Consider the following 72,089-nt stretch of genomic DNA (forward strand, 5'->3'; position numbering starts at 1 on the left):
GTGTGTGTGTGTGTGTGTGTGTGTAAAAAATAGAGTGTTGAATCTTATTTATATCCCGACAGATATCACTCCACTAACATCCTGCATTGGTTCTTGCTCCACATGTTCATTCATTGAATTCACACCAAACACTCGCGTGCATTGTGCTCCTGCATCCTTCCATTCAGCAAAGCAGTTACACACACAGCACACACACATATGCACACACATACACCCTCCACTGCTCCGATGATTTCACTGTACATTTAAACATGCCCTCCCATTTAGTACACACAGACACAGCTGTGATCTGGCACTCAGGGACCACTGGCCTGTTTTATTTGATGTGATTTGACAGCTGGACAGTGAGAAGAGGAGGGGGACATGGAGGAAAGCAAAGGGGAGTGGGCGGGATACAGTTTAAGGAGCGAGGAAGGATAAGGAGAGGGATCAGTCACAGGGCTAGGACTGGTGGGAGGAGAGGAAAGAAGGGGAGAAGTGGAGGAGGATCTAAATGTTGAGCCGTGAGGAGAGGAGGAGGAGGGGGTCTTCGCTGCTGATGAGGGGCACGTCCTCACGGGCGCAGGCCCATTTTTTATTTCTAAAAGTAAACAGGCAGCCTGCGGGGGTCTGGGGGGTTATGGGAAAGGAGGAAACAGTGATGCTAATCAGACTGTTGCACACTTCCCCCTCCAACAATAAAACAAAACAAGAGTGGAAACACGGAAAAGCGACAGACAACTGGGGAGGAATTGGCTACACAACAGCCACGGACCTAGATTTGAACTGCACAATGTGATTATCCCTCTGAAGCAGCTCGTGTTGATCAATAGACAGAGGAAAGAGGCAATATGTTCTGCATGGTCACAGTTTGTGAAGTATTTTTAGAAACCTGAATGATTTGAGTTTCCACATAAAGCTTCTGGGAAGTGGATGCATTGTGTATTGAAATTGGGCATTTAGAGTCACTCTGGAATTTCCATCCCGCAGCTCTAAGTGCTTCTTTGCTGGACTAATCAATATCAAAGGATGATTTCTACTGAATGCGTCTTTGTTTGATGAGAGATTTATTTGAGTATTTTTTAAAAATGAGTGTTTCCTTCACTCAAAGCCAGCGGTGGTTAAAGTTTAACCTCTCCCTTTCCTGTTCATTTTCATAAAGATGCTTTGTTCTAAAGCTTCAGCCAAACACCAGATTTTTAAACTTCCCTTTCCCGGAGTTCTACAAGTTTTACTTCTAGGAAGTGTTGGTGTGGTAAGTTCCTCTTGATAGTGCAGTGACTAATTACAAACTACTTCAGTTAAAGAACATGAAGTTCTGTAACACATGCAATCACTGACGGGTGGTGATGCAACAGCTGCCAGCTCATCAGGAAAGGTGGCGCTTCAATGAGTCCTGAGAGAGACCTCCTATTGTTCTAATGTTTATATCATGAGCTTAGCAATATCCACAGACTGTTAACTACAATGACTGTACACTGGAATGGGAATTGTGAACACCTCTTACTGTGGCCCGTAAAGTGTGAACAGAGCCATGTTTGGTTATTTCTTTCTTCTTCTTTATACTTTTTTATTGTTGTCATGTTTTAACATTCAGTACGAATCTTTTAAATTCAATGTGAGGATGACAGTATTTTATGTTTTTTGTAAGAGATATGATGTCTGAAAAATGTGTGTCCCTCAACTACGAGACAATAAATAGATAAATGAATAAGCAAATAAAACAATAAATTAATTAATAAATAAATAAATAATTCAATAAATAAATAAACCAGCAACAACAGCTAAAAAAATAATCAAACAAACAAAAAAAAATGATGCAAGATTCAAAGATACATACGGAAGAGGAATATGGCCATTGTAACAAAAAAAAAAAAAAAAAAAAAAAAAAAGTCATTTTTTTCTGAGAAACTTTCATCTCACAATTCTGACTTTTTTTCCTGAAAAAAAAATGATGAAAAAAAAAAAAGAGTTTTTATTTTTTCATTGGCCCTAATTCCTAATCCAGTGGCCCTGATCCTCTCCGTACATAGATTACAACTATTTAAGATACCCAGAAGTAAAATTTAGGCAGCATAGATCTGTGTTATAAAAATTCATCAAGTTCTTCCCTATCTCTACAGTACTTCACATCTTCAAGATGGACAAGAAAATTAATTATATGAACTGAAATAATATAAAACTAAAGGGAAAGAGAAGACGAGTCAAATGAGAAAGAGAAACAAAAAAAAAAAAAAATCAAAAAGGGATACCTAACAAAAAAAACTCTTAGATTTGTATGGTGCTCCCTTAAATGACTGTCAGTTAAGTTATTTCTAATGGAAAGGAAATCACTAAATATGAAGACCCCCCCCCCCCCCCCCCCCCCCAGTGGGCTGCACATTAAAGTGTTCTCACATACTTTTACTGATGCAGCCTGTAAATATCCTGAAACTCCAGATTGATGTATTTTCCCTTCAGCGCGGAGTAAAGCTTTATCTGAGAACATGGTGCTAACAGCGAGGAGGGAGGGCACGATGAGAGGAGGGAGGTCTGGGAAGCAAAGAGACTCAGAGGGGGGTGGGGATAATTGAATTATCTGCACAATGGAGTGATGGGGGGCACGTGGTGCCGCTAATGGAGGAAGAGATGTCCTTTTTAGCGAAGCTAATTGTTGAGAAAGAGCTGAGCCTTTGTTCAGGGAGGCCCTGCTACTTTCCCGGTGCACTTACATGCTCACAAGTGTGTAGGGTGTGCACACACACACACACACACACACACACACACACATACACAAATGCATGCACTCACTGACACTGCTGACACACATACGGGCATGCACACACTGAGATACGCTGAGGTTCATGGAGGAGACTTTGGAATGTGAGGAACAAGAGAGAGAGATGTACACTTACAGAGAGCATGACACACATACACACACACACGCGCACACAAAGCAGTACTCCTGTCCTAGCTAACCCTCTGATCTCAGCTGGTGTGCATCCAGCCTGTGGCACCATCAGACAGCATCCAGCACAGATAGAGCTGAGACTGAGCTGCCAGACAGAGACCACAAGGACCCCACTGTTTTACTGTTTTACTGTCTGCTCCCTCTCTTTCTGTGTGTGTGTGTGTGTGTGTGTGTGTGTGTGTGTGTGTGTGTGTGTGTGTGTGTGTGTGACCATCACCCATCTGTGTGTGTGCTTGCGTGTCTGTAAATGACTGTCTGATTGATTACTTGCTAAAGGCTGTCTGTTCACACGACATACCAAGCTCATTAGGCCCTTTCCATTATCTGAAACGTTCCATACTTTGATTTTGTCACATTGAAGTCCTTGTTTCAGATTTTATCTTTCAAACATCACATTTTTCGAAACTCTTTTGTGAAAAGCTGCAAGGGAAGCTAAATGAAAGAGAAAATATCTCCCAACAGCTGTACGGGTTTGCTCTAAATTGTATAACCTTTCAGTTAACTCCGTGAAAAGTAGCAGGTGCAACGGTTACATCTCAGGATTATAGACACGCACAAAACACAGATGTGCCAGTGAGAGACTAACAGCGAGCAGGGGAGAGAAAGGGGAAAGCTGCATTAGCTGAGGGCTCTACACTGAAAGGGGAATAAGTGAAGCTCGCTAACTGTCAAAACCATAGTAACAACATGTGCCAGGTGAAGAAGAGATCGAGATCCAAAATTTGTTTGATGTGAAACATGTGTCCTGAAGTTCACTGACTGCTCCTTTCATGCAACATTTATCAGTAGTTGGGTTTTTATGCAGTTTTATATTTCATTAGGATATAAAATCAGTCTGATGGAAGATCGCAGGTCAACTGTTCACATGTGATGTGACCTTTTCCAGTCTAATGTTCACACGTGCCATGACATTTAATCAGAACAGCTGTTTTACAGACATGTGGCACGTGCAGATCTGTGAAAATATCACACAATTATTAATGATGGAGGTCTTTAATCTATTTAGTACAGTAGTTGCCATTGTTTTTACAATTTTTGCTTTCTGATGTTTGCTGTTCTGCCCATTTCCCTCCAAAGACCAGACAGCTGTGGCTGAAGATCTGCAGCAAAGACCAGTGTCACCATCTCCTTAGGAAGGAAAGTCACTAGTGGCTGTCCTAGTCACGAGAAGTCACTAAGGACGCGGTCACACTGGCCAACCGTGCCGTGCCTAAGCACGCTTCAGTCCCAAAGCACGTTTAGAAAGGCCAGTGTGACCGCAACTGTGCCGTGCTCAGACACGATTCACCTCCGTGCTTTGGCACGCTTTGAAGAGTTGGGCTTCAGCACGGTTTACTTCATGTGATCCATTACGTATGATCACCGCGAGTGCATCCCTCGACAATAATTTAAACGAAGCAGGGGTGTTAGAGGGCTGTGTCGGGTGAAAACGACTTACCATGAGTCTAAAAGTCTCTAAAGTTGTAGCAGTGCTCCCTGTGTCTCATTGTGCTGACTCTGATGAGATCGCGCTTCATGTAAACATACACTTCACGATGACGTAGGCGGGCCATGCGCGGGTGGTAGTCTGGTTCATACAGGGGTAGTGTGACCGCTGGCCATTCTCTCCGGATGGGGAACAGCGCTGCGAAGGAGAGAGGAATAACACGGGAGAAATAGAAAATGTGTAAAAACAGCATATGTTTAAAACTTTAAGTGTCAAATTATCAATACTCCTCCTCTATCCGGGCTTGGGACCAGCAAAAGTGACCTAAAAGAGACATGCACATGTGCAATTTATGTGCATGAAGTCGCCTGCTCTGGCTGCAGCTGGGAGAGACTGCTGTGAGTGAGGAGGACTTCTCCACCTGTGAGTGTCTTGGATAGTGGGAGGGGCTGCTCGTAGAGGGGAGTAAGATTAATACATGCTGTCATTTTAGAGTCTCCAAACTCCAGAAAAGTCACTTAATCCTTTTACAAGTTGCTTTTCTGAACAAGACAAACAAAAAAAAGGTCACTAGAGGGGTCTGAAAAGTCACTAAGTTTGCAGTGCCAGTGTCTGTCATTTTCTGCTACCCATCAAAAAATTGCCTAGTGGTTCTGCGCATGTTCTCTACATCATTGGTGTCACGCTCATAATTTTTGGCTCTGTGTGAGTACTGGGAGCATTATTTGATGTGGTGCAATTAAATTATCAAAATATGATCCTTCTACAATTTTGGTAAAAGATACAAGAAAACGCAAGTTTTTAATTTTTTTATTTTATTTCAATTTATTTATTTATTTTTTTTTTTAACATGGTTACAGTAGCGGGATTAGATAGACTCAAAAAGAAAAAAAAGAAAAAAAAAAAAAACTCGCAAAATTTGACAAAGCAGTAAAATTTGACGGAACACCGGCAAACACTGGTGAAACCAAATAAAATACCACCTGTTTATTCTGAATGAGGTGTTTATATGGAGCATTTTTACCCAGTTTGGGCTTCTAACCAAATCTTAATCGAAATATTAGGCTCCATGTAATCCCAGCTGTTGCTCTGTTTTGCTCTGATATGACACAGTTTGTTCCACTGCAGTAGTAATGTAATGTGGTGTAGTTTTTTTTAGCTGTATTGTGGTGCAATTTCTTACACCAGTATTTATGCAACATATATATGATGAAAACCCAAATGGAGTGTGCTTAGCGTTTGGATTTTTGAATGTCTTTTTATGGACTTTCATTTTTCACCATGTGTCTTTAAATCATGTCAGTCTTCAGGGTCGTTGTACTGCAGGATGTTCTAGGGTGACAGACATGTCCATTTCTTTGCCAGAGGAGTCAGTAACATCATGTTCCAACATTCAAGAGGAGAACTGTTTTCAGATGTTTCCATGCAACAAGAATACAGAGCAATAATATTTTTTGTCAACTATTTGAATTTTTTATTGCAAACTGTCTCTTTATTCATTTTCAGTTCTGTGTTTAGGTGTGCTTAGAAAAAAAAAACGTATAGGAATTTAAAAAAAGAACTGAAGATAGAATGTTAATGTGTTTTTTTTTTTGGTGCTAAAAATGATGCAGAAACAGAATAAAAGCACAAGGCCACAGTGACGCCAACCCAGATATTAGTCAGCAACACCACTAAAGCCCTAATGCCTACCCTCAGGCACAAAAGGACCCGGGCTGTCCTTTTAAGAACAGATAGGAGGGAGTTCATTAACAGAAAACAAAGAGGTGCAGTCAGAGAGTGAGAGACTGACTGAGACCAAGTGAGAGGTACCGTCTGCCCCCCCCCCTCCATTCTTATCTCCACCCCCCTCATCTACTCTGCCCCTGGTGCGGCCGCTCCTCTCACCACAGATCCCACCAGCACTCTTCCCAGACGAGGCTCCTATCAGGGCCAATGAAACCTGATCCAGGCCTGCTAATGGAGCCTGTGAAGTACCATCAGTTTAAAAATCCATGTGTGATCAATATCCCTGGCTCCCCAGCCTCCATATGCCTTCAGTACATACAGAAGAATCACAGCGACGCACGTTATAGGTATAGGCCTCATGTTTCTGCCTAACAAGGTTGCACATGTGATTGAACATGTAGAAAAACAGGCTTGAATCTCTGTAGGAGACCCATGTGGATTTCTTAGCAGAGCCAATTTTCTCTCTTTTGTGAGAAGCAGTCAGCTCCAAAGGAACTTGTGTGAGAATTATTCTTATAATCTGTTATTACTTTTACTGTTGCCATGGGAGGTGTTCTGTAATAGAGTTGGTTTGTTCATAGTGAAGGCTCTCAGGCTAAAGAATGCTGATCAATGTCTCGTCTTTGTTCTATTTCAGCAGGAGAACAAATTCTTGAGTTAATTCTCGCTCTCTATAGTACGTTACCTTAAACAGACACAAACATCAAAGAATGACAGCAGGTATTTTTTGTTGTTTACTCTGAATTTTCATTGTTGAGTGATGGCAAGAAACCCCTGACTGAGCCTGAGTTGATTTACTACCCAAAGGACTGAAATTAATAATGCATGGATACACTTTGATTGTAGAAATCATAATTCTGCACCTAAACATGCTAATACAAACTTTTTTTTTTTTCAAAAAATCTTTTTATTACATTTTTACAGACAGCACAAAATGATGTGGCAAATATCTCAAAGTCTCAGCATAGAGAAAAAGAATAACCCCAGAAGAAAAAGTTGTATAAGACAGTAGAAAAACAAACACCCATACAACCTTCCCATCCTTCACCACCCAGCTTCCTGAGGTAGTTTTCCATTAGCATCATCAGGAGTGATGATGTTGTCTCCTAAGCTTTGTTTCCATCAAGTGGTTCAGTTTCGTTCATCTCGGTATGGCACACATTTTGTTGCGTTTCCACTGACCAATCCCGGAACACAGCCCTCAAAAAACGACTTTTTGGTACTCTTCTGTTGGGGTGCTAGAGTTAACCGATCCTGCCCCAGAAGGTGGAGCGAGAAACACTGCAGTCTGTTGATTGGTGAAAAGAATCGTCACTTACTGATTGACAGCAGCGGTATTTCGCCTTGTGGCACACAGTCTTCTCTAAAACAAAGCTTGATTGCGCTTTGTAACAAAGAAACACATGCCAATCACAAAGAATTGCTGGATGTCTTCTATCATTGCTCTTTGTTGACTGTGTCGTGTTTCTCTTCTTCATTAGATTTATTAGCGGGGTACACTGTGTCGTGCTGCTTTGGCGTTACGCCATTATGTAACTGACGCGGCTATCAGGATCTGGCTTATACGCTGCTTACCAAGACGGGACATGGTTGACTGTGGAAACGCAAACAGAATCGGTCTTAACTAGGGGTGTGACGGTTCACAAAAATCACGGTTCGGTATGTACCTTGATTTTAGAGTCACGGTTCGGTACATTTTTGGTACAGTATGGAACAACAAAACCATTTGCTTGTTTAGCATGTTTATTAAACCAAAACTTGCCATTATGCAGCAAGGGGGGAGGCTCTTCAAGCCCCGGTTGGTCATTAGCAGCAGCCATGATGCACAATTCAGACACAAGCTCCTGTGGCTACGGAAGCTCTTTGATATTCATCTTCTGATTGGCTCACCGTGAGACGTCAAGTCCACATGATATGCACATGATCGCAAAGCACGAATCACAGACCACTTTCCTTATGAATATTAAAACACCTTCCCTGCTCAGCCAATCATAGATGAGTACTCACGTGAATATTAAAGAGCCATGTGCAGCGGCTAACGTAAACTTACTGTACTCGTTCGAATACAGCACTGTACCGAACTGAACGGTCTTATGGAGCGGTACAGCACTGATACATGTACCGTTACACCCCTAGTCTTAACTGATCCAACCCTTACTACACCGTACCAACTGTACAGATCTAAACTGGACTGCTTGGTAGAAACGGCGCTTAATAAGGCCAATAGGGGGGCCCCAAGTTAGCTTCAAGGGGCAACATCCAGTTAGTAAAAATGAAGCCTATGCTAGTGCTAAAAGTTGCTGTTCATGGGGGATCTGCTTGAGTCTGGCTGCAGAAAGACTGGAAGTCACGTACACGTCAAAACAAAAGATGGAAGTTTATGGCATTAAAAACATATTTACAGCCTGGTTCAAAAAACAGCTTGGGTCTAAAATGCTGATTTCACTATCAGCACACACTGTACAGTTGGGTATTTTTTTTTCTAAATTGGCAGTTTGGAGGATATTATGATTATTTAATTGTCCAATCAGAGACACAGCTCAGCTCATGTGACGTCATGGAGACTACGTCCATGTTTTAAACAGCCTGTGGTCAGTTTATTAGCAGAGACCTGAAGCTAGTTTGTACAGCAGCTCAAAGTTAGAGACAAATATCAAAAATGTTACAACTATCCCTGGTCTCCCCTACATCTAAATGCCTGATACAGCTGTGTAAAGGGAAAAAAAGACAGGGTTGTTTTTATTGATCGGCACAAGGTGAACAGGAAATACTCTGAGGTGTTTATGAGGGTGAGTTACAAGTTATGAGGAAGACCGGACCTCCAGAAAATAGAGCACTGACAGCCAGACTCTCCTTAAAGCTCACAGTCCACTCACATAAAGCACAGCTGAACCAGCTTTTTCTAAATCACAAACAGCCGAAAATGTTCCTGTTTAGACTTGTAATGTGTCAAATATGGATCCACTTCGTACTCTATGATGCTGTTTTTGGCTTTTGGTGGTATACAGTTTCTTTAGAGACTTCCTGATGCACTTTTGTGTCATTGTTTGTCATAAATAGTAACACGGTGGGGAAGATGAATGACCTGTTTGGTGTTGTATTGGTCTAGTTATGTGGTTTACATTATTACAGTTCTTTCTCAGGCTACTCAGCAGCCTTCACATGTCTGGAGTGTTTCTCATCTTCATCCCTGTAAAACGCCAGCAATTTGCGGGAACATGTGGACTCCCAGATACGTCTGATGACGCGCGGGGGTCTTGGTGCAAGTAGTTTCTCACAGACCCACGAGGGAGGTAGTGTTAGTGGTGTGTACTTGCGTGAGTGTTTGTGTATGTGTGTGTGTTGGGTGTGTGGGGGCATTGTAATTGAATTGTGAATCAACTGGCAAGTCAGCCCCAAACACCGCCCCCTTCAGCTGTCGTCGCACTCCGGCTCTGTGAATGCAACGCCCATAGGCAGAGAATGAGGGGAAGGAGTGAGTGTGTGAGGGAGTAAGAAAGAACGAGGAAAAGAGGGAGTGTGTGTACATGTACCGGAGAAGAAGAGAGGGAAACAGAGTGACAAGTTAGGTGTGAGAGGGACCGAATTGGTTTTCGGTGTGTGAGAAAGGGCAGAAAAAAAAGAAGCAGCCAGTGTAGAGGACCGGTGCGCCAGAGGAGGAGATTTTCGCTTATTTGGTATTTTTGGAGCTGTTAGAATAAAAGAGGGACGCGGCGTTATTAAGTCACACTGATCCAATGATCATGACGGCAGCTGTCGATATGAAACCGACGTTAACAATCATTAAGGCTGAAAAAATGGACGGTGAGTAATACAACTCTTCTGACAGCTAACACGCGGCTTACATTACTCCTCACTGTTACCTTGTAACGCAACCAGCTGGTGGCAGATTACGTTGATGATAACCTCAACTGAGTTTCTCGTAATGAGATGCGTTGAGAGGGACACAGCGTCTCAAACGTGTTAGGACGATGTTGGTTGCTCAATATTGGACAACACGCAACACTTAAGAAAAATGCAGTCACGCCGGAGGCTTTATGTTTCCAGTGTTTTCACAGGGTTTCGTTCTCCATTAATGACTCACACACTTACATTATGATAACAGTGTAGTACAACTAATGTGGATGGTGAATGTACAGTAGTAATCCTAATATAAGCTGGATTTTTGTCACAAAAGTGGGTTTAATGATGTTAAAATAGTTGTCAGAGTAACGGATTGACTGAAAACAGCTAATGTTTTGACATTTTTATTGTTTCATTGTTCACAATTTTACCTAATTTAACCATAATTTGGTGTGTTTTACGGCAAATTTACTGTTTTCCCACATTTTCCTCCTCTCTAAAGGCTCATGTCACACAGGTTGTGGATGTGTTGCTTAAATTTGCAAGTCCTTGCAGTTCAGTTGTGATAGCTGACATAACCAGCATCTATCCCTCACTGCTTTGATTCACTTTCTTCTTCACTCTTTCTCATCCAAGCACCCATCCCTGACCCTGTATCCAGTATCAGGGCACCTCCTGCCCAGGCAGCATGGGAGACAGGCCACAGTGCCTAATCACTCCCCTCCATACCGACCCTACAGCCTCCTCTACCTCCCTCCCTTTCTTCTTCTTCTTGTCTTCTCTCTAATGCAGTGGTTGAATCTGATTTTCCAGAGGGTAGGAGAGGCAGACTGAGGTGATGAATCTGCATTGCTGAGGCTTGCCTCTCTGACCCTGCTGCCTGGAACACTTGGCTTGCACCAGGGATAGTCCAGGGCATGCAGAGGGAAGCCCACAACTGTGAGCTGAGCTGTGATTGTGTTGAGCTGTAAACCTTTGTTTGGTTTCACTTCTCATTTTCACACACAGAGATCTTACTTATGGGGGGCACGTTTGGATGATTTGCATCCAGCAGCTTTACATGAACTAATCCCCTGTGCTTTTGAAGCTCAGGTGGCACTAAGCCTGTTGGTGAAGTAGCAAGCAGCATTGATGCATCATGGAAATTTGATACCAATTGCTAGTGTTGACCCACTACTGTGACTCACCACAGTAACCACCTTCTCCCGCTGTCAGTACCTGCAGAGCATAGATTCACAGAAACCCATCGCACAAACTCGGATACAAAGCGCTGACAGCTGCAGTTAAGTTGCCAAAGCGTAGTGCTATCTTGCAAAACCATTTCGCAATGCTTGCTCCTGCTTACACTCACTTGTGTGCTCTTGGGTCAAACTGAGGCTGCCATGGAGCAGTTCACAACAGCACAAAAACACATCTTTTCTTTATGTATGTAACAGAGAAAATGCAATGCTCTGTGCACTGCTCCATGGTTTAATTGCCTTGCAAACATTCAGTGATGTTCCTCAAAAGTGACAACAGGGATCATCTGTATTGCAGGCATGTAACTTGCTGAAGGAGATACAAACATGTATCTGTTTGCATTGCAGAAAAAAGCATCTGTGCACTATATTCTTTCTCTATCTACCTTCAAACACCCGCATGCACATACTGTACACACAAGCCCGACTAACAGGCTGAAGAGGCTTCCATCCCACCTTTTACTATATTGTTTGTTTTCCTTTGCGACAGAAGTGCAGCCACTATCAGCTTACCCAGGGCTCGTCTTCCCTCTCTTTAGTGGAGGTAATTCCTTTCAAAGCGCTCACACACTTCCAGGGTCAGAGGTATACCCAAACAAGGCATCTCATGTTCCATTACTTTTATTTCACTGTAACTCAGATCAAGGGGGCTTATTATTAAAAACGTCATGTACCTGTAACACAACTGTGTCAGTTCTGCAGATATTAAAAGGCAAGAGAGAGTAAAATGAAAGAGGAGGGATGGTGAAATCACAGACAAGGAGGTGTGAGTAACTTAAGTTTCTATTTATCTTCCAAGTCTTGACTTACAGTGGGAATGTTTTGCAAAAGTTGAAGAAAGCTGTCAATCATTAACATGATATGAGACTGTCTGTTTTAGACTTGAGTGAGTCGTCCCTTCTTCTTTTTTTTCACCTTGTTTCTGTCTTCGTCAGGCCAGAGGGTCAGGGTTCAGTGACTGACAGGAATGTTTTTTTTTGAGCATGCCCTGCTGGGTGGCATGCATGGAGGCATGGAAGGAGCATGAGTGGGAGGCTGACTTTTATCTGATCGAAACGCTGCTGTTTGTTGTAACTGGCAGGCCTGATGCTTCTGCTGAGAGCCCTTATAAGGCCTCTCGTTCCACGCCCGTCACATACAGAATGCACACAAGCACCCACAGGCTGCTGCTGCCGCCGCACAAATAACTCTCAGAAAGGTTTCACTGACTTTCTTTTCCAAGGTGCCTCCCATGTTGGGACGGTGTGGGGAGTTTTAGCTTGTGTTAGAACAGAGGGTGTTACATAAGCCTCAGGTTTTTTGCTTCGGTGTGTTTGTGTCAGCAGTCCTTCAGTAGCGCACTGTAATATATGCCAATGTTTGAGTGTGCGTGGCTGCCTGGCAGCTGTGCAAACACTGTTTGGGTGATCCAGGCTTCTCTTGATGTGGTCTGTCAATGAATCGGGCCAAACGGAGCACAGAGGCCCATTTTTTCATCGGTGTCAAACTAAAAGGTGGCGTGGTGATCCCAGATCAAACTCCGATTAGCCAGTCCACTTTTAAAGGGGACATATCTTGAGTGTTTCTACTTTTCACTATGCCAGACTAGGATGCCTGTAAAGCATTTCTGCAAGTCATTTAGTTCCTTCATTGCCCCACAATAGCGTTCCCAATATCCTCAGTTTAGGCCATTCTGAAGATCTTGTTGAGACGCTCCGTTTGGAGAATGACCTCCAGTACCCTCGCAACGTCACAGCCCTTTGTGCTCTGATTGGTCAGTTTTATCAGAGGGAGGGGGTAGAGTCAGGGGGCAGTTTTTGCAGCATGGCAGTATTTACAAAATTACCATATTGAATGGAGCAGACTGAGCGAGTTTGCTGTTTGCCAAAACTTCACCGTAAGGCATTGATGGCACTAATAAAATGGCAGAGTGTAGGATACGTCCTTTTGTATTGGACCCCGTGTCAGACCCGGACGGTTCTGCGGCTCAGGAGGAAGAAAATCCACCTTGACACGGATCATCTCAGGACGCTTCAGTGTGGTGAGCCAGACTGGTACTGTAACATGTATAGTTTGTACGTTTGTACTCGGCTCTTGGTGGGTGTATCCCTCGGTGGTGGTTGTGTGACTAACTGACATCACAGAGGAGGAGCTGCTTTATAAGATTACTCCAATAAAAAGAAAGGATCCTTGTGTCGTCACGAAGGTCAAAATCTCGCAGCCATCTGGCAATGACCTATTTTCAGAGGCATCAAATCTCATTCTAGGATATCAGAAAAAATACAATATCTAATTTTTTGAAAATTCAGGGGGTGAAAGGTCTTGTTTTCAAATTGATTATATTATATGTAAGTATTAAATCAGGGATCGGCATGATATGTCCCCTTTGAGCGCATCACCCCTCTGTTAAAAAGTATTGACCAGGACGTTTTGTGCCTAGAGGGCAACAGATACTGGCTTCCGCAATGCTCCTCCTTGTCCTGGTCATTCTTGACAATAGACTGGGCGTACACCAGTAAGTGGCTGTGTGTGAGTTTCCACAGTGACCTTGTCCTCGTTCTCTCTGTGAGCGTCTCATTGATGTCAGCATGTTACATCAATTAGAGTTACTTCCCTCATTCAGAGCGTGTTTCATTCATTCCTCGTCATTCATTCGTCCTGTCATCTGCTGCGTTGGTCATATAAACATAAAACCGTAATACAGCGTGGGTCTTATCTCAACGCTTCCCTGGTGACTACATGCCTTAATCTGTGCTTATAAAGCTTAGTCATAAAGTAAGGCGTGTTTGCACCAGATACAGCAGTCTGTTGAATAGTAAGCATATGGCGGGTAAAGGATACAAAGGGTTGTAAATGGAAGGAATGAGCTGTCAGGTTGTGGTCATAATTATGATACTGTAAAATCCTTATATGCCAATAAATGATTAGTAACATCCACTCAGAGGGATTGGAGTGCCTCTCACTGCAGTCAGTCATCTCATATTACCAGCACTTAAAAGCTAACAACAAAAACAATGGAAAACTTGTTCCTGGTGTTTGGCAAATGAAGCGTCAACAAACGTTTTTGTGAGACAAAATGCTTTTCAGTCACCCACCCACTCACTCTATTCCCTCTCCAGCGTTCTTCCCCCTCCTTTCCCTTTCTTCCACTGTTTTCAGTGTCTTTCTGTTGGCCACATGGGTTTCTCTCACAACCCCTTGATGTGGTGTATGGTGAGTTCCTGGTGAGTGCACTCCGTCCCATCCCCAGTCATTCCCTGTTTGTAATCCCTGAGTCATGGCGGTAGACGCCTGCTGCACCACACGCCACTGGCTGTCAGACTGTGCGTCTGCCTGGCTTACATACAGGTTTCAGGAAACACATGTCTCCCCTTTTTTCTGTACAATACCAGCCTGCCTGGGAACCTTTACTGGCCCGAAGCTGTCCCGAAATGGCTCTACAACCACCCACGCATATCACCACCTTCCTGAGTGCTGAAAAACTTTTTGTGTCCACTTGCGCAGTTGCTTTTTCTGTTTTATCGCTCCACATTTGGGAGCTGTGTTTCCCATAAAGGAATGGAAAGCGGACTAGTTTAGAAACAGGCCTGCTTTAGGTATCAGTCCACTGTGCTCTAAGCCAACATGTCTGTCTCAAGACAAATCAGTCAGCTTGTCTCAACAAGGCCGCGTTGCTCATTTTTTCAGTGTCTGTCCCAGAATTTCTTCCCTTGTTTTCTCTTCTGTTGCTGTTTATGCACACCATATATGTTGGAGCCAACATGCATTGTGTGCAGGGTTCAAAGTTTGATGAAAAAATGGGGCAAAGCTATGAATTTGACATGCGTCAGATCTACAGGATCAGACCTCTATGAATGATTGACTAAGTGGGACGAAGGAAGAAGTGTTTATGTAGAATAGAGTAAAATAGAATTGAATGTACTTTATTAATCCACAAAGGGAAATTCAGAGTCACTAGAGATGGGTACCTTTCACATTTGAAATGATACGGTACCAATACCCGGTACCCGGCAATCGGTACAGGTACTCAACGGTACCAATATTAGGTACCTTTTGTGTTCATGCGGTAAAAAAGTATCAATTTATTCATGAATAAGATATAAATATATTTTCAATTTAACATATTTATTCTACAATATATTACATTGCAATGCTGTGTTCATACCCAGCGTGGAAAATCCCCAACTCTTCCACTCCCTCACATTCACAAGGACGCATTTAGGTACCTAAACATGGTACCTTTTGATTTTATGTGAATCAGTACCCGGTACTTTTGACAGAATTCGGTCAGTACCTATGAAAATACCTGATTCGGTACCCATTCTTAGGAGTCACAGCAGCAATACAGGAAAGTATTTAGTGCAAAACATTGAAGAATATATAAACATATTAAAATTATAAGTGTCAAATAGAAAAAAATGTCCATCAGAGACGACAGATTGACCCTTGAAATCCCTTCTATGTGTTGTTCCTGTCTGGAATTAGCTCTGTTAGCCATGTCTGCAAATAGCATGATGCTACTCTTCCCTCTGGTATTCCCTTTAATACTGGGTTAGCACATTGTTAGCACATCTTATTGGAGATAGATCTGACATTCTCCATAACCATGGATGGAAGGGCTGGTCGATGTCATCTCTTCTTAGCTCACACCACAGCACCAGCACATCATCCACACCTTATTCTCCTCAGCTTGCAGAGAACACCAGTCCCGGCACTAGTTAGCATCAACATGCTAGGGGCTTCTAACAGCACAAATCTCATGCGTAAACAACACATAGGCTCTGACATAGTGTCAGACAAATGAGACATAAAAAGAAATGATAGGCTCAAAATACTAAGAGAACCAAGAAGATCTGAGGGGTTGGTGGTTGGCTCTGGTCTCAATGTACGATTTTCTGGATTAGCAAGGAGTTTTGTCACAGTGACTGTCAAATGTGAGGCATGCAGCCATGGAAGTGGTGGAAAAGGAGAACTTTGTGTGTTCTGGCTGCTTTCAAGTTCAGCTGAAGTCCTGTGTATGTCTATCTGGCTTCTCCTGTACATTTCTCAAGATATAGTTATGTATCTGTGATGAATTAGCTCTGCTGTTTTTACACGGATAATAGTTTAAACTTCACTTTGATAGTGTGGTGTTGTTTTGGTTAAAAAGAGCCATTTGGTTGTTCATTAGAGTCAAGGTTTGGTGCTTTAAAATAAATGTTTGTTTTATGTAAGATAGCAGTGACAAGTTTTGAGTCACTGGGAAGGAATTTTACAAGACATGGTCATTGCTTTCATCACAACCAGTCACAATGTCAAAAAAAGTGGCACGATCTCTTCAGAAGTCCAGTCATTCTCTGGTGAAATGAGTCACACCCTAGCTGAATGTGTGTGTGTGTGTGTGTGTGTGTGTGTGTGTGTGTGTGTGTGTGTGTTTGTGTGTGTTCATTGGAATGAGAGAGGGAAGATAACAGAAGTGAAGGTAAGCATTTACACAAATGACATGATCTATGAATATTTAAAATCAGTTCTATCTCTTGTTGCAAAACCCTGAGCTGTAACTTTCCAGTTATCAAACTTTGCTGCACATCTCTTCATCAGCCGAGTCAGCCAAAACTGAGGAGTTTCAAATCATCAAGGGAAAAGAAAGAAAAAAAAAACACAGATTTGTTTGAAATAAGATAAAGTGAGAGAAACTTGTCCAGATGTTTGATGTCTCATGCTTGCATTAGCTGTACAGCCTCCACTGAGCTTAAAATAGAAGGAAAATTCATCATCTTGAGCTTGTTTCGGCACTTAGACCACAAGTCATTTTTGGTCACATTAGAGGAAAACAAGAAAGCTGTGAGAAGCACATTAGTGATTGTAAAACAGAGGTGGAATGTGAGGCATGCAACATGAAAACACTGTGGTCTGGAGGGAATTTATTTATCAAGTATCCATCTGTCGCCCATAGCTTGCCTTCAAACCAGCAACAAGCTTGATATACGTGTGATGTATAATTAGTCCCAGCCAGTGCAACATTCATATATCCATGTATTGTATAGAAGAGAGGTCGACAGCAAACAATCTCAGAAATGTTTGTGAGTGCATGGCTGTGCAATGTCCCACATCATTTACTCTAATATCAGGAACCCGGTTGTGGAATGTATCAGTTTGGACAAAAATTGGGGACAGGCTCTGTGTTTTGTGGAAAAAATGCAACACAGAGAGTAAACTGTTTGTCAGATATGTCGTGTGTTTGGTTTAACACCTAAACAGTTCCCCCAGAGCATCCCCTGTCTGTTTACAGCACGGGGCCTGGGAAGGCAGCTAGCTTGGGTACGGCTAGGCTAACACCACCTGCAGTCTCTGGTACCAGACTGAACTGTCACTTCCCATTTCTTTCCAATGTGTTCATCACTTCAAGATACAATTAGCCTGTCAAATAAAGATAGACTGATAGATGTTTCACATATAAGCAGATCTCAGACCTTTGAGTCTTGTATTATTTTTCAGATCGAATCATTTTTTGAGAGCTTACCGGATTGAGCACTTTCCATTAGGGATGGGTACCGAATTAGGTACTTTCATAGGTACCAACCAAATTATGTCAAAAGTACCGAGCACTGATTCACGTAAAATCAAAAGGTACCACGTTTAGGTACCTAAATGCCTCCTTGTGACTGTGAGGGAGTGGAAGAGAAAGTGATTTTTCAATACGGGACATGAACGCAGCATTGCAGGCTTATATAGTGAAGAATAAATATGTTAAATTGTAAAAAATGTTTAGTTTATTATTAAACAAATTGGTATTTTCACCACATAAACACAAAAAAAGTACTGAAAATTGGTACTGATGAGTACCGGTACCAATTGCCAGGTACCGGGCATCGGTACCGTATCGTTTAAAATGAGAAAGGTACCCATCCCTATTTTCCATAACTAATGCTATGCACCCCCTCTGAGTCGTGGGGAACTAAAACGTTGTGGAATGAGCTGGTGTGAGAAACAAATGACTGTTTCTTTTTTCAATACCTCAGTCGTGCCCCAACACCCAGCCTTTACACACTCCACAGAAAGTGTTTTGTCTCTTCCTCCCTCATTCTTCTGGACCAAACTTCTATCAATCTCTCTGCAGAAAGTATGCAAAGCATCTGCTGGTGATAGCGTGCATCAACTCAAACTCATAAGTGATGTCGTACTGAGCACAGAGACATTGGAACAAACAGAGGACTTAATGCACTTTCACATCATAGGATAATATGATTTCAGGGATGGAGAGAATGGAGGAAAGAAAGACAGCAAGGCAGCAAAGGGGTATTAGTCCCACTTACAGTCTGCTTCAGTAGCCGGTGTGTCTGTGGTGGTGATGATCTGGACAACTCTTGTTTCATGTGCAAAGACAGATGTCAGCAGCAGTGGCCTCGTCTGCATGGCTGCTTTACACCACCACAGGCTTGTGTTTGGAGAGGGCAGCCAGCAGCCAGTGGTGAAGCCCTAAGAATAAAACCTGTGTTTCAGCACTGTCACTTGTGATCCTGGGATACTCCTGGTTGAGTATTGTATTTCTTTTGGTTAACACCCCTCCTTTGCTGAGACAGGCTCAGTCGAGCTTCTTCACTTTGGCTCAGAGAAAGCCTACACGTCTATTCCTGCTTCTCCACATTAAGACAGAGATCCAAATAGTGGGCGGCTGGTTGGACAAGCAGCCCTCACAAAACCAGACTGCACCCCATCCTCCTCCTCTTTCTGCGCTGCAGTCCTCAGCCACCACTTTATCACTCTGTGTCGCTGAATGGAGCCCCTTCATGACTGCACGGTTTATGACCCCAGCGTTCTCAGACCAGGGGTCCAGATACAGATCTCCATCAAAGGCCCTCTCAGATACCACTGTCACCTCTGGTCTGCTGTGGGCAGACTGGTCTGCCTTAAAGAGCTGATTATAAGTGCTTGGCTGGTAGCGGAGGCTTTCTCTCTTTTTCCCTACGCCTTGTTCCTGCTGATATTTACCTGTATGCATGTTGGGATATTCTGGAAAGCTGGTGGTTCTAAGATGTTTGACCCTAACCTGAACCCACAACTCACCTCACTTCCCTCAGGAAGTGGCAACTTAGCCACAGGAAATTGGCTGTTTTGCTGATTTAAAAAAAAAAAAAAAAAAAAGCCCCACAGCCCCCATACAGTCAGTGACAGCAGGGGTCAGAGAGTGTTGTGTGTGTGTGTACATATGTATATATATATATATATATATGTATATATATATATATGTATATATATATATATATATATATATATATATATATATATATATATATATATATATATATATATATATATATATATAGTAGCTGAAACGATTCCTCGAATAATTCGAGGTACTCGATTACAAAAAAATACTTGAGTAATTTTCTCTGCCTCGAGGAATCGTTTAATTTTAAAAAATATCAAAGAGTGGCATTTCTAATAGAGCTGAGGACATATAAAGACAGTTTCCAGACCCCTCAAGCTACCTCTTTTAAAAAATAGCAACTAGCAACAAATCTAGCTTCTTTTATGGGGTTTGGAGACTAATGGGTAATTCCACGAAGCGGGTGCCATTTGGGTCCGCAACATTTAATGAGATGTACAAGGCACAAAAAAATGTGTCAAAGTGTGTTTACAAAACATGCTGTATCAGAAAATTCTATTTCTTAACGAGAAAAATTTCATTTGAAAAATAACCGCTCTTTAACTGAACAAAAAATGTAATGTATCCGATTACTCGATTAATCGATGGGATTTTCAGTAGAATACTCGAATACTAAAATATTCGATAGCTGCAGCCCTAATATATATATATATATATATATATATATATATATATATATATATATATATATATATATATATATATATATATATATATATATGTTTGGATCTATAAGTATTTCACTTTTTTAAAACTCATTTTTATACCACTAGGTTGATGCTATCATGTTACATAGGCACCTCTTTTATCCTCACACCAACACACACTTACTCTTTGGATAAACGCTATGGGGCTATTTATAGTTCAATCACATGATAGAAAGCATATTGTCCCTCATTTGTTGGGTCTGGTTGCCTGCTCTGCCTGTATCATTGCATCATGCCGAGTGGAGGCGGCAGTCCAGGCTTTATGAATGAACTGAGTCTCCGCCAGAGGCTGGGAGATGGCACTGATCCCACTGTGATGTCACTCCAGAGACGAGGGGGAAGAGAGGGAGCTTTATGAGACCTCCCATTCACTCTCCTGCCTCTCCTTTCCTCTCTGTCTCTGCCCTCTCCTCTCCTCCCCCATTCTCCACCGGTTCTCTTGTCCAGTTATGGGCTCATATTACAGGCTGGTGACTCATCCTCTCACCCCTCACCCACGCGAGATGCTCTCCTCGCTGTCTTCCCCAGCCCAGCTCAAGCTAGCCCTACCCTGCCCTGCCTAGCCCCTCAGACTTTGGACTTGATCACAAAAATACCAATTTCACTCCCACGCTCCATTGCACAGCTTAAAAAAGCTGCTAATGTTCTTTAGGTGTGTGTATTTTTAAATGTGTGTCAGTTTGACCACCTAAGGTTCCAACCAAAACCTTTTTTTTTTTTTTTGAGGTTGGCACACTCATCACTCTGGTCTTTACTTGTAACAGGCTAAAAAGGAGTTGTTAATCAATACATTTAACTGTATGTCAGATCTCACCTCACTCGGGTTTCTGAGAACAGACAACACATTATGACTATGCTATCATCAGAAAAAGAAAGGTTTCATTTCACACTCTCTCTGTCTCCAGATGCTCTTTTTACTCTGGTCCTTGTTAGCGAATGTGAATGCCATAATGTTGCTTGTGATTTACACCCTCTCCCACATTTCGTGAGCTAAGTGGCTGGGACTCATTTTGCGGACGGACCCACATCGTCTAATGTGGAAAGTGATGACTTGTGGATGCTTTAACTCTCAGTACATACTGACCATTCTCTATCTAATGGGACTCGCAGGCATTGAAATCCTATCAGGACTTCATCATTTACTAGAGATTGTCTAGATCCAAGCTCGCCTCTCTCACTAATGGATGCACACTGTACATTAGCTCTGCCGCAGATAACTTTTATATGGATCATTCACTACAGAGACTGATCTCTTATCATTGCACTTTTAGCTCTTGTGTTTTTCCTTCCTTCAGCCGTGTTGTGTCATGTGTATGAACAAGGGTCTGCAACCTTTACTATCAAAAGAGCCATTTTGCTCCCTCTTCCACCAAAGAAAACAAGTCTGGAGCTGCAAAAATAGCTTTAACGCAGCTTGTAAAGTTTTATACATTTTATTGTTTGTCTGTTTTTATCTGTTATAGCAGAAGAAAACTCCAAGCAGAAGTGTAGTGTGCATGTGTAGGCCTACTTTGACCTGATTTTAATATTTAACCTATCTGAGTCCTTTCCATATTTGTGTAAAATGATAAAATAAAACCAAGCATACTTTAATACAGAAAAACATATAGCTGAAGTTTAGCAACTTATTAAAAAGTAAACAGAAAATTAGGATTATTTGTGACTAAAATGCACTTCAGCGTGCTGTGTGATCTTCTCTGTCAGGGCTGTGAGACGTGACTTTGATCTCAATCTTCCATTGCGGTTTCGAAATTCATTTCGTTCGTTTCTTTTCACTTTGGTACTGTTCAGCAAATACTTTGTGTTGAGTATATGTCTTTCAAGGTTACATGTTTTTGGTTGTTTGCTCATTTCTCGCATTTCTCTCATTATACCCAATTTTTACCAGACAAGTTATTACTATTTTTTTCAATTTGATGATAAAAAGGTATCACCTTAAACTCCAAGATAACTGAAACAATAACAAAATATTACAAATTAAATTAAGAAATTGATTGTATTTATCTTATTTTTTTTTTTCTTTTTTTCTTTTCTTTTCTTTCTTTCTTTTTTTTTTGGTCAAGGCCAGAAGGAGCCACTGTAAGGAAGCTAAAGAGCTGCTTGTGTCTCCAGAGCTGCAGGTTACAGATAGGGATGCACTGATATGATCCTGGTTTCCGGTATCGGCCCCAATATGGCCCCTTAAAGCTGGATCGGGTATCGGTGGGAAAGGATTGGTCCAAACTTGACACTAGGGCTTAACTATGATTTAGTCTACAGGGTATAAAATTTACAATTGAATGAAACCAAAATGCTGTTAAACATTTAAACACTTCTAGTTCAAATAAATATCAACCTCAGTAGGGATGCACAATAATATCTGCACAATATCGGTATCAGCTGATGAAAGCTTAAAAACACGTTTATCGGTATCAGCAGATATGAAAATTTCTGCCGATAGGCACAGTTGATAAGGTGCTATTCAGTTAGGATTATTATTATTTTCCATCTGAAAAATAAGCTCCTTGAATAAAATGTAACACTTCATTTATTTGCACTGCAGAGCTCTGTGTCTGTCACCAGGTTGTTACAGTAGCTCTAAAATAATCAAATGCAACTTGGTTATGTTTAAAAATGCATTGTACATTTAAAGTTCATGTGATCTAAAGAAACTATTTTTCTGTATTTCAATACTGAATGACTTGAGTTTGAAAAAAATAACACATTTCTTATTTATGGTAAAATCAAATGTTTTTTGTCTTGTTTTATGTGTGTTTCTTAAACAAATAAGCCCGTCACAATTAGAGTAACATAAATTCCAGTACAGGATAGACTTAGCTTTCTTTACAGTGAAAAAAATAAACAAACTTGTGATTATCAGTATCGGTAAAGGGGTTTCGATGTATCGGCATATCGGATATCGGCAAAAATCCAATATTGTGCATCCCTAAACCTCAGTAATTCCATATTTACCCATTTTATGTCTTTTGCTCAAAGCATCACCAATCTTATCCCACAGTAGAGCATGCAGCTTATTATTCAACACTTGTATCAGATCAGTACCTGTATCAGTTAATACCTAAAGCCCAGGTATGGGTATATGTATCTGTATCAGACCCAGAAAAGTTAGATTGGTGCATCTCTAGTTACAGACCCCAGTGTTAGAAGCTTGCATCATTCCGCTGAAAGAGTTTAAAAAAAGGTCAAACCTTCTTAAATTTCTTCCATTTAGAATCATGATAAAAAAAATTGACTTCAATTCATGTCTACGTAAGAGAGGGAAGGAGGAAGGGGAAACAAAAGCAGTCAGAGACGTTGCAGCTCAGATTGTGATTTCCCCTGTAATCTTGGTTCACATACTGGATGTCTAGATTCAGAGCTGCTAATGGTAGTTCTCAGGCACGCTGGTGTTGGGTGTCTTTGATGAAGAATTTAGTGCTAAAGTGTTTCTCAGTCTGTGTGGGCAAGTCCAGGCTCTTGCAGGGTTGATAAAAGCCATGGAGAGGGAGGGGGTGTAAACGGTTCGAAAGTGCAGACAAACCCAACATGATCCAGCTTAAATAAACTGCCACATTTGGCCCTTGTATTCACTTCAAAGCGTCGACTGTCTGAGCCCCAGTCTCATCTCAGTTTGCAACTCCTTTCAACACAAACGGTTTTTGCACTCTCGACGCTGCTTAAAAGATAGAAATTATCCCAGTAGAGGCCAAGATAACCTTACTGTTAGAGCAACTTGCAAGATGGAGTCTTGTTTTTTCATTGTGAAAACGCATGATTTAAATTGATGTTTGAAAAGTGTCAGACAAAGTTTAACTGAGGTCCCCTTGTTCTCTGCTATGGATCCTGTTTTTCCTCACCAGAATCAAAAACTTTCTTTTCTTTACCAGAGAAACAGAGAGCAATATATTATTACATGCCTAATTGAATCACATGAAGAAGCAAAGAGCCCTGTCTGTCCTCTATCTGTAGCGTGCTTTTTTCTTTAGAGAGAGAAAATAGGGAGAAAAAAAATAGCCAAAGACAGAAAAAAGAAACTGGGAGGCCTAATTTTAAAAACAGCCAGACAGACATTGGTTACATGGGCGAAGGAGGGACAGCTGCTGTGCATTCCAGGCGAGGTCGAGACGTCAGTGAGTGGTGAAAACAAGCATGAACTGTATGTTGCCCCAGTGTACTGCTGGCAGATAAAACCACCAGCCAGAGGAGATGCCAGAACATCTGGGTTCGACCAATGGTGGTGTTGTAAGAGGAGTGACACAGTTTTTCTTAATCTCAAATCTGCCTACAAGCTAAGCCTCTTGTATCCATTTTTTTAACCACTTGAATTAGTGCGAGGTAAGGACAGACCAGAGGACCATGCTGCAAAATTATAGACCTCATTGAACGCTTGATTTAGTATGGTATCCCATCTGCTGAAGACCTGAGATGCCCTGGAAAAAAAAAGTATTTCAAGTTTTCCTCCAAGACAAGATAATTCTGAAATGTCAGACTGCAGACTCTGAATTACCATGATATATGGTTGTCTTTGTTGTGTAAATGAGTGTGGGCGCTTTGCACGTTGAACGATAAAGGCACAGCACTTTATCAGAACTCTATGAGGCCTATTTACATGTCATTTCTCAGTCTTAGACAGTTCGTTTTTAGCAGCCTTTTCTTGTCTGGCCCGGGGGTCTTTCCCCATGCTCCTCATCGTCTCCCCAGCTTTACCCCTTTATCCCATACTTCAGCAGCCTGGTCAAACTAATTAGATGAGTGCGAGTCATCAGGCGCTGTTTAAAGCCATCAAAGGGAGCTCTGTTCCGCATTGGGTGCCCACTGGCTGTGAGCAGAGAACAGTGGGCCCAGTGTGGGACTGAGACCCTCGAGACAGCCCACCCCTGACTCTCCTAGTCAATCGCCAGCAGCCGCAGTGACATCATCACCCCATTCCTTGACCTTTGACCTCCCAGAATGTTTGACCCCATGCTTGGTGCATTGACAGTAGGTCCACTGTGTCAGGGCAACACGGAGGGAGAGTTGAAGAGGGTCACGGTGTCACTGATGGGCATCAGATGATTCTCTCCCACCCATGATATATGTGTCGAAGAGAAGTTTGGTTTTTGGTGTTTCAAGAAGACGCTTTTTCTTGATTTGTTGTGTTGTTCGGAGGGTGCCTTAAGAAGATTTGCTTTGGCTCCTATCTGAAAGTTAAAATTAGAATATGAGCATGCTCAAAAACTACTTATATATGAGAAGTTGAAAACTCATCTCCTGCTAAATTCTAAGTTGAGCTGTAGCTTCTGTTTTCAGCACAGCAAGTGCATCATCTTGCAAATATGTTGCTTGTGCAGTTAGGCATGGATATCTAAACAGGTTCCTGTTAATAATCAATAAGAAATGTTTCAATCTATCAACATCAGTAGCCTTTATGCTTCACAATTCTCTTATCAATTCTTTACATTAACCCAGAGTTACCAGACCTTACGTCGACTATTCATCCCAGCTGTCTTAGCTTAGCAGACTGATCACAGGTTCCCAGGGAAACTCTGATTTTCTGCTTTAAGTTTGACTCAAGAACTGAAAACACAAAGAAATGAGCAATTCTCTCTCACATGAGATTCCTATTGAATACATTCAACATGCTATACATCCCCTAATGGGCCAAAAATGCCATAGAAAAAATAGTGCTAGCTTGATGCTAATGTGTATGAGAAACTGCATTGATATGCTTATCACAGAAACATATCACAATTACTACCTGAAAACAGTGCTGGCAACTCTATGGGCTCTAATTTTGTGCGGCGCACCGCCGTGCGCTGCCAATTTGACAATTGGGTAGACCGTCTGCGCAGAGATGGGTGTGACAGCGCGCCAAGGGAAGTTGACGCGCACCAGGGGGAGGTGTCAGCAGATTCATGTTGGCGCAGTGACAATTTTGTGCCAAAAAAAGTGCGCTGAAAGCTCGCTAGCTCCAACCTGGTCTATCCTCGGCGCAAAGCTGAGTGCACCCTCCGTAGCTGTAATTTGGTGACAGGCGCACATGTGCGCACATGTCAACAAAGCCTCAGAGGCAGGTTTCCAGAGTGTCAGGCACATTTTAATGCAATCAACAATCACAGCAATCACTATTTAATGCAAACGTCTGAACCAGCATATACATTTATATCTATATTAACTGTCCCGTCGCATCTGATGTCAGATTAAAGCCGTTTGTCATAATGGAAAGTTAACCTGACGGCAGCTGGAAGTTTGATGCACATCTTACAATTAAACAATAAACAGCCTTAACATCTGATACTGAGTATATATCTGGCTTCTCTCATTTCATTTAATTCAAAGAAAAGAGGGAGAGAAAAGACGAAGAAAAAAAGAGACAAAATAAATGTATGTCACTCAGGATTTACCCGTGATTTCCGATTTTTCTCTGTTTTAGCCCTTCATGTCAAAATACTAACAGGAAGACAGAAAAAAGGTATGTGCAGGCTCATGGCTGACTTCAGCATAACTATGGCAAGGTTCCAAATGACTTAAAGCATTGATATAACCACTTTCAAATGCTAGATGGCCTATTTCAGTCAATGATATAAAACAAAACAATACATTAACATCATGTGGTGTGCAATTTATACTCATATTGATTTAAGTCCAGAGATATCCCGATCCAGTGACCAGTTTCATCTTTATTTACTTATAAACTTAATAAATGTTGTTGACACACACAACCTGTAAAGCTACTCTTGGTACAGAAAAGCAGAATCAATAAGGGCTTTGGTATCAATAGAATCTTATCAATACCCATCCCTACGTGCTGTGTTACAGTAGTGCAGCATGTTTTAAGTAGCTCAGGTCCCACTGTGTGACAGCTCCTATTTAAATAGATTGGCTCTGATTCTGACACCATGTCTGTCTAGACAGGATGTAATTGTTGAGCCATGTCGTTGATCACGGTCAGATACAACTGCGTTGGCCTGTTTGCGTGTGGGTACATGTGTGTGAGTGTGTGTTGGTGTGAAGATCTATCTGAACCATATTCACAAGCCTGTCTAACTCGTTGTTCACAGAGCTTGATCTGAATAATGCAAGACATAGACAAGATGCACTGATGCTACTTTGGTTGTGATGGTAATAAAAACAGCTATAACACTGCTTTGTAAGAAATTTAACCCATTTAAATTTTGTGTTTGTCAGATCCAGAGTGTGGGGATGTCCCCCTGTTAACTCCAGGAAGTAAAGAGATGATGTCCCAGGCTCTGAAGGCCACCTTCAGTGGCTTCACGAAGGAGCAGCAGCGGCTGGGTATTCCCAAAGGTAGGACCAACAGCTTTTTTGTATTTTTATTAGTCTTTGTTCAAACTCTCATTGGAGAAATGACAAATAGGGATGTCCCGATTTTACATTTTCCGATACGATACCGATACTGCAGCATTGAGTATTGGCCGATACCGATATTAATCCGATACGATATCAGCATTAAACATGCATACTTTTATTACTTATTTTGTAGTATGTCTGTCATGTTAGAAAAGGCTTGATTCAGTGATTTTATTCAAACAAAGAACAGTAGTCAGCAACAGTAGGTATGAGGAAAAACTGACCCATCTATTATTAACCAACGTGTAACAGAAATTTTAACATTAAACATAAGAATATACTAGTAATTGAATAAAATAAAGAATAAATTAGAAGACCCAGAAAATAACCTAAATAAATCAAATAAAAACAGCAGGAGCGGAGTCTGGAATGGACTGCTTATATCGAAGTGCTTATATCGGAGATTTTAGATGCATTCCGATACGATACCAATATATTTTTTTTTTGCTGATATCGGACCGATATCCGATATTAATATCGGACTGGGACACCTCTAATGACAAACCCTAAAGCCCTTTAATACATGGAGTGAAATCAGATCCCTTCACATCCCAGCCTGCTTTAAGATCAGTCAGCGAGTTCATCTCTGAAAAAGATTCACTGAAAGCAGGAGACACCCAGTTATTTCAGAAATGGTTATGCATTACATACATTTCAGACTGACTGACTGCAGCGTCCAGACTGTGTAGACACAGAGACAGACAGTATACAGTAATGAGTTAACTTCCCAAATGTGGGCAGACCACAGAGCCTCTTCATTCTGTCAGAAAAAGCAGTATGGGCTATGTAATCATACTCTATATGCAAACTATGGTTCTGACTTGTCATTACCACCGCTGTTTACATCCACAGCTGTTTTCCTTTCTCTTTTTGATTGACTTCTTATGGGTGGCAAGGTTTACCACAGAGGTAGAGAGACCATAAAACCAGGGGGCTAAGATTTCCCACAGTAAAAACAGAGCATCAGTGTCAGTTTCCTGACTCTTGGGTAAAGAGATGCAGAGTTTACTGTGTATGAAATACATCTATCTTCTAAACTCTGATCTCCTTCAGATCCCAGACAGTGGACAGAAAACAACGTGGCTGAGTGGCTAGCATGGACAGTGAATGAGTTCAGCCTGAAGAATGTCGACTTTGACAAATTCTGCATGAACGGAGCCGACTTGTGTGCGATGGGGAAGGAACGCTTCCTGGACTTAGCACCAGACTTTGTGGGTGACATCCTTTGGGAACACTTAGAAATGCTTCAGAAAGGTAAAGTCCTGTCGGTCTGAAGACGAGTGCATTTACTGATTAATCAGACAGCCATGGCATTTCTCTGCTCTTTGATATAATTTTCAGATAGAGACTAGAAGCTTTCATCATTTTTAAGCGAAGCAAGCGTCACATAAAAATAGAACCCTGTTTACACTTGCTACAGTAACGGGAGCCAAACAGGAAGACACAATTTAGCTCAGGTCATTAATTTTTGATAATGCTGGCTGCAGTTACGTGATACATGGAATCAATGGAGGGGTCACTGATGCTTGTTCTCTATCTATTTTTCATGAAGAGGATACAAAGCATTACCCCATCAATGGACTGACCTCCAACTTCCAGGAATCACGTTATACCTCAGACTACTTTGTCAGTAAGTACTCATCGCATTCATGGCCCATCATTCTGAGTAATGGCATTAGGCACGTGCCTAAAATGTGAATGGATATGTTGCAGGAGAAGTGGTGTAGTGTTGTAAATAAAATGAATGAGGCACACAGTTAGATGAATGGATCTTTTCCAACTCTACAAGATAGAAAACACTCTTTGGATTTAGATCTTTGAGAAAGTCAAATTTTATGTTTTAAAGCCCCGTTTCCACCAAGTGGTCAGGTATGGATCATTACGTTTGGTACAGGTTGGATCAGTAAAGCCTGATCCTATTTGCATTTCCACAGCTAACCGTGCCCTTCTTGGTACGCGGCATAAAAGCTGGATGCAGATAGCACGTTTACACGCGTGAGCAAACAGGGTTATTCCTGTTTACATGGTGCACTGATCAAAACAGCCAAGACACTTTGTCTTCCAGTATCCATAGCAACAGCAGCAACAACAACAACAACAGCAGACTTCCTGTACTCAAAAGACCAAGATTCCTTGCAAACACAAACCAATGTTCTTTTGGATGGAGATATCCTGATAGGCGTATACATGACTAAATAATCAGGTTTAAAAAAAAGAGTTACCAGGGGGGATTTTCAGGTTGTTAAAAACCAGAAAATGAGCATATTCTGTTTTACAAGAAGAGTAATCAGTGTTTACATGGCCGTGTGCAACCAGGTTATTGCTAATATTCTGAATATGAAAGGGTTAATCACTGCATGTAATCACAGCCACAGCATACCACGCTAATAAATACAACAAAGAAGAAAAACTTGACACAGTAAACAAAGAGCAACATTGAAAGACATCCAGCAATTCTTCTTTGTAATCGACAAAGAATCAAAGGAGTTGGCTTTACACTGCTGCTTGCTTTGGCTACCATTTTTTTTGTTGTTTGGTCTAGTGTAGCCTCCGTCCATACAACATGAATGAAACACAGCACCCCCCACTGGCCAGGAGGTGAATCAATTTAGAGGATTTGCCAAATTGATATTGAATTGGATGCACTGATTAATCAATACTTTCACCCAGGGTTGGAAATTAAATTTTTGACCTACTTGCCAAGTGGCAAGTAGGTCAAAAAAGTTACTCGCCAACCAGATTTTCAACTTGCCAAATGTTAAACCCAACTGATTGCTTTACTACTGTACTCAGACATCATTAATCACATTTCAGGCATTGTAGTAAATCGTAATATCAGTCATTCTGCTCTAAGTCAATTGTAATGTGTAAAAACCTTAACTATTAACTGTATAAATCAAAATGTATAAATAAGTAGCAAACACGTGATGTAGTATTAATCTTTTTATTCAATTAATCTTTTCAAAACGATTGCCTGTTCTTGGGTGCATGACATACTGCCATGTTCTGCACAGTTCTTCAATTAGCTTCTGAGTCAGAAGGTTCTACTTCTACTCAGAGTTCTCAGAGTCAGAAAATGTATGCTTTCTCTTCCCTCCATCCATGAACTCTGGTCTTCTACTACAGCCAAGCACTCGGCTCTTTGACTCGTTCCATCTCCGCGCGGGATTCACGTAGAATCACGCGAGAGGCACATCTGTAAATGGCAGAGTCTCAGCTCTCCTGGAGCGCTTGAACCATATTTACTGAGCAGTGAATGGCAGAGATATTAATGAAAATATATAGCTATGTAGAAATCACGCGGGGTGATCCCACCTCAGAGGATACTGTTTGGGAGGTTTAAAATCCTACTCATCATGTGGCAAGTTGGCTAAAAATCCTTGTCCCCAAACAGAAAAAATGCTCGCCAGTGGCGAGTGGCGAGTGCTAATTTCCAACGCTGTTTTCACCCCTAGTAATTTAGGTACTTGTCCCAGTTTTGGTAAAAGGAAATGCCACAAAATGCGTGCCGTAGCAAGATGTGCTAAACTGAACCGCTTGGTGGAAATGGGGCTATTGTCTGCATTTCTTAAGAAACAATATTGAGTTGTATGAAAATGTGTCTGTGGAAGCTCTCAGTCACCCAGGTCAAAGTAGATGAAGACTTTGAAATCCTTGTATCAAATATACAAGACTCAGCTGATTCACTCAGAGCTGGTTCCCAGTATGGACTTCCCTCACGATAACCAGTTATAGTTTAAAGAGCAGTTCTGAACAGGAGGGAGAATGACTCCACTATCCCAATTGATCTTCCTCCTCTCTGCTCCGTGCCTTTCCTCTCTGTTCTCTATCCACACTTGTTTCGACCTTTGTGTCTCCAGGCTACGGTGTAGAGCATGCTCAATGTGTCCCCCCTTCTGAATACTCAGAGCCCGGCTTCATCACAGAGTCTTACCAGACACTTCATCCCATCAGCTCAGAGGAGTTGCTGACGCTCAAGTATGAGAGTGAATACCCCGCTGTCATCCTACGGGACACGCCCCTCAACCCACTGCAGGGGGACTACTTCTCAGTCAAGCAGGAGGTGGTATCCCCCGACAACATGTGTGTGGGACGCCTCAGCAGAGGTAAGGGGATGTCGGAAAGATACACTAAAAAAATAATCTCTGAGGGATTGTTAGAGAAGTTTCAGGTTATTCTTAGTTTGGATTGAGAGTTCGAGAAAAGAATCACAATATGCATGCTGGTGTGAGTGCATTTATCATGTTTTTGTGGGTGAATGTGTGTGTTTGTGTGTGTGTGTGGTTGTGTTGAAGCTAACAGAATCATGTCATGCTCTATCAGTCTTCATGTATCGGAGGTGAAGAAAAGCAGGGCCCCTGTTTGGTTTGTGGTTCAAGTAAACTCATCTCATACACTTCTTACAGGGTTTGGAAAAAAAAAGCAAACCTGATTGTTTTTGTCAGATTGAAACACGAACCAAAGCCACAATGTGTTCTCTTGCTGCCTGTCTTTTATGTAAAACAGTTCAAGTGGTGTAACCTTTCGAGTTTTTTTTCTCTTTCTCCTTCCCTCGACTCAACCTTCTGGGTAAGGAGATGGAGGTGTCATCCTCAGCTAGCAAGCGCGGGGTTTTCTCACGAAACTGTTTGCTTTTCTGCACACACAGGCTTGTTTTCTCTCCCTGTGATAGTTTACAGAGGAATTAGCAGTGCTGGTTTACATTCATAGCCATAAAGCTAGGATTTTGTTCTCACAAATCCCCTAACCCTGTGTAAATGAGTAGCATGTACCACGATCGCTATACAAGCCTCCTGCCAGTGCTTAAAGCATTTGCCTGCAAGGTATGAGGTCCAGTCCCCATGCATCACACATACCAAGCTTTTTGAGCGATGCATTGTGCTCCCCCAACGTGGGAAACTATTCCGCAGAACAACTGCTGTCCACATGTGGCTTCAATCTCAGCAGTTGAAGATTTGACATCAGTCGAGGCAGAGCATTATCTGTCATTTGATAATGACTCGCCATTGAAAGACTCTTCTTATCTTTCCCAAGGTCAAAAATAGCAACGGCATTTGTGTGATTGTCTTCCATTTAAAATCAAATCCAAATGTTGGTTGTAAAAGGGAAATGAGGCGGGAAATGGAGAGAGCTACGGCACCGTGCAGAACAATACAGCTTTGTGAGAGAGAACAAAATTGGCTGCAATAGAGTTGTTTGTTTCTCTTTTACATTGTTGCTCCTTTGTCAATTGCTGCAAGAAAACTTAAACCAACAGTTAGCAGTTTCATTTAACTCAGATATTCACTCATGTTCATGTTCTTTGAGGAGAGACAGGCTGTATGAAAGAATTACCCAGTGTAAATCCCAGCCTTGTTTTTATTCATACACATGTAGTTTTCTTAGATTTAACAGCATTCTTTCTCCTCTCCTCACAGGTAAGCTTGGTGGCCAGGACTCCTTTGAGAGCATCGAGAGCTTTGAGAGCTGCGACAGATTGACCCAGTCTTGGAGCAGCCAGTCTTCATTCAGCAGCCTGCAGCGAGTACCGTCATACGACAGCTTTGACTCAGAAGACTACCCCACTGCCCTGCACGGCCACAAGCCCAAGGGCACTTTCAAAGACTATGTGAGGGAGCGCTCAGATCTCAGCAAGGATAAACCCGTCATCCCAGCAGCAGCACTGGCAGGATACACAGGTGAGATGCCTGGAGGTCACGGTGTATGTATGGTCATGTGACCTGCACAGAAAAGATACCTCTGTTTCACAGCAGACATTTTACAACGTGGTTAAAGGGCAATTCTATGGCTGCCAAACGTGTTATCATTACTATTTTTTTACGGAAAGCAGTCCTAGTGAGCAAGATCTGCATATTGTACACTCTAAAAGGTGTTTGCTCTTCTTACTTAAATCATTATAGTGTTCTTTACTTATCTGTTGGTTGAACTCATTTAATGTAAGTTTGTACTTATTATTCCTCAAGGGGGTTTAAAACTCATATCATCTGTGTAAAATGGACTAATGTTCCTGAGTGAACACAGTGGCTTCACAGAGCACATGCTCAGTCGAGCAATACAAAGAAGTTTTTAGAAACTGTAGGAAAAAAAACCTGTAAGAAAACAATTTTTCAGGGCTTCTTTGTTAGTTATTCAAAGTTTCACAAAAACTTTTTCACAAAAACGGGACTAGAGTGTAACAGGTATCAATAGTTTTTTTTTTGTATTCAGTTAACTTAAAATTATCATTCATAGTACCATAGTGTTTTAAACACAGACAGATGGTCCATGCCACGTGTAGCACTGACAGCCTGTGCCTTCTGCAGACCCTTGCCATATCCACTAAAGCAGTTTATATTATGTAATTTTTCTTGCTTAGTCTAAAATTAGATGTAAACTTAACAAGTAAATATCATGTAAACTTAACAAGACTGTTAGTTGTATTTACTTATCTTTATTAGTGCAATCGGTTTTATAAATTCATATAAGTTCAGCTTCTCATATTTACAGTGCATAGGTGTTATTGTAAAAGGTTAAAGAGTAAAGCATCACTCTTAAAGTTATCTTAATACATAAGAAATTGATTTGAACAAGGGGACTGATACAGTCAGCAGGACAAATGGACCTTTGTTGTGTTGAAGACCTTTTTCTTTTCCTCTCCATTTTCGAAATTGAGTTGTTTTTTTTCTTTGTGTTTTTTTGTCTTGTAACTAAAATAAGTTCCTGCAACCAGAAATACAAACAGCCCAATGCAGTGCAGTTATAGCATCACAGATTCTGATGTTTCACAAAAGCCCCAAAGATATGAAGGCGCCAAAATGTGAAACATTTACACAGACACACACACGCCTTAAAAAAATACCCTGGCAGCCAAAGTCATGCACCTTACAGGAAACAATACATTTTTGTCTTCTATTTTTTCTTCTCTCTTTCTCTTTGCTCTCTCAATCTTTGATTCTGTCTGACTCCTTATCTACCTCCTTCTTATGCGCAGCCCGCATCTCAACCTATTTTTCCAGGTCGTCTTAGCAACGGCAGTGAAATATAGAAATGATGCCTGCTCTTGCACACAACACCGGTGTAAAATTATCTCTTTATCTCATGTGGCATCTTCGTACCCGCTCCTGCTCAGGCTCAAAGAGCTGGTTTTTGTTTGTTCTCCGAGTCGAGCATGATGTGGGACCATCTGCACATGCTACTGAAGCAAGTGCACTATTTTAGCATCTGTTATCTTTTTTTTCCTGAAGAAGGTGCAAGCAAAACTGCTGCGGATACTTCATTACAAACACAGTTTGCTTGTGAACGCTGCCTTGAAATGTAAATGCATCGAGGAAAAGGAAACTTGTTATTTTTATTGAGTAGTGTAACCTTCACTTTTCTGTTGTAATACATTTGTAGATGAAAAGGTAGTATCCAAATGTCAAACGCCACACAGTAAACATGCAGTTATTAGTTGATAGATCAGCTCAAGTTTAGTCTGCAATGCTTGATATTGTTTTATAATCAGATTTCCAGAGCCGGTTAAAGAGTAGACACTAGCCTGCTTCTTAACGCTAAAGTGTTTGGGACTTTTTCAGCTGTGTTTAAACTAAAGTCACAAGACTGCAAGCCTGCCAGGAGAAGATAAGGGGGAAATCCAAGCAATTCTCTCAACGTCATTAACAATTCATACACCAGATATCAACAGACTGTCCCAAACTCGGTATGCACATGTTAACTTGTCATCTGTACGGTTGTTAGTTCAAAAGCTGCTCGTTGAACAATGAGTCATTCATTCATGGAGATGTTCGAATGATGCTGTAATGCACTTATAATCAAATAACGTAGAGTGAGACACAGTCTAAAAGCCCCTCTAGTGACCATTAGAGGCTTCACTATTCCCAGCACCCTTCATGATATTAATGGATGAAGTGAAGCAAGAAATTAAAAACAATCGAAAAAGAAATGCGTGGTATGACAAAACGTCTAACAGACAGTGAACATTGAAACCTGGATGAATGTAGCCCAGCTCCAACCAAGCGGTTCAGTTTGGTTCGTCTCGGCACAGCGCACATTTTGGTGATGTTTGCATGGACGAATCATGGGACAGGTCCCCAAAATACCGACCAGTTCCGTCACATTTTGCGGTACCTTTCTGTTGGGCTGCCAGACTGATCCAACCCCAGAGGGTGGAGCTACAAACACTGCAGTCCATTAATTGGTCAAAAGAATCATCACTTCCAGTGCGCCTATATATTTTCATGGCACTTTAAGAGCCTGAAATCCAAAAATGACCCAAAATGTAATTTAAAAAAAAATGAAACAACTTTTATTACATTATTTTTATTACATTTCTGGTTTTATTACTTTATTTTTTATTGGATTTCAGGCTCTGTACCTTTGTTTTATTATGGACCAGTTATAAAATTTCAGATGTTATCACTTTTTTTAATTTACATTTTGGGTCGTTGTTACATTTTGAGGTGTAATTACGTTTTGGGCTCTAACAATTGTTCTTTGTAACAAAGAGCTACATGGAAATTAGAAAACTAATTGCTGGATGTCTTCCATTATTGCTCTGTGTAGCGCTTTTCTTGTTTGTTGAATTTATTAACAGGGTACACTGCGTCACACTGCTATGCCGTCATGCTGTAATGTAGCCGAGGTGGCTATATGCATCCAGCTTAAACGTCGCCTAACAAAGGAGTTCATGGTTGGCTGTGGAAACACAAACAGGATCAGGCTTAACCGATACAACCCGTACCAAACAAGCTTCATAAAAACGTAGCTCAAAAAACATGTCCATCTCGAATGATTCACAAGAGTGTAAAGCTGAAACGATTCCTCGAATGATTCAAGGTACTCGATTACAAAAAAATACTCGAGTAATTGTCTCTGCCTCGAGGAATCGTTTAATTTTAAAAGAGATCAAAGAGTGGTATTTTAAATAGAGCTGAGGCCATACTAAGAGAGTTTTCAGACCCCTCAAGCTACCTCTTATACAAAATAGCAACTACCAACAAATCCAGCTTCTTTTCTGGAGTTTGGAGACAAATGGGTCATTCTACGAAACGGGTGCCATTTGGGTCCGTAACATTTGATGAGATGTCCAAGGCTCAAAAAATGTGTCAAAGTGTGTTTACAAATTTTTGAGCTACCAAAGCAAGTGCTCTTATTGACATGCTGAATCAGAAAATTCTATTTCTTAAAGAGAAAAAATTTCATTTGAAAAATAACTGCTCTTTAACTAAACAAAAATGTATTTTATCCGATTACTCGATTAATCGATGGGATTTTCAGTAGAATACTCGAATACTAAAATATTCGATAGCTGCAGCCCTACAAGAGTGTGACCAATCGATGACGACAGACGCTTTATATGACATTCAATCTTGCTGAAACCTGCATCAATGTAAACCAAATCTCGTGGAATCATTTCTACACCTAATGACTCAGTTTTCTTCTTCAGTCTTGACACCTGCTGTGTGTTTGCCATTAGGACTGAGCAGATGGCTCTGGGCCTACCTAATGCACAGTGATGTGTTATCACGGAGGAGAATGTGCGTCTTCTGAGCTTTTACACAACTGTGAAAAGGGAAGATGGGAAGAAAAATAAAAAATATGTCAAAATAGCCCAATTTTCCTGAAAGAGGAAAAATGTGCAGGAGCCTGCTCCAGTCCAAGCTGTCATTAGACACAGCAGGCAGAGCGTAGTGCCTCAGAGATAGAAACCTTCTTTTAGTGTACATGTATGTCAAGCCTATGTGCCTTGTCGTGGGTGGATGAAGGGATAACGGGAGAAAGAAGGGTAAAAAGGAAAAGAGATCAATCTAAGGTAAAATAAAACAAGAACGAAAAAGACACATCAATGTTTACGACAGCTCGACAACTCACTTTGCCTGACTTCCTGTCCCAGCGGTAGTGTGACAGGTGACGCTTGTAGCAAAGGACTGGGAGCCTGATAAAGCTGAGAAGAGATAAGTGAAGCTCAAGTTGTCATCTCCGTGGTTTCCTGTGACAATTTACTGTTTGTGCCTCCGTCTGCATTACCAGCAGACAGCCTGTAAGTGTTATTCCCTCCTAAAACGTGTCAGAATACATCTTTTTTTTATTTTAAAGAGATTGAACTCCCCTTCGCAATAACAGAATCCTTATTCAGTAGGTTAGACTTGGTTAAGTGGGGATTTTTCACCTTTTTATATCTAAAATAACACAAAAAGTGAAATAAAACAAAAGAAAAAATGGCATTATCCCCTCTCAGCCTTCCCTCATATGCTCAAGGCACATTTGGCATGCCAAGGGTCATAAACTCCACGCAGCTTTGAATGCGAACTCTCATCAAACCCACCCTTTTGACACACTGTATGCTTTTTCAAAGAGGCCCATTGTGCGTGGAGACTCGAGACATATTTTTGGAAACTATTTAATTTTTTTTTTGTCAAACGTCGCCTACATTCTGGCGTGAGAGCACATGGGGGGCTGGTAAACCGGCGCCGTATCACCCTTATGTGGGCTCGCTGTTACAGAGGCAGACTTTTTGAATGCAAGTCAGAGCCCTCAGTCTGAAAGAGACCCAGTGTTGCTCATTTTCCAAAGTCGGGGCTGTTGTTGTCATGCACCTTCCCCAACCCGAGCAGGAGTTAAGAAGACTCAAAAAGCAGCATTTCAAGAGTTCAACCCACACAGCTGTTTCCCTGAAAGCTTCTGTTTGTCTTCTGTAAGGGTACATTTGGTTTTTCTGAGGCACTGGAGAGAGGTGACTTTTGCTTAGCTTCAGTTTTGCTGAGGCGGTGCGCTGCATAGGCAGGTGTGATTTCAACATGCGAGTCCTCAAAAGTGGGTGGGTTAGTGTATGTGCTGAGAAACCGCAAGATCAAAGTGTGCTGCACTGAATCTAGTTCAGAGACAAGACCTGCCTTTTTCTGGTTTTCTTTGTTCTGCTTTCCCTCTTTTTCCACAAGATGTAATACGTCGCTGTAGAGGCACTGAAGCTAAGTTTGAACAAATAAATATATGACTGTTATTAAGAAAAATGAAGCGCTTTATAGAACAAGAGATAACCAAGTAACATCTGTCTTTCTCACACACACACTCACTCACACACACTTAAAATGTGGTGCAGCAGCCTAAAGGCAGCCGCTCTTATTTTAAACTGGTGATTTCATCAGATTGGAACTCTGACAGACACAGACTCTGGATTCACATGCACAGGGCAACTGGCAGACAAGGGAATACATGATGAATGGCACTTTTGTATTTAGGAGGACATTTGGTTCCACTTCTGTACTTCAGTGTGACCCAGATTAGAAGGTTTACTTTGTCTCTTTCTGACATGCTGTGAATAATTGGCTTGAGTATCTAACACGTTTTATACATGGCCGAAGTATGCACTGTAAAGATGCATTATGCTTCTCCATCTGCATTTTCTTTCATCTTTGTGTTATGAGCCTATATTTCCCAAAGTGGTGTAACAAAGTGTATTTTATTTCACATATAGGGGCAATGACATCATTGACCTGTGAAGGCTCTGAATCTTTGTGTCTTCCCACAGTCTTATGTTACGTAATTGAATCCTCTAACAAAGCTGTATAGATGCTCACCTTCTCTGAACCTTTCATCTGTTCTGCAGGCAGCGGCCCCATCCAGCTGTGGCAGTTTCTTCTGGAGCTGCTGACCGACAAGTCTTGCCAGTCCTTCATCAGCTGGACAGGCGATGGCTGGGAGTTCAAGCTCTCTGACCCAGATGAGGTGAGAGGTCGTGACCTCGCTGGTCACTGGGACACGTGCTGGGGGGTCTTAAGTGTTTAGCCAGATGAACAAGATGTCAGACTTTGTCCAAACCTTTGCATGCATTGTTTGGCTTCACCAGTCTTTACACCCTAACAGAAGACTTTGACGGTAAAATCCTGTTATGTTTAAATACAGCACTGTAAAATGTTCCCAGTAAAGACTGGTAACCCTGCAGTAGGGCTGAACAATTAATTGAATTAAAACCGACATCGCAGTGCAAAGACTGCAATTAAAATAAATGAATTAAAAAAAAATACATAATTTAAGAAGTTTCATGTTCACAGACTTGGAGGGAATATAGTAACTTGTACTTGTTCTTCCTGAAATCCTGCAAAAACCAACATGGTGGTTTTTCTGGCATAAATATTCAATGCTTACCAGGCTTGAAATTAAATAGATCGGTCAATATTCTATTGTGATTGTGATGGTTAAGTAAATGCATTTTATTTATTTGTATCAATTCATGCATCAATTCGTCTCATATCATCAGAACATGTAGGCCTGGCCTACAGGACTGAATTTATATCTCCACAGTATACTTTGTTGTGATGATCATACTACAGCAGTGGTTCTCAAACTTTTTTCAGTCATGTACCACCTATGATATGTTTTTTTTTTTTTTACACCAAGTACCCCCCTAACAAGCACAAAGCAGTTTTGGATGGAAAACAAAAATTGAACATAGCACTGTACTCTTAGTGTATATTGAATTTGACATTAAATTAATGAAATTAAACTTATATTGGATTCAAACATTGATGAAATAAGTGGTGATAAAGGAATTTTGCTTGGTTACTATTTTTTGAATATACATCTTTGATACACGTACCCCCATTTGAGAACCACTGTACCACAGAATGATGTATTGCTTGTGTTTAGTGAATAATGCAGAAGACCCCCCCCCCCCAAAAAAAAAAAAAAAATCTCTGATATTTTACAGAAAAGTTATTTTTGTTGTGAGGACTTTTTAAACTGTGAGTGAGGAAGGAATGCAGTGGATATAAGGCAGTCTGTACTCAATGGCATGGACTAGCTATCTGTACTCCACATGGCGTGGACAGCTGTCTATACTACACATGGCGTGGACCATGTTTCTGATGATTTTTTCAGTGTGTTGGCCAATTTTTAAATAGAGAAAAAGATAAGCTGATTTTTTTTTTTTTTTTTTTTTTTGGAAGTTCACTGTTAAATACCACTACTGGGTAAGTAGTTTAATTGGAGCAGAGAGAATAGCCAGCCCATGCCCTCCACACAACGTCTCATCCATGATGTTTACTCCTTACTCACGGTTACAAAAACACCAGCACAACAAAAATTATTTTGATGTAAAATAACAGTAAAATACTGGCTACAGGGTTGTCAGAATTTTACTGTTATTTGAAGGGAAATGTTTTTACAGTGGGTTACTGGGCTGTTTTTCTTTATTTGCATTTTCTTTGCAAAAACAAGCTTAAATACCAAAAATGAATCATATTTTATTAAGCAGCACTTACATTTGAATTACATTACCATTTGAGTAAATATTTGACAAAACAAAACTATTATGGCAGTGCTTGCTTTTTTTTCTTTTAGTGCACTGCATATTACAGATGCATCATGTAATCTTTCAAGTGTGTGAATCGTTATGACTCACTTCTTGCTTGCACCACTTCAGGTTGCTCGGAGATGGGGTAAAAGGAAAAACAAGCCTAAGATGAACTATGAGAAGCTGAGCCGTGGCCTACGCTACTACTACGACAAGAACATCATCCACAAGACATCAGGGAAACGCTACGTCTACCGCTTTGTCTGTGACTTAAAAAGTCTGCTGGGCTACACTCCCGAGGAGCTCCATGCAATGTTGGACGTAAAGCCTGACACGGACGAGTGAAACGGGGATTAAAAAGGAGTTGAAGACAGAAGTTGAGGTGCCACATTGACTGTGGCTCATAAAGTGGTCTTAACTGTTTGATAGAGTCAGTAAACCGTTTGTTTTGGGGACCAAAATGTTTTTAATGAATAATTGTGGTCTTTATCAACTTCAAGCTCCTGTCTCTCAGACAACGTTTCAGAAAGAAGGCACAAAGCCAAAAGCCTGTATTCATACCCTGTTGCATTTGAGATGTGTGTGCGCGCGTGTGTGTAAGTGAGTATGTGAATGTGTGATCTTGTGCTGGTATCATTTAGCAGCTTGAGACGGATGAAGCGGTGTTGGGTGGAATTCAGGTTCTGTTCCGCCAGAGTAGCACAGCAGGGAGACGAGACGACCACGACAGAAAGTCTGAGAAAAGTGAGGATAATAGAAAACAAAACCGTTCATTTCATTGTCAGAGAAAACGGAGAGTGGGCAGAAAGTTCTTTGTAAGAGGAAAATATTGCCAAAGTGTAAAAAAAAAAAAATCAGAGAGGCATGGTCTCATATCAACAAACAGCCCCACTATTTCTCTTTAGCAGAGTGAGATTCTTCAGCTTGGACCAAAAAGTGTTGTTTCTTATTGTTTTTTTTTGTTTGTTTTTTTTTATAAAAGCATATGCTTGTGCCAGTATTATATTGTTGACATTAAGAACAGCCACTGTAAACCAAACAGGAAAGAAGTGTTATGAGTATTTTATTTGTCTTATATTGTCAATGAAGGTATTACAGTGGAACCAAACGTAACATGCCAAGTTTGAGTGGTCTATAGAAGCCTTTAACTGAAATGTGCTGATGGTTATCAGACAACACTATAGACACTGGCCCTGTTTTTAGTCGGGTATGAGGACCTGTGAAATGACTCATACCCAGAGCGTCTGATAGACGCCTGAAAGTAGCCGTTGCTTTTGAAACTGACGCTTTCACCTTTACATGCTTGCCACTTTGTTAGAGACACGTAATATGACTGAACCTTATGCATTTTTTTTTTTTGCATATACCACAAGTATTAGCAAAGTGTAGACAATCTTTGTGGAGGGAATTCAGGAGTCTCTGGCAAAAGTTTGTTCAGTGTGCAGATTAGTTGCAGAATTTGTCATTTCACTGTCCATGTTAGCGTTGCTTTAGACGTGTTTGAATTGTCTTTTATCTGTCTGTGTAAAATCATCATGAAACCACCAGTAAAATAGTAGAGGGAGTGGTTTTCCCAATGTCTTAAAAATGCCAGATCTATCATTTTTGGCACAAGGAAGCAGCTGTAGTGTAGTGTGGAGGTGTGGAGAAGGAAAAAGGAACAGGGAATGGAAAATGTTGTGTAGAGAGATTTGGAAGTAGTAGGCTTTTGATGGATATATGTAGAAAATGTTGATACTCAAGGTGATGATCGTGCGAGACGTCTGATACTAAGTGACTGACAGGAACCTGGCGCTGCATGGAGGTTTGCATTTCATGCGTTGTGATTTAAGACGGTTGATGCAGCTCTCATAGAAACCTCGCTGCAAAGCGAAAACGTCAAGGACTAGAGGCAGACATTTCAAGGCTTGTGTGTTTCCAATCCATGAGCAAAGTGATATCCAGGTCATGGCTAGTAACGTGTGTGGTTCAATCCATTTCTGTGCAGCGTATTCCCAGGACTTGCACCACAGATGAATTCGTTACTCATGAGCACATTGGCTGCAGTTTCTTCCCAACAGTTGGAGGAGTGGCTGTACACTGGCCTTATGGGAAATGCCAAAGTGGAATATCACCCTAGAATACGATGTTTACAGTGGCTGAATGTTACCCATATGGATGAAAATAGCTTTTGAGATGTCTATTTGTACAGATTGTATTCCATAATACTTTATTGAGACCCAGATTACACAAATAAGCAAGAGACAAAGCAGGAAAAACAACCAAAACCCATGTGAGGTCTTTGGTCACAGTGCTTCGGGTATCATCTGAGATGTTGGAAGATAGGGACCAGAAATCTCTCACATTTTTGGAAAGTGTTGACTTTTCTTTGATGTCTTTTTCTTTTTTTTCCAAGTTTGAAGCACACAACAAAACGACAAAGAAGCGCCTTTTGCCGATCTTAGTTTTCTAAGAATCACTTGTACATGTCCATGATGTTAAATTAGACACAAACAAAGAGCCCGTCATCGTCATTACTGAAAAAATAAATTCATTGTATTTGGTTTGAAGCTGCACTGTACTTTCATTCCTTTCTGCTTGTGAATTTTTTTGTTATTTTGTTCCGTTCAGGTTCTCCAACTTGTGTAAGTGCTTTATGTTGAAAAGAGCTCTACAGATTTTTTTTAAACACAAATGTTTAAGGTTGTCAGTACCCTGGAATAAAAACATCTTTTCACCCTCACAAGGTCATAATAGTTTGAAGTTCAGCTTTAAGAATCCAGTATGTTAAGAAAAAAAAACTGTTACCATTAACGTTGATATCTTTGAAATTATTTTGTTAGGAAGATATACTATTGTTAAATGTCACAGATTACAATCTACTGCAGGTCTTGGATGTATAACTGAACCTTAGTCAGGCAAATGTACACACAAGTAGTTTGTGGCATATGCATATCTCAGAATGGATTCAGAAGGAAAACTTTTTGTTTTATATGTTGTTTTTGTATATTTTATAGTGTATTTGTATTTTTGTTATGAGATCATTTTTATTGTATTTAGTTCACAAACAATTGAATATTTTTCAATAATTTATATTTTATAAAAGACAAGAGATGCAGACAGCTGGTGCTTACATGGGAATTTAAAGGTAGCACAGGACAAAATAATGTAGCGTTTTCTGTTTTTGTTTTGTTTCTGTTTTTTTTTGTTTTTTTTTATTAATTTTTATTTTTTATTCTTTTTTGTTATTTTTTTGGATACAGAAAATAGACCTGTCTGCTCGAGATAAAAAAAAGGCTGATGCTGGCCCATCAATGATTTCTGCTGGAAAGGTTTTATAAACTGTAGCTTCTATTTCTAAAATGTACTTAATGTACTTTAAAATGTTATAAAATATATGTGAACAAAGATTTCATATTTGTGTGTGGTGTCATCTCTGTCAGTTGTTCTTACGATGTGAGGTGCTATGTCACCTCAGCATAAAGCAACATGAGTTCCCAAGACGAGTGGTAATGAATTATAAGAGTAACACTCAGGATACACTGACTTTTTTGTAAAATTTTAAAGGTAGAATCTGCAGGAATTTTTTTTTTTTTTTTTATCAGTAAACACAACATTCAAACTGGCTCCTTCTCCCTGGCTCAGTGCCAGCAGCAGCACAGAACAAACTCGCTAGCCCAGCAACCCCCTGTAGCATCATGTTTCTACGTGGGGAGAGACTCAAGAGCTGTGCACCTGACTTAGCATGTTAGCACAAGCTAATCACAGGTATTTGACACACACCTGGTTAGCAGAAAGCCAACTTTAGGAAAATGCTTTATCTGTTTGACTTTTCGTTTCACTTTTGTTGTGTTTTTTGTCCTCTGTGTTATGTCAACTATCGTAGCCACTTTGATTAGCTTCCACTTACCTTACAAAAAAGAAGCATACTTCAAGTTCATTTTATTAAGTATACTGAAGTAAAGGTAAAGTGTATTCTTCAAGTACACTTTTTACAGCAAGTGTACTAATATTAATATACTAGTAGTTTACTTACCAGTGTACTTTTTCAATACTTATTGGGACTAAATTGGCCCATTATAGTTTAAAAAAAGTATACTATAAGTATTTTTTTTAGGTTAAAAGAAGTAAACTTTGAGTACACTACTAGTTTGTATTCAAGTTTTATTTTGTACTGCAAGTAAACTACAATGAAACTTACATGAATACTTTAAATTTACTAGTTATATACTTCTAGCACACTTTTCAGTTTATGAAAGTATACTGTGAAGTGTCCTGCTGGTACACTTTAAGTCCACTAATTATATGATAGGAGTCTGCTTTTAGCTCATATAAGTATACTAAGAGAATACTAAAAGTATGTTGTCAAGTTAAGAGTAGTAAACTTTGAGTACACAGCTAGGTCATATTAAAGTTTTATTTGGTACTGCAACAATACTACAAGTATTCTGCAAGTAAACTTCCAGACCACTTTGTAGTCTATGAAAGTGCACCCTTAAGTATACTTCAAGTCTCAATTTAGTAAAAAAAAAAAAAAAAAAAAATCAATACGCTGCTAGTTTAATAGTTTTTAAACTGTAAGTATACTTTGAAGTTCTGCTTAAGTGAACTTAACATCATACTTATATTTGAGTTTTTATTTATTGTTTTCAAACCTAAAAATAAAAGAATAGAATAAGCACAGCATAGAATAGGCACAGCTACAACCCAAATTCACTTGAACGTTGGGCATGTAAGTTTGAGTACTTACATTTCCTTGGTATGTCTTGATCAGAAGGTTAAGTATATGCCAAATACACAGACTTTTCCTTATAATTCTCAGTTATAGCCAAGTATACTTTGACTTTCTTTATACTTTTAACTATAGACTAAGTATACTTAGACTTTTGAATGTACTTTTAAGTATAATCTAAGTATGCTTACGCATTACTTTGTTAAGTATACCTGGGATGAGTACATTGAAAGTAAACTGAAAGTGTACTGTCTTGAAAATAAGTATACTACTAGCATACTTCAATAAACTTCTTTTTTGTAAGGGTTGCCATCATCAACACTCAAAGTCACTTGCGCAACCATTGATTGGCTGGTGTGTCCAGTCTAACTCTCAGGAATGTTCCAATCATCCCAAAACATCAACATTCAGGCAGAGGAGGGGGTTGAGGCAGACACAGACACTGACACAGATGTAAAGAGGCTCATAGGAACCGATTGAGCAGGATTATTTCTGTAAAAGTCAACATTTTTTTTTTAAGGAATATTCTGTAGACCATACCTCCATTAGTCATGCAAACTAGTCAGTTGTTCAAGTGGCCACGGAACTTCAAAGGTTCCCCTTTGAAATCCACGGCCGGCCATGTTGTGTCCCTATTTTAACGAGTTTGTCCCACTTGCGCTGATGAGGTGACGTCAAAACAGAACCAGCACAGTGGGGCCCATTCATGTTCTAGCAACCTCGGGCTCATATAAATTCCAGTGTCGATAGAAAACATACAAGTCTATGGCCTGCTGCCCCAACAGCACAGCTGTTTGGCCCTGTGCAGCGCAGTCTAGCAATAAAGCCAAAACACAGATCTAGTAGACTGTTTTCCAGTTTTAGCTGAATGAAGGAGCAAACTATGAAGATCATGAAAAACCACACACAAAACACAAAACAAAACAATTCAGGAAATGTGTATACAGTTTGGACTGATGCATGATTAATGAGAAATGTATGTGTTCAAGTACAGAGCGGTGTGGCATGGTTTATGGTGCTGATCAAACACAGCAGCTACACCGTATAAGTCACATGAAACAGTTTATGATTTAACATGTATCACATGTAATCCCAAAGCAGACAGAGGAGGTATCTTTGGTCTAAATCAGTCCCCCTGCAGGATTTGTAGCTTCAGAGCTTCTTGGCAGAGGGCAGGCTGAGGTTACCCAGGTGGTTCTTCTCCTCTTCCACCTCCCTCGCTCTGTCCGGGCCAATGATCCAGACCAGACGTGATCATGAGGCAGGTTTTTAAATACTTCCTGAATCTGTGCTGGTTCCAACAGACCTGGACCAAAATCCAAACTATCATGATATCACTGATAGTGTCTTGGTGCACAGCTAGAAAGCTGGCTTACACACTTCATCTATTTGCTTCAGCAATAAAAAAAAAGCTCCCACTGACAGCAGTGTTTGATAAAAGAGTGAGAGGAAGCAGAGAGTCAAAACTGTAAAGCAGCCTCAGAGAGACTTGGTGGATTTCTGTATGTCCTGACTCAAAGTTGTCATTAGCAGCTCACGGCTCACTTGACAGTGGAATGTGGCCTGTTTTTCAGATTTCAGACCTAAATATTTATGAAAAGGTCTTAACAAGCTAAACCTGTCCTCTGCAGGTTGTCTCAACATCACTGAGAAAGACTCTGAAGATACTTGTGAGAGCAGAAAATTGAGGATCGAGGGCATGACAGTGAATCAAAAAGGTTACAGCAAGTACTACACATGTAATTGAAAACATATTGTAGCCAACAGCACAGACTTTTTTTCTCAAGAGAAATTTGCTGAATATAAAATATCTTGGTCATCATCAAGGGTTATAAATGCCAAGCTGTTACCATGAGTGTACCTCATTGATCTGCAAAAAACTCTTTATGAATGGAAGTACATGTTGCTACTTAACAGAATTGAAAAGTTCTGTGCAGCCGAACTGACATTTTAATGACAAACAATTAAACCCTGACCAGCCTCAGGCTCCAGAGGAAATGTTTTAAAGTGTTTTTGATTTTTAAAGCGTGCAAGGTTTTTTAAATCTAAGGGCAAACTATCAACCAGCCTAGATGTTATCACCCCAACATTCCTGTCAGCTATTAACTCAAGCTGTGTTGCAGACACAGTTGACTTTATTTGGATTAAAGATCTTTTTGACCTTCTGCTATAATAAGGATGAAACAAAACTTTATCTATCCCTGCTGCCCTGAGTTAAATCTTCCTTCAAAGACGGAGAATCCCTGTGACGCACAAGCGACCAACTCAGTGATTCCATTACGCAGGGAAGTTGTGAAATATGACCAGTGTGTCCCCAAGGGCTCCGATACTCCGGCTTAAGAGACAGACGCCTGGGGATACAGTCATGTCTTATTGTCCTTCACGGTTAGCCTGACTTCGGCCAGTTTGGACTCCAGTTGTGTCCAGGGACAAACATGAAAGGAGTGAGATCTGCTGCGTCTTCTCAAACATGACCCTTCTCATGGATTTCTGACAGGGACAGACAGTTTGACATGGAGGGACGTGTTCAAGTCATTACAGTCTGTTGATACAGGCTGACTTCACATCTAAAAATAAATCATTGTTCCTTCTTTCATCATTTCAAAAAATAAGATACAAAAATGTTGAGTCCCTGTTGACTCCTGGGGGAAGGTACCTGGTTTGAATCCCCAACCATGCAGGTACCTCTCATTGTTAGTGTCTCTAACTCTTCTGAAAGTGTGAGTGTGCGTGATGATTGTCTGTTTCTACATGTTGTGATTAATATCGAAACTGTGCCGGGACAACCTCTCCGTCTTACATCTTATCTCCTCTAAATCACAGAACTGTGTAAAGATATAATAAAACAGAACAACAACAGGAAGCTCTTAGGGGAAATTTACTTTCTAAGGTTGTTTTCACATCGAGTCTGGAGATTTGGTTCGATTTGATGGTGAAACTGCAAAATTATTCATGTTTATGTGGCGTGGTTCACTTCACACTGGACTCGGTCAAATTGACCCAACTCTCTGAATGATGTCACGTTTTTTTAACAACTGCTTGTTTGTGGTTGTATAGCCCAAAGCAAACACAGACAGAGAAGAAACATGTAGATGGATCCCCGTTTTGCCAGCTGGTTACCAGGCCCGAGTGGCTGCCTGTAGCAGCAACTCTGTTTTTATTTATTTATTTATTTATTGCTTTTTTTTTTTTTTTGTTTCTCTTAATATTTGGAGTTCGTCATCACTTTTTATGTCTCATTTGTTGGCCATGGACACAAAACTGGTTGCATTTGCAGTGACGTTTCACCTATTTTGCTCCTGTGTGTGTCCAGAGATCCTACATGTAACCATATATATTTTTTACTCTATAGATGTGAGATTTCATAGGATTTTAGCTTTTAGCAGCCTGTAGCATGTTGATGCTAACCGGTGCTGGGACTGGTGTTCTCTGTGAGCTGAGGTGAGGATGATGTGCTGGTGTTGCGGTGTGAGCTAAGAAGAAATGACATCAACCTGTCCTTCCATCCATGGTTATGGGAAATGTAAGATCTATCTCCAATAAGATGGACAGGTTAGCCGTGCTAAGCACCAGGGGGAATATCAGAGGGCAGAGTAGCAGCATGCTATTCACAGACATGGCTAATGGAGCTAACACTGGACACAAACTCCACATTGGAAGGATTTCACCTGCTGTGAATGGACATGATACAGGAGACAGGAGATAGAGACTGAACAGACTGGTGAAGAAGTCCAGCTCAGTCCTGGACCCTGTGGAGGTGGAGGCTGATGGGGAATGATGGACAAGCTGTCATCTCTGATGGACTTTTTTTTTTTTTTTTTGTAGCTGACACTGTTCATATATTGTTGAATGTTTTGCAGGATGTACTTTCTCGTATTGCTGCTTTGAATCTGGATTTTCTCTTTGGTGATAAATAAAGTACATTCTATTCTATTCTCCACATACGCGATGTAGCAACACCAAATTTACTTTTTTTTTTTTTTTGCTGTTCCAGTAATGTAAGTGTTGCCCATAAAGGCCCAGCATAAAAACAACATGCTTTGAAGTGTGTTGTTTTCAACATAAGAGGAATTAATCACTACCTTAGGAGAGCCCTGATGAGAGTGAGGGGATGATGGTGTGTTACCCTGGTTACACAGAGGCAGTGTGCTATTAAAACTGATTTGAAAATATCAAATTACAAGTTTGCTTGTTTGGTCTGTGAATTAGGAAGGCTCTTTGCTGGGTAACCCAATCGTGTCAGTCATTTTATTTTTTGAACGTCCACTCAGCTGTTTGTCCTGAAACATTGGTGGAGATTTCATCGATGAGATTTTAAGTCTATACTGAACTTACAGAAAGATTTGTATTGTCTAGTGTCCTCAAAAGCATACATTAACTTTTTACAAAGCCTTTCAAACATAAAGGGGCTATTGAAGATAAATGACATCCTGCATTGCCGTAACACTAGTAGTCTGAAGGTTGGTCACACACTCCATACCTTCCTTCCCTCCTCATTCATTGTATTGTTGTGTCTGAGATGGGTTGAACCACATGTCTTGGCAGGTGTACTGACTGTATTATCCAGGCTTATGAAGGGCAGATCCAGGCCATCCCTTGCTTTGGCTGGTAATTTGCATTTTTATTGCCATTGTCGCATCCCCAGTTAATACACCATTGACTCCCTGAGCCACCCCTGGACCTCACGGCATCACCTTGCTATCCCACCTGAAATGAGAGTGCCTGCCGGCCCCTGGATCTGCATTGGCTGGAGCTCAGGTACCAGCCGACCTGGCATTCTGAGACGGAAATGGAGTGTCCTCTCATGTTAATGTGGACTTTCCATTAGGAAAGATGATTGATTTGTGCTGCGCTGTTGCAGTGAATTGGCAATAGACTGACACAATACAGGAGCAAGATGGGGCTTTGTGAGGAGGTGAGGCTGCGTGTGAACTAGAGTGTGACTGAATCAAGGTGCTGATGATGGGGGGAGAGGAGAGGTGAGAGGGGTTGGGGGTTAGAAGGTGAAAAAGAATAAAGAGGGAGAAGAGGGTTTGGAGGTAGGGGAGACCAGGGAAAGTTGTAACATTTTTTAAACATTTCTGTCTCTAACTTTGAGCTCTATTAACCCAGTGTCCTCAAACTGCTGCACAAACTATCTTGGAGTGTTTAATAATAAATGTCCCAGAAACTGCCCTTACAGCACAAACAGAAAACAAATGGCTTCGCAAATCAAAGGAGTGAAATGTTAAAATTGAGTCCGGTTCAGTTGTAACATACCTTGGGGGTAAATGTAACATGGGGACCATGACAATGACTTCAGATGTTGAAACTTTTTTTTTTTTTTTTTTTTTCTAAACTTTTAAACCAAATCATTGTGATAGATAGAAGAACTTAAGCCTATAGCCATATTTGATTCATGGATTTTAAAGACCTTTATCTTATCAACATAATAATTAGTTATCTTATAGACCTGTTAAAATTGATAGAACAATAAATGTATTCTTCCCTCTTGGGGATTATCATTCCACTCCAAGTAGGTGAAGTTGTATTTTGACCCTTTTCAAAATGGCTGCTCTCATGAAATCACCCACACAATTTTATTCATGAAAATCTATTATTCAAGAACATCTTGTTACTTATTGTTTTCATGAAGTATGTTGAAAAAAATACCAAAACTTTAATCTAAAGGTGGCCAAAACTGTCCAATGTGGCACAAAAAAACACATCATAAACAAACTAGTACAGAATTTTTTTTAATTTTTTTTTTGACTTTGTTTAAAGGGTTTATAAACTCCTGGAGTGCAAACTTATGGGTTTCTTGGATGATATTTTATGCACTGAACCCATTTTTTAAATGTTACAACTTACCCCAAACAACTTTGTCACAAGTGTTCCCGAATTCATTAGCAATAAGCTAGCTTGGCTACCAGCTTAAAGGTCCCATATTGTGAAAAATCACTTTACTGAGTCTTTTAGTTAAATTTGTAGGTCTTTGGTTTTCCTCCCAGCCCACAAAATGTGACATTTAATAGCAAATCCTGTACTTAGTAGTGCTTTTGAATGTAAAATCATGACCTAAAATGAGCTGTTTGGATTTTGGGGATTCGCCGACGTCAGCAATTCCATTTTTTGACCAATCAGGAGCAAGATTGACCTGCTTGGTCCACCGGAGAAAATGCCCCTAGACCCCCTACCCGCCCACTTCTCTCCCCGCATTTGGAGAGAAATCTCTTCAGCAGTGGGGAGGGGAATGCCAAAGTTGCAGAGCCATCACTGCTCTGTTTTTGGCTGTAAACAGTCACATAGTTCCATGCACAAGCTTCCCATCTCAGAAGAAGACAAGACTAAGTGGCTAGAGTTCATTTATCAAGGAAATGTGCCAGCTACACTCAATAAAACTGTGCATGTGTGGGCTAGTCACTTCACGGCCAACTGCTTTTCAAACTTTGGACAGTGCAACAGAGGGCTAGAGAATAGACTGGTCCTGAATCCAGGCATATTGCCAACCATCGGCCAACAAACCTCGAACCCTGGAAATGTGAGTATTTCAGATGCTGTGTGTTGTGGAGCAGATGTAAGAGCTTTTCCTCAGTGTCTCCCCTGTCTCTGTGTTAGCTACAGGATGCTAACTTTAGCTGTGGTTAGCCTGTTGTTTCAGCCTGGAATGTTACGGTAAACGAGCTTCACTGTTTTCTAAACATTGTGCACTCCGAGCTCATGGTGCCGCTCTCAGTGATGCTTAAGAGCGAGGCGGTATCAGCGGTGGCTCATTCACATATGAAGGTCACGCCCACTAAATCAGAGCGTTCTGAACAGAGGGGCTGTGAGAGCCTGGAAACAATGCTGCTGTGCTTGATTTATTGGCTTTTTGGACCAAAACATGTTACTACCATTTCATGAAGACATCAGTGATCCATATTAAACTGCAGAAAAGGAGCAGAATATGGGACATTTAAACATTACCACAAACAACCTGAATAAAATATAGCTAAAAAGGCACATTAGTAACATGATGTATGTTTGATGAGTTAAACTGCAAAGCAGGCTGGGTAATCATAAAAATAAACGGAGCTGGACCAGGGGCTAAACTGAGCATGTTCAGAGTGAATCTGGTGATTCCTAACTTGTTCCTAATTGGAGGAGTTGCAAGTGTTACAACTGTCCCCAGTCTCCCCTACAGTGGAATAACATGACAGTAGAAGAAACAAGTCCAAGGCCTGTTCTCTGTTCTCACAAATTATTACTGTAAAGGCCCTTTTCTAGGAGGATTTTTTATGACAAATTATTTCAGAAGTGTGAATTTAAACTGTGCAGACCTTAAAATGGAGCCATAGAAGCATTGTATAACTGTTTGAACATGCACTACAAGGAGAACAAGAGGGAGCGAGGTTTTGGTCAGTGTCCAGTTGAACAAGCAAATGTTTTTGCTTTTCTTTTACTGTGTGTCGACTGGGATTCAGCAACTTTCCCAGGACATCTGCTCCCAACACCCACGTTTAAATCACCGTCCAATCAGATTGCTTCTTTCCACTCTGAAACCAGTGGGTGCTGCGCAGTGATTGGCTGCCCAGGCCAGGGCCCAGAAAGCGAAGGCTGAGCCCTGAGAATTTTCCGAAACATTTTCTCCCCTGTCTTGGCTTTGGCCAACATCTGCTTCCAATCAACGTTAGTGAAAAGACAGCTTCTCTTTCTCCCTGCTGTCTGGGTTTACACACACACACACACGCACACACACACGTACACAGACACACACATTTAACAGGCAACCTTTTCCAGCAGCTTTCTAGTTGTAGTTGTCAGAAAATTTCAAGTTTTAAGTACAAGCAAATGTACATTTCCTAAAACTTGTTTTTCAATAGTGTTCTTGTGGTTTATTATTTCTGACCTTTAGACGTGACTGACTCCAGGTATAAACATTAGTCTGCAAAAACCATCCTCTGCTAATGAGTTCATGTATGACTCAGACCTGACTTTGCTGACTGGGGGCAGAAAAGAGGAGAACTTGGTCAAAAGAAGATTAGTTCCAGAAAGAAACACCATAAAACACCCCTTAAATATACTCCTCACCGTTGCCCACAGCACTCCATCCCACCCTCTCATGAGAAAATGGTCCCAAAGGTCAACTTCCTTGACCACAAGCGTTAGTTTCTGCAAGCCTTGCCCTTACTCCCCTTCTTTCTGTCTCTCTTTCATTCACACTCAGCCCTCCTGTGTGGTCATATCTGTTGCTCCTATTGCGTGACTTTCAACTACAACAAATCAACAAACAGCAGAAACCCCTGCTTATTATAGCAGGTACTTTCCACAGATATTCAGAAATAAGCGTGGTGATTCACTGTAGCCAAAGAGAAACACTCAGTGTAAGCAGCAGTTACTCCAGTTCTTAGCCATAGCGGGCTATTATCAGCGAGGCTGACTGTGTTGTTTCTGCCAGCAAACTGCTTAATAAGCTTTGGCCCTCACGGCTAAACAATCATGGGAGAAAAAACGTAGAGGTTAGGAGGTTGGACGATGAAATTGAGGAGGTATTACAAACAGTTTTCTGCATGCTGAACTGAGCTGCAGAGGTCACTTAAAAACTTCAAACATCACTCACAGAGAGTTATGTGGAAGAAATGAAAAGGGCTCCTTGTTCTAATGCATGATTCAAAACTACAGAGTTTACATTTTATAGTTTATATTTTCACTTGCAAAATGCTAGTTACAGCAAATATACTACTTTGAATCCTCATCAGCAAAAACAAAGACGAACCTGCTGCTGTGAAGAACTGTGGATACAGATCACCAGAAACTACTACTGCTTAGCTGTTTTTTGGTTTCCTTCCTATTCACCTTTGACCCCTAACACCACTGGTTTTGTGGTCTTGCTCTTGCTCGACAGGGCCTGATTTACAGCACAGTAGTGCTGACTGGTCCACAGGAGTAATCCTAGGTCAGGTCGAGGTAATAAATTGTAAGCGTGTCACTCCAGGAAAGACTTTAACCGACCTTCAGTCTGCTGCAGTCAGGGATTAGGAAAGGAGTCTTTTGTTCTACCTTCTGTTTTCATACTTCTCTCTATCTTTAAATACCTGCAGATTTCCATGTGTCTCGACATATCCACTGTCTTTATTCTACCTAGAGTACAGTATGTTGATTGTGTATCAATGAGTCCATCATTCAAAACTAAATCACATTAAACAGTTTGATATTGTCATTGGAAGCCTAATAAATAGGTTGCAGTTTCCAAATAAGTTTTGACACACAAACCATCTTTCTTGTAACACTCTTATCTGATAGATACAACTTCCCCCTTTATGGTGTCAGTTATCAAACTGTATGCATTCCTATTATGAACTATGACAGGATGAATGCAGTAAAATCCAGGGAAATTCAGTCACAGCAGCAGCATAACAAAGTACATAATGCAAAACATTTAAAGGGATAGTTCAGTTTTTTTGAAGTGGGGTTGTATGAGCTCTATGTGACCATTAAGGACATTAGATACAGTAGAAAGTTGTCTCCTCTCCCTCAGTAAGACACAGACTGTAATCGATGGTGACGAGGAAATAGGCGCGAACAGGGAGAGATGGTACCAAATTCAAAGGCTATTTTCTCCACCTACAAGAACTTAAATCAAAAAGTAATACCACAGTTTAAGAGTATGCTACATAAAATATTTTTTAAGTGCATTAAGTCTTCGGAAATATAGACATTTATCCGGACCCAACTAACTGGTCATGTGTCCTTCCGCACGGCGCTAGTGCGCTCCGTCCCCCCTCCCCCTTTCAGCTGCAGGGAATGTAAACAAGCTGTGCTTCAGGCGCTGGTTTTAGCCTTGTGTGAGTTTGATCAAGTATCGTAATTCTTTTTTTTTGTACTCTAAGGATTGTGAGGCAGCGTAGGAAATTCAAAATGAGTGACTATGACAGCGACGATGAAGTTCCATTCACTCTGGAACCAAAAGGATACCTGTATGAACCGCAGTAGCTACACAGAAGAGGAGCTGCTACAGATGGAGACTGAAAGGAATACAGAGGAGACATCCTCATTTACATGAAAACAGTGTTTTAGCCAAACTAAAACAGTAGCTTTTGAAAACAGCCTCCAGCGTTTAATTTTTCTGACATGCTGCAGCCACCATTGCCGTGTAAAAAGCAAACCAGAGTTTTTAGAAACGCTGATGTCACACTTGACTTTGCTGTAACAACAGTTCGTAAGATTGTCGTGGACTACCTAGTTGTGCTTGTGTCGCTGAATCTGCTGACTGCATTTAAAAAAAAAATGTGCATCTATTGCACCACTTTTGCATTCAGCGAAGACTCATTCAATAAATACACCAGATGACCAGCCCACCTCTACTTCAGTGGAGGATTACCAAAATAAGACTCTGCAGTTATATCGCCAACTACAGGCTTGGTGTGCTTACTACACTTGTTTTCAGTCCCTCAGCGTTTCCATGTATACAGATTTTTTTTAGTTGCATTTTCTGCATTTTTTAAACTCTATTTGTGGATAAATCAGTAAAACAAGATGTTGTTGAAGTGCAGCGATAGAAACTATATGTTCCACTTTTTGTTATGCATTTGGGTCCTGTTTAGTCAGATTGAGTGACGTATAAAATGGAGGAAGTTGCTGGAAGCCAAATCTCAGCACCTGCTGTCCCACTGTTTGCGGTGAGTCATGAGAACTGGCTTCATGATATGTTACATGTTCTGTTTTGGCTTACCTTGTTGAGAAAGGGGCTGAGTAATAGCGTCATACAGATGAGCTGAGATCATTCTTTTTACAAGATGAATGGGAACGGTCCCGTCAAACGTTGGGAACAAGGGAAAAATAGTTAATTAAAATTCTGTGTTCATTAAGTGCTTTGAAAAGACTCCAGTAAAACTTTGCTCATGAGGACAAGAGAATGACCAGACTTTTTGTCCCCCAGAGGATTCAAGCACAGCACCATCTGTAAAAACCACAGAAAGTGAAGTTAGATGTTTGGACCTCAGGCACTTCAGAGGTTAAAGTTTGGTGGGAAAGGACAGAAACACCCTGGGTCTCTGTGAAGGCATATGTAAACAACGTGAATGAACTATTTTTGTTACAATAACACAGTAAGTACATGAGCTATGACTTACAAAAGCAGGGAGCAGAGAAAGTGGGTGAGATGTGAGGAGGCTCAGTCTCTGGGTGCTCAGAGAGAAGGCTGCAGTTCTTTAAAGAGGCTTAAGTGCAACATTAACAAAGACTTTGAGCCAAGTTGGCAGCACAAATCTTTGCATCCTGTAAAAAAACAACAAAGATTGTACACTAAATGGGCTTAGTCACTGTAACATGGTTTCCAAAGAGGAGCTCTGAAGCCTTTCATTGACAGTAGCAATATTTTAAATGCTGATTCAGCCTCAGTTTCACACGACCCAACTACAGGCACAGAGGTGAGACTATAACCTCCTCACTTAACAGCTACAGTGTTAGCCTTATGCCAAGGGTCTGCAACCTGCAGCTCTGGAGCCTCTTGCAATAAAGCCTACGACTGCTATACTTCACCTCCTACAACATCCATAGCCCACCAACTTTCCATGCAGCAAATGCATGAAAAGTTGCAAATGCAATAAATCTGGCAAAAAAAAAATGCAAACAATGAAAAAAATGCCAGTTGAGGGATATTATAAATGCATGTTATCAAATTCAGGCAGTGTTTACAATTTTTTTAAATTATTATTATTATTATTACTATTATTTTAGATAAATTCAAAATTATATGAAAATTAAAAAAATATTATTTTTGGATATTTTTTGCAAATTTTTAGCTGAAATTGCAATTTTTTGGACATTTTTGAGATCCAAAAATTCTTACAAATTCCTTACTTATTACATTTCTTTTTGGGAATTTTGGAAATTTCAAACTTTTTTGAAATCTTTTTGGATTTTTGAAATATATATATATATATATATATATATATATATATATATATATATATATATATATATATATATATATATATATATATAAATATATATATATATATATATATATATATATATATATTATGCATTAATTTTAAACTTTTGGAAATATCAACATTTATTTCAATTTTTGCAAATTTTTGAAATCCCAAGAAAATTAAGCCAATTTTTCAAAATTGTGTGAAATTTTAGCAATTTTTGAAAATTCAACGTTCTCGCAAATTATTAAAAAAACAACTAAGACATCACATTTAAATTTCATCATTTCACAATGTTCTTATTTATATAACTATTCACTAGATTTTAACTATTGAATTGTGTATGAATTGTCTTTATGCTGAAGATAAAGTAGATTTTGTGGCTCTGAAATGACCCCGTTCCAGGTGAACTGAGGCAAAATGGCTTTTATAAAAGTAAAGGTTGCAGTTACCTGCCATAAGACTGTGGCAGTGTTTACCCTCTTAAACACATGTATCTCTCACGATCCCAAAATGAGAATAAGTTGTGTTCCAGCTGTCCTTGTTCTTGTCTCTGGTGCTGTATATACAGGGTTTCCCTGATGACTCAGGGCTCACTGTAAACAAGCACAGGTGTGATAATAAAACATATAATGCCATGTTTATCATTAAGTGGTGGAATGGTTGGAAGTGTTGCGAGTGAGGACAGAACACACTTCTTATTGCTTCTTAGGTCACCAACTTCCCCGACTTTGGGTTTATAATCTGTAAGATACAGACACAAGTCAGTCTCAGCTGACAAAAAATGCACAGGTGAACTACAGCAAACCTACCTTGCATTAGTTTTTTGTTTTTTTTTTGTGTATATTTTTTGAATGAGGATGTTTGGTGCCATTCTGCTTTATCTTGTCTCATGCCTGAAAGATTTTGACAGAGAAAGTGGTAGTTGTAAAGGAGAGCCATTTCCTGAGTAAGACCTTCTGCTGGAGACATGCAGACCTGTTAAAATGCACTGATGCATTGGGCTACCACACAGCTCAGAGACCATTGTTATGTTATAAACTGTTTTTCCATCATACTGAGTTAATTTTAGTTGATTTCTCAATGTCATCAAGTCACATGATCATATCGTGTACTGGGACTTGCAAAAGCAGAAAACAAACACAGAAACAGGCTTATCTTAGCTCATTAGTGTGGTCACAGCAGCACAGCATGTTGTGGTCTGGCCTATTACAGTGACCAGCCTGTTGTTTTGTTTCAGAGCTGCTGATTTCTTGATCACAATGAATCAGCGTTGTTATTCTGTTTTCTGAGGAAGCAAGAAAAAAAAAAAAAACGTAAAATCTCCAGAATACAAATAAATTTAACTCATTTTGAACCTTATTTGGGTGAGAAACACCTCAGTTGGCATGGAGGTCTCTATCCCTGTCAAACAATTTGTGAACCATGCATGCATACAGATACCAAAAATGTCTGAAAGTGCAGGGGCTTGCATGCCAAGTCTGTTGTCTGAGGTATGACTGTAACAGTACAGGAGAACACCACACCTCCTTAAACAGAGGGGTGAGTACAAAATACTACAAGGTAAAGGGAAACACACAAATTAACCCCAAATTATCATGAACTCAGTAGAGTCAGCAGCACAAAACACATCAAGGATGTCTGCCACTGTTTGTATTTGTATGGCAAATTGACTGGGTACTGGACAGATTCACAGATGTATTGCCTGCTTTTGTGCAACAAGATGGGTTGCATGTGTGCATGTGTGATTTTACGCTGACAATCCATACCATGCTTAAAGCCACTGTGAAGGACTTCTGGTTGGAGATAGTTTTGGTGCCCCCTGTGGTCAAAGTAATATTAGCTCTTTACTGGTCTTGTCTGGCTGTGTTTTCTGACGAAAACTTTATCTCATCATTTTATTGAATATTTGTCACAAAAAATTAAATCGGACCAGCTCGTCTGCATATTTTTCCTTCCCTTTTTTTTTTTGCTATGACAACTACTCCTTGTTACATGTTCCAGTATCAAAAAAAAACAATACACAAATAGTCAATGTTGTTGGTGGTAGTCTCATAACTTTTTTGAGGTTCCCATAAAGACATTTGGGTTAGTTGTAACCAGTTTCTCAACCAGTTTAAAATTCCTCACAGCAGCTTTAAGCACGCCTCAACCCCAAAGCCCAGTTCCTTTGGCCAGTGTGACTGCAAGTTAGCACAGTTCACTTCTCTGCTTTGGCACGCTTTGGGGAGGTGTCCTTCAGGGCGGTAAACTTCAGGTACAAGCACGTGGACATGAAGTATAATCCCTGCAACCTCCCCTCTCAACTATAATTTTAAACAATCGTAGGGTGTTAGAAGGCTGTGTTAGACCATAACATCTTAACATGAGCCAAAAAGTCATGAAAGTTGTAGCAGTATTCTCTGTATCTCAAGAAGCTGAGATTGCGTTTCATGTTAACCAAGGGGCATTATCCTGCTGAGAAAAATGAAGCATATGAGGAAGTGCCAAGACTTGTACGGCATCAAAAAAAAACATTAACATCCTGGATTAAAAAAACGTCTTGGGTCTAAAACGCTAATTTCATGGGGTAAACTTTTTTTTTGAACTTCGCGGTTTCAAAGATATTAGGAACAAAAGTTTGTCCAATCAGAGACACAGCTCAGCTCATGTGACTGATGAGCGTCCATTAGCCATTAGAAAGGAAGTTCAAGGCCCACGTCCTATTCAATATGGCCGCATCCAACAATTGGCTTCATTTTACTGTATCAGGAACAGACTGCTGACGTCACGGACATTATGTCAATTTACTATACGGTCTATGGTGTAACTAGATATGGAGCCAAAATTGGGACAATAATATCACACACAAAATAACATCTCACGAGCAGTTTACATGATTTCACATGCCCAGTATTCGATTTCACACGGCATGGCATGTCCCTACATGGCTCCCTAAGAGCTGTCAATCAATTGTTACCCTGCACAAGCAGAGAGCACTCCACAACCACAAGGGGGTGGAAGCTGCTTCTAGCATGTGCATAGTGTGTGCACTGCGAGCGCAGAAACAACCCTCAAGCAAGCGAAGCTACTTCCTCGCAAGTGAGAGCAGAACCTCTTGAGTTCACGGGATTCAAATCTGCACGCAGTAGTCAAATACCGGGCATGTGAAATCATGCACACAGCTCGTGAGGCGTTATTTTGTACGTGATATTATTGTCCCAATTTTGGCTCCATACTAGATGCTACACAATGATGTGGGCGGGCCATGTGTGTGCCTTAAGTCCAGCTCAAACTAAGGGGCAACATCCGGTAAGTAAAAGTGAAGCGGAAGTGCTAAAAATCGCTGTTTGTTGAAAATTCGCTAGAGGCTGGCTGCAGAAAGACCGTACACACCCAGCCATAAAAACAGACGGCATTAAAAAGCATATTTACACCCTGGTTCAAAAAACGGCTTGGGTCTGAAACACTGATTTCACTATTGGCACGTACTTTACGGTGAGTGAATTTTATTCTATCTCTGTGGTTAAGAAGTTATTAGGATCATTTGATTTTCCAATCAGAGGCACAGCTCAGGTCACATGACTGCCAGGTGCCCCGTAGCTGCTCGAAGAAAAACTTACAGCTGGCGTCATAGCGAATGTGGATGCATCCGAGGATTGGCTTCATTTCACCGTTTCAGGTAGAGACAGACGACGTCGCGGATGCTACGTCCATGTTTTATACAGTCTTGCTTTTTCAGCTGTTTAAAATACAGATTCCCTGGTGGAGAATGACCAGAATGTAACAATAGTTGATCATTTCCCAGAAAAAGAATTTTACTTGTAAACAGTCTTTCAGTAAATAAAATGTATGGGTGCATGCCTGCTTCTGACACCTGCACAGCTGGGGTTAAAGTTAAAACTCTTCATCATGTCTTTGTACTTATATTCAGGCACCCTTTCCCTCTGATGTTAAATTGTCTAATCTGTGTACAAGTGCGCATGTTAGGCTCATTAAAGCTCTTGACACTGCACAGATCTGGCTGCACTTTATCAGTGTAACACACGTGGACTAGCCAGAGATTACTCACCAAGCCACCATGCATTCCCTTTTGCTCCTTGTGGAGGATTCTCACATTTTAGCCAAGCAGCTGGATAAGAGTGATTACACCGAGAGTGTCTGTTAGAGCAGCAATGATTCTAACACTTGCTTGTTATAAAAGTCTATTAAAAAAAAAAAAGGAAAAGAGCAGGGAAGAGTTTGGAAAAGAGACAGAAACAAGGGACTCAAGGCAGAAAAACAACTCAAAGCTTTGTCAATCAATAAACCTCCCGTGACTGTTTCAGGAGAGTGAAACAGATGTTTACACAGATCTTTCTGAGTGGTAACAAGGAGTCACGACTCACTGGTGCAATTCAGCCCCATTTACTCCCACTGCAACTTGTGTGGCACTTTCTGTTTGGTCTGAGGAAAGGTGAAACAACATGGCAAAAAATAAAGGAGAAAGAACAAAGGGAGGCTCATGAAGAGAGCTGTATTTACCAAGCTTGGCTCGGCCTTGCTGCTGCAGTGACTGAGAGGGCCGCAGTGACAAGTTTGGAGCCTGGGACGGCTGCCCGAGCGCGCTCAGTGGGACACCCTCCCAAGCTTTTCCCACATCACTGGGAGCCAAGGGGGGCCAGGGGCTGAGGCAAGGGGTGGGCTCCTTGCTCCGAGCAATCTTCTGGGCTGTGGCTGGGAAAGGCTGCAGCCCACTGTTCTCATCATCTCCCCCTGTAGTCACTAACCCCAGAGAAAGAGAAAGAGAGGGAAAGGCAGAAATAAAAGGATGGACGGAGAGGAAGAGATACCCAAGACAAATCTGTGGTCAGGGAATTGGACCAGCGCACTGAGTCAGAGGACAGCTGATGTGCAGTGACAGGGGACACGCTGTCAGGTGATAAAGACTTGAGACAAAGCAGAGCGAAGTGGCATTGTTCTTAAATTACAAAGGCAACATGTTTTATTCTGATCTTGGAGCAAAAGCAGTTAAATTGGATTAGCATCAAAGTTTTCCTCTTTTAGAAGTTTTGTTTATGACTTTTCCCGTATCCACAGCAGAACTGTTGTCGTCCTTTTAAAATGACTCATCAGACAAGTGCACAACATTAACAACTCAGTGCGCCTACGCAACATGTGGACCTCAGCTTTCCTTTACGCAAGACTTTGTTTCACTCGTCAGTCCGAACAGCTGCTGGTTGTAGGAATTGAATGATGAATGCTCATTTTAATCAATCTGATTGGACTGACGCTTTAAAGGAAAACTTGATGGGTTGAAAGTGTCAACTAAATTATAGAATCATAACATTTTAGTGTTAGGCAAAAAAAAAAAAATAATAATTGAAACGAACAAAAACCAGTTTGGTTAAAAGAGACTAAGAGAAGTTTCCTACCGCAGCCCTAACTACCACTGCTTTATTTCTCTTCTTCTATTTTTGTATTCCTTTTTGTCGAAGGGGGTCATGCTATTGTTGTCTAAATAAATAATTATACCTAAAATAAACTAAAAAATGATAGAGGACAGAGCTGGAAATCTATGAAAGATGATGGGTTATGACATGACAACTGGGGGTGCATTTAACCAGGAAGCAGAACTGGCCTCCCTATCTGTTTTAAACAGACATGAATAAAATGTTTGTGTTGCAATGTTTTCTTTACACTGTCTACTCTCTATACTTAAGCAAAGCTCTTTATTACATTTTAAAAAGTAGTTCTAATGTTCAAACTGCACCATGGTTGTATCAAAGCAAGGTTACTGGTTAAGTCACAACACTCATGACTAGCTTTTCTTTACTTTATTTATCTATTTATTTATTTGCATTTATATTTATTTAAAATTATCTATATTTATTCTGTGATAAAATGTTTTATTTATTTACACAATTAAGCAAAGATAGTCATGAAACTAAATAAAAATAAACTTAAATGATAAACAGATAAACAAATGAATTAATAAATGTATGAAAAAATATGTAAAAAAAAAAACAAAATCTAACACTTAATGCATATAGGTATCACTGTTACATGTACAGAGCTTTAGTAAGGCCTGTTTTTCTGTGCAGTGTCCATGTGTGAGGGAGGGTTCACCCTAGTTACGCAGCCATAAGACACCTTTCGGTGAACTGGTTGCTCTAAATTGCCTGTAGGTGTGAATGTGCATGAGTCTGGTTGTCTGGCTATGTGTTTGCCCTGTGATAAGCTGGGAACTTGCTTCTTGCCCAATGACCCCTGAAAAAAGGGACCAGCCCAAACAAAGATTTCAAAAAATGTTAATGGGACCTTCTCCTTTCTTAGGGGCCGTTTACACGACAACAGTTTTAGGGTGAATCGCAAAAGTTTTGTTGTGTTTCAGTCTCGCATCTGCACGGAAACGGCGTTTCAACCGACCTAAAACGCAAACTTTTAAAAACTGCCTCCAGAGAGGGATTTTTTTGAAACGCTGCCGACACCGTTGCCGTGTGAACAGTTAGCCGGCACACTCCACCTTGCACGAGCACATTAAACAGGACAACAGTACCATTGTTACGATTGTCACGAACTACCGTGCTGTGCTTGTGTTGCTCAATCTGCTGCATCTGCTGAGTGTCTTCATACAAAATTTGCATCTGTTGCCCCACTTTTGCACACCAGATGATCAGCTCAACTCTACTTCAGCAGAGATCTCCCAAAAGCTGCTTCTGGAGAAGACAGTTATAACACCACCTGCAGGCCTGGCATGCTTACTACAGTGTTCTCAGTCCCTCTGCGTTTTCGTGTAAACACAGATTTTTTTCATTGCGTTTTCGCTGTGTTTCAGCGTTTTCAGATGAAAAGTTGTCGTGTAAATGGGTACCCAAAGGGAGTGTGATGACTACCCGTTTAAAGTGGATTGCAGCGACACCTTTGGCTTGAATCATGCGCTCACTGTCAAGATGACATGACTCTTAAAGGCTGGGTTCAGCTTTCCACACGAAAATGATGCACAGAAATGAGACGGAGTCAGCACTAGAGAACATACGTGGCTTTATACTATATATCACTGCACTGCGTCCATTCCCAAACTGCAGGGGGCATTGTATCGCAAATACATGTCTATCACAGTACTAAATGGTAGAAGAAGTTGTTCACTACACACACACACACACACACATATATATATATATATGTGTGTGTGTGTGTGTGTGTATATATATGTGTATATATATATATATATATATATATATATATATATATATATATATATATATATATATATATATATATATATATATATATAATTTTTTATTTTTTTTTACTGATTCAACTTCTCTGCTGAGTGTGACTGCAACTTCACACCAGGAATAGATCATCACATGGTTATCACAGAGATCTCTGTGATGAATCACATGAATGCCAGGACTCTAGCTGTGGAACAGCATTTAGAAATAACCTATATTGGTGCTGATAATCTTATTAAGTGTGGATAGGATCCGGCATATATCTAGGAGGGAGACTTATTCAAGATTACTTAGAAACTCCTCACAAGGATTTTTATCAAAGCAGGTTGGACGACTATTTTATATCCATTAAATCTTAAGTAGATTGTGCAGGAAAACCAGACTCAGATGTGAGCGCATGCACAAGGTTGATGAAGCAGCTTCAGACTCTCATTTCTGCTGCAGCTTTTGTCCCCCTCAGTGATGAAACTGCGTGGCCAGCAGTGGTCGCAGAGATAAGGCCTGGTGAGCAGGAGACAAGAAGGGCCATTTGGTTTTTTAGGGTCATTGACCAGGCAACCATTAGCAACGTGCTCCACAGCTGTAAACAAAGTGCATCAGAAGTGGCGTGGTCACAGGTTTAAACACACACACACACAGATGCAAACCCATATGTGTATGACTAAAGGGACACATTCTTTGACAGCCCTCTACAGTAATGCTTTAGCTCCTCTTCTCAATATTACTCCATCTCTTTCTCACACACACACACACACACACACACACACACACACACACACACACACACACACACACACACACACACACACACACACACACCTACTCTCTTCTCACCCACACGCTTCTCTGCTAAAAGAAGCAAATACAGGAAACCACCTTTATCAGAAACTCCACCCCAGAAGTAGTTTTTGCTGCATCTGCAAACTGAATGTTTACAACCAGATTCAGCTGAAATATCAGCGCTGACACCCTGACACCACAACCCTCAGAGTAAGCACAGCTCTGCAGAAACTACCACAAATAAACACATTCAAAAATATCAAATAAAATGGGGGATAAATCAAAGAAGTCACATCAGCAAATTCAAATGAATTACTAAGCAACATAATTACTTTCAAACTATTATTATTCAAACAGGAATTTCCAAGGTTTCACTCTCTGCTCATTTGCACAGAATGTCTTTTGGCATGACCCTTTACCTTAATTACCCCCAGTTATGTGCTCTCCACAGTGTACGAATGCATATGTTTTTTAGTGACCCTGAATATTTATTTTGTTGATAATTAAAAAAAACAGTGAGAGACTTGACTGTGACATTTGGCTCACCCCTAGGGACTGAGTCTTCCAAAAATAAATTTGTTCCTATCTCTGACAGTTGTATATGCAATGCATTAAAAACAATTTAAAATGCTATGAGGAGAATCTGTTGTAACTGGACTCACTGGCCACCTTCTGGCTCTGTTGTAAAGGTGTGACTTTTAACCAGGTATTTGTTTGTTTTGGAACAAATTTTCTTTGTTCAAGTCAACTTTTAACTGGATACATTGCACAGAGGTAAGGTATACAGTTACGTAGTGCTGTTGTTTGAAACATGACAACAAGCAAACCGTGGGAGTTTTTACTCTACATCAGCATCCGGCTACATGTAGCGCTACTAGCAGCCCGGTGCTACAATGTATCCATAGACTAACGTGACAACAAGCAAACTGTCAGTTCATACAGTAGTTCAGCAGCCATCTGAGTCTCCACACATTGTCAGAAATTAGATTAAGTAAGGCCTGTGTTTGTGTTGGGATTAAATGGAGATCAGATTGAAACACGTAGTGCTATGGTTTGAAACGTGACATCAAACAAATGTTGTAGTGTCCAGCTATATGTAGTGCCATCGGCAGCCCTGTGCTCTGACATATCTGTAGGCTACCGTGACAACAAGTAAACACTGTCAGTTTGTAAGTAGTTTAGTAGCCGTTCACACTTGCCAATGCTCCCGTTTTGGCCGGGAGGTTCCTGTTTTTCATCACCCCTTCCCGATTTTCTCCCGCTGTCATATTTCTCACGGATTTCTACCAATTTTTACCGATACCTCATCTTGCCTTATTATCATTACTTTCCACTGCCCGTTTGTTTCGACTCCTATTGTTTCCACTCAGACTTCATTAGAGTTACACACCGGTGATGTCATTTCCCTATTATTGGTTTGCACGTGCACACAGCTATGTTTACCGCTGCTGCGCCCACATACCCCACCAAGTACTCGTGTAAATTCCATAATGAGTAGAAAAGAGAATTCCCGTTTATCCGGGACAGAGCGGGATATGGGGAGGGGACGGGACATGCATAGATTGGTGGTTAATCTATGCAATATACGCCTTTTTTGTGTGTATTTTTATTTATTGAGCATACATTGCATAGATTAACCACCAATCTATGCAATGAAGGCTTTTTTTTTGGTTTTATTTATTTAATCAAGACATTTTTTATATAACATCTTTTGCATGAGTACTGTGGACAGCTATTAAATTTGCTATGTGACTTTACTTTGTTGCTGTGGACTGTTATTTTCTTGGTCCAATAAATGAACTCTGTGAAATTCAAGTATTTCATTGTTCTTGTTTTGTGTGTATATGACACCCCCTGAAAATCTCCCTTATTCTGAGGTCTCAAGGTTGGCAAGTATGAGCCTGGTGCTCTAAGACATGTCTGTAATGTGTAACATTAGTAAATCCTGGTTATATCCTGCCAGTCATCTACCAATCAGAGCTAACGTAACCTCACTCTTCATTTTATTGATAGACTCTCAAGTTTGAACAGACCACTGCAGAATAACTGCTGACTGTGGGTTGGAATGGAAATTAGCACAAACAGTTTCGCCCCTGTGTTAGCCTTTAGCTCGTGCTCTATTTCTCTCCTGTTTATCTTTCTACTGCTCTTCCGCCCTTTCTCTGTCTGACAGTTAGGCTCCAGTGTCCACCATCACTACAAAATTAATCACAGAAATTGTTTCCAGGAGAGAAAAATGCAAGTAAGATCAGGCATACATCTGGTGTAGTTTTTTTTTTATGTTTTAATTTTTTGAATTCTGACCTAATTCTATATGCGCTGAACATGATGAGGTGTAAACGCACAAAAGTGTCTTTTCAAAGACAGGATGACAGCTCTACCAGCCACCACCGCTGTGTGGTGTTAGAGATGTATAACATGTTCAGATAAATAGGTTGTTTGTGTGTTTAATGATGACAGTTGAAATTCTGCTTTAAAACCTAAGTTATAGCAACGTATGCTAATCACTAGCGTATCAATGCTGTATCAATGCTAGCATCAAGCTAACTCTTGGTTAGCTGTATACTGTGTACTAGCTGTATAGCTGTGTACTTGGGAACTGCCCAAGTAGCTGCCTGTTGCAGCAGCTCTCTCTTCTTTGTCCGTTTCTTGGAATCTTTCCGTCTCTTTTTCGTCATCTTTGTATTTGGAGTGGATCATTACTTTGTATGGTTCATTGTTGGTCATGGACACCAAACTTTTTGTGGCTTCAATGATATTTTTACTACTTTTCTCCTGTGTTTGTCTGGAGATCCTACATGTAACCATGGCTGCATTGTTTACATGTGAAATTAGCTGCTAGCAGCCTGTAGCATATCAATGGGCAGACAGGATCCAGGAGACAGAGACTGAACAGACTGCTGGGGAGGCTCAGTCCTGGACCCTGTGGAGGTGGAGACTGGCTGGGCTGGAGAGTGGTGGACGGGATGTCATCATCTATTTTCTTGTGGAGAATTTTGCACTTTCTATACTCTTTCATATTGAATAGCAATCTCCTGTGAGAGATTCTATCAGCGGGCTTTATACTTTCATAAAAGTACAAACACATGAAGTGAGAGGTTCACACACATCATTAAAGACACGTTCAATTTGAAGCCTTTATACAATTTGTTGCGAGGTGTTGTTCTAGATACCTGGACGATTGTCCACAAATCATAGACCAACACTTTAGGAAACTCCTGCAAACACCATGTTTACCACCTCCTGACACTGTGTCATGTTTCTTTCAGTGACTGGAAATAGCCAGGCATCCTCACGTCAATGCTAAGGTTATGCATAGAGCCCATTAACAAAGCAGTGTATCTTTTCCATCTGTTGATCCTGTCTCAAACATGTGCCTGTTTTTTCTTTTTTTTTTTTTGATACTCAAATGTGTTACTCACTGTTAATCTTTGCTGAAAGAATGTTAGAGCTGTAACTCACTTTGGCTAACACCTGTGGCTACAAGGAAGACTACTGATACTTTTTTTTTTTTTTTTTTCTACAAGCATCAAATAATGTTGTGCAAAGGAGTGATGGATAATAATCACTGCACTGATAGCAGCAAAGGGGATTTTCTCGGAAATGAAGACAGCGTAGAGATTGTGCATCTGGGTCCATGAGCAACTGTAGTTTCCTTCTAATCAAGATTGAACGTCATCAGATTGGCGTAGTCACATAAGTAATCCATTACTATTAGTGCTGACAAAAGGCGTTGCTAAAAGATGACAGTAAGTGAAAGAAAAGTGCATGGTCTCATCTGACGAACTCATGCTTTGCTATTCCTGCATTCCTGGAAAGATGAAACAGATGCATTTTTTAGAAGATATTTATGCCAATAGCTTGTGAACATTTTATCAGTTTCTAGTGGAAATAAAAATCTGACAACCTCTCCTGGAGAAACTGGACACACATGCATGAAAGTGCAGCTGAGATGAGAGTCATCCCCTGGGTCTGTGTGCAGAAGCAGTTTATGAATTACACCACTGAGGCCAGAGGAACACTAATGCAGAGCATCTGTGCGTGTCAAAGGGGAGATCTATGTATTTCTGAGCACCGCCATGCTTTTTGATATTTACCTGTGAATGAATAAAGAAATGATTTATCAATTGACTTTGTGGTCCCTCCTCTCCCACCCAGCCCTCGTCTTCTCTGGGGAATTAATCAGCTGTCTGACACATGCACCGAGGCAGACAGGGAGGTAGACGGAGGGGAGGAGGGGGAAATGTGGGGGGGGTGAGGATGGCACGAGTCAAATTGGAAACATATCCTTTCAACATGTCCTATCTGAGCATTTTATCTGTGAAAAGAGGTGCACGGAGGATGACCCCCAGGGTTCAAAGGCCTGACGCAGTTCAGTGATGAAACCGTGGCCAACATCTCGCCCGCCAGACTGACTGAAATGCCTGCTGAGAAATGAAAATATTGCGCAAAGCTCCTTTCCAAACACCTGAAACCCATCCAGGGTAACAGATGGGGGGTAAAAAGGAGGAGGGTGGAGGAAAAAAAATCTCGAACTCAGTTGTTTTTAATTATTATTTTCGATTCTTAATAAGAGCAGTCATGGAAAACATGAGATAGATTATTCAGTATTAGGGACGTGTGAGCCAGCAGAGTGCTCCTCCTCCTGATGCCCCTCCTATGGTCCATCACCGGCTTCTATTTTTATCTCGGCCCAGGTGGAATGAGATCCAGATGGGGCATCCGATCACCCCTCTCATTCTCCCTCTGTTCTCTGGGCTGGTCTTTTCCTCTGCTCACATCTGATGCTTCAGATACCTGCCACACATCATCCTAAAGACTGAGCAAATAGGTGGGAATTGAATTAAGCAGAGAAAAAGAGTGTGCATGTGTGCATCTGACCTGGTGTGATCACTGAAATGATATGGAAATTCAATTCTTGTTTGATAAGAGCAGCGTCTTGAGCAATCTTTGCCATCCAAACCTGTTTCACTGAGACCATCTTTGGACAATGACCACTCTTGGGACTTTTAATTAACCTTGGAAATGAATTTGCCGCCAGAACATAAAATAAGAAAATAACAAAAATAAGAAAGATGATGATAACTACATTACTTTTCAGCCTGATTTGGTGGCGTATGCTTCTCTGAACTGGACAGTTTCAACAAACCATGGAAGCCCTTCTCAGCCAGTTGAAAAATAAATAAATAATTAAAATGACAAAAAAAGAGAGAGATTATTAAGCCATTATGATGAGATAAAAGTCAAAATTTTGAGATGTAGGACTCTAATTTCGTAAGCCAGGCGCAAGCGCAGGTGCACCTGCCCTGCGCCGGCCTTCGCCGCACAGACAGGGTGTGACCAGCGCACTTTGCAAGTTCCTTGCAGTGCCAAGAGAGGCGCAGTCAAGACGCAAAGGAGCGCAGAGGAGCGCAGAGGTGCCCGTCCATGCCTGCCTCTGCGCAAATGGCAGACAGGGAGGAGAAAAGCCGTGAGTGGGTTTAACACAGCCGAGCGCTGTTTTCACCAACCAAATGAGCGCCTCTCCTCGCCTTTAAATGCGCTGCGGCTGAGGCGCAGCATCTGATTGGTCTGAGTGATCCCCAGCACCGCGGAAACAGTGCTGGAAAGAGCCAGTAGCGGAGATGGTCAGAGCCGCTGTCCCTGCAGCAGGAGAATGGACAGCGGGGCGCATCAGAGGACACAAAGCCCGTCACCGTGTGGGCCAGCCCCCGAGAGAGATTTAATCTGTTCCTTTGTCATTAATAGGAGAACAAAATGAAGAGACAGTTACACAGCTGGCTTATCCATTCAGAATACTTTTGATCCACCTGCACTCCTGGTTTGTCATCGCCAAACAGCAGAACCTTTGGTGATATACTGTATACTCTCCCAGTGTCTCCACCTCATCCTCCTTACAATAATGTACTCCATCTTTTTAGATCACGTTAAAAATAAAGACTAAAACAGAGAAATATGGGAAATCACGGGTAAATCCTGAGTGACACACATTTATTTCGTCTCTTTTTTCTTCGTCTTTTCTCTCCCTCTTTTCTTTGAATTAAATGAAATGAGAGAACCAGATATATACTCAGTATCAGATGTTAAGGCTGTTTATTGTTTAATTGTAAGATGTGCATCAAACTTCCAGCTGCCGTCAGGTTAACTTTCCATTATGACAAACGGCTTTAATCTGACATCAGATGTGATGGGACAGTTAATATAGATATAAATGTATATGCTGGTTCAGACAGTTACATTAAATAGTGATTGCTGTGACTGTTTTTTGCATTAAAATGTGCCTGACACTCTGGAAACCTGCCTCTGAGGCTTTGTTGACACATGTGCGCCTGTCACCAAATTACAGCTGTGGAGGGTGCGCTCTGCCTTGCGCTGAGAATAGACCAGGTTGGAGCTGGCGAGCTTTCAGCGCACTTTCTGCACTGTTTTTGGCATGAAATTGTCACTGCGCCAACATGAATCTGTCATCAACTCCCCCTGGCACGCCGTCACACCCATCTCTGCGCAGACGTTCTACCAAATTGTCAAATTGGCAGCGCACGGCGGTGCGCCGCATGAAATTAACACTGTGCGGGGTGCTCCAGGCTTGCGCCCCCTGCGCTGCGCCACGAAATCAGTGCTCAAAAAGTCAAAATTATGAGATCAAAAAGTTGAAATTACAAGATAATGAATTCAAAACTAAGAGATAAAAATTCACAATAATGAGATAGTAGAAGCAGTAGCTTTATTATGAGGAAATGCTCTAGCTGCTGTTTGAAATGATAGAGAAATTGATTTTGAGCACTTTGTCTCATCATAACATCACTTTGTTTAGTCATATTTATTTATTTATTTATTTATCATTTTAACTGGTGGAAATGGGCTTACAGTCCAATACTGTGCAAAGAAAAAATAAATTGGTGACTCT

The 72,089-nt window shown here is 40.8% G+C and overlaps 1 protein-coding gene across 2 annotated transcripts; it reads left to right on the top strand.

Moving 5' to 3' along the window:
• The first annotated feature begins 9,501 nt into the window (after positions 1–9,501).
• ets1 (v-ets avian erythroblastosis virus E26 oncogene homolog 1) lies at positions 9,502–41,572 on the top strand. Of its 2 annotated transcripts, none has more exons than XM_074679971.1 (8): positions 9,502–9,887; positions 27,146–27,265; positions 28,382–28,582; positions 28,881–28,958; positions 31,237–31,434; positions 32,746–33,006; positions 38,913–39,031; positions 40,728–41,572. In XM_074679971.1, exons 1-8 carry the CDS (start codon positions 9,821–9,823, stop codon positions 40,941–40,943), a joined length of 1,260 nt encoding a protein of 419 aa, XP_074536072.1. In that variant the 5' UTR covers positions 9,502–9,820; the 3' UTR covers positions 40,944–41,572. The 2 variants fall into 2 exon arrangements, with proteins under 2 accessions (XP_074536072.1, XP_074536071.1); XM_074679970.1 differs by having other exon boundaries at positions 9,504–9,887; positions 31,189–31,434.
• Positions 41,573–72,089: the final 30,517 nt, after the last annotated feature.

Source organism: Halichoeres trimaculatus, unplaced genomic scaffold (genome assembly GCF_033239565.1).
Source record: "Halichoeres trimaculatus isolate MK-OKI-2021-1 unplaced genomic scaffold, fHalTri1.1 fHalTri1_scaffold_9, whole genome shotgun sequence".
Lineage (NCBI taxonomy): Eukaryota > Metazoa > Chordata > Actinopteri > Labriformes > Labridae > Halichoeres > Halichoeres trimaculatus.

Bases quoted from the DNA above. Each gene is read 5' to 3' on its own strand.
- ets1 (XM_074679970.1), top strand. From the start codon at position 9,821: ATGATCATGACGGCAGCTGTCGATATGAAACCGACGTTAACAATCATT. The intron at 28,583-28,880 runs GTAAAGTCCTGT...TTTTTCATGAAG, and splicing joins CTTAGAAATGCTTCAGAAAG to AGGATACAAAGCATTACCCC. The intron at 39,032-40,727 runs GTGAGAGGTCGT...GCACCACTTCAG, and splicing joins AGCTCTCTGACCCAGATGAG to GTTGCTCGGAGATGGGGTAA.